General features: G+C 48.6%; 1 protein-coding gene across 1 annotated transcript; it reads right to left on the bottom strand.

Moving 5' to 3' along the window:
• Nucleotides 1–25,750: 25,750 nt before the first annotated feature.
• Nucleotides 25,751–47,936, bottom strand: LOC139274642 (testis-expressed protein 26-like). Its single transcript, XM_070891321.1, has 7 exons — nt 47,799–47,936; nt 46,118–46,122; nt 41,842–42,004; nt 40,113–40,269; nt 34,461–34,632; nt 31,762–31,925; nt 25,751–25,791 (listed from the first exon to the last, which is right to left on the bottom strand). Exons 1-7 carry the CDS (start codon nt 47,934–47,936, stop codon nt 25,751–25,753), a joined length of 840 nt encoding a protein of 279 aa, XP_070747422.1.
• Nucleotides 47,937–72,089: the final 24,153 nt, after the last annotated feature.

The following is a 72,089-nucleotide window of genomic DNA, read 5'->3' as shown; positions in this document are numbered from 1 at the left end:
GCCCTGCGCCAAGAGAGGGGCATCTCCCCGGTCGCCAGACTTTCCCCCAGGACCCGCGCGTAGTCGCTCCCCAGGACGTCCCAGAACGCCCTGTGGAACTCCACGGTCAGCCCGTCCAGCCCCGGGGATTTTCCCCTCGAGAGCCGGGCGAGGGCACCGGTCAGCTCCGCCAGGCTTAGCGGAGCTTCCAGATTTTCGGCGCCCTCCGGGCTGACCTTCGGCAGGTCCTCCCACAAAACTCTACGCGCTTCCTCGCTGGACGGATCCGGAGAGAACAGAGCCCCGTAATATTCACGGACCCTGTTGTTGACGCCCTCCGGATCCGAGACGAGAGAGCCGTCGTCGGCCAGCAGCGTCAAGAGCTGCTTACGGACACTCTGCCTTTTTTCCAGCGAGTAGAAGAAGGGGGAGCCGCGGTCCAGATCCCGCAGGAACCGGATCCGCGACCTCACGAACGCGCCTCGGGACCCGACGAGCTGCAGGTCCTTCAGCGCGGCCTTCTTCGCTTCGTACACCGTCCGCAGGGCCGGGTCCTGGACGACTTGACCGAGACGGGCTTCCAGGTCGAGCACCTCTTTTTCTAGGCGCCCGACTCTGGCCGCCCGCCTCTTGGTCGACCCCCTCGCGTACTCTTGACAGAAGACGCGGACGTGAGCCTTGCCCACGTCCCACCATAGCCTCAAGGAGGGGAAGCCCCCCTGCTTCCTTCTCCAGTCGGACCAGAATCGACGGAACGAGTCCTGGAACCGCACGTCCTCCAGCAGCCGGTTGTTAAAGTGCCAGTACGCGGACCCCGTCCTCGCGCGGAGCGAAGCGAGCTCCGCCCACACCAGGTGGTGGTCCGAACACGGCACCGGCCGCATGGAGGCCGCCGGGACGCAGGAAACGTACGCCCGAGACACGTAAAGGCGGTCGACTCTAGACCATCCAACTCCAGGCCTCACCCAAGTAAAGGCGCTGGAGTCGGGGTGGAGATTTCGCCAGACGTCCACCAAGTCGAAGGACCCGACCAGGTCCCTCAACTTCTCCATCGCCGTCATGCACTGCGGGGCACCGGAGCGGTCCCTCGCCTCGAGGGTGCAGTTAAAATCCCCCCCGAGGACAATGCAGTCGCCGACGTCGACGGAGCCAAGAAGAGCGGACACCTCTTCAAAGAAGCGCGTTTGCTGCGGGCCGGGATGAGGGGCGTACACGTTCACGAGATGGAGCGGCACGTCCCCCAGGCGAACCGTTACGTGCAGCAAGCGGCCTGGCACGGGCTCCTCGACCCCCAAGATCTCCGGCTGAAAATGCGGGCCCAGCAAGATGGCCACCCCACTAGAAATGGCGGTGAGGTGGCTCATGCGGACCTCTCCTTGCCATTCCAGGAGCCACGTGGCTTCGTCTCCCGGAACGGTGTGGGTTTCTTGCAGGAAGCACACCGCATATTTCCCCTCCCGCAGGAGCGAAAAATTGTCAAATCTACGGCGTGCCCCTCTGCCGCCGTTGATGTTGAGGCTGGCTATGGTTATCTTCATGGCAAAAGCATAGTGCAACCTCTACCTTAACCTATTGTGGGGGAGGGAGCGAAGTCTTTTGTTGAACTCCGCTCCCTCCGCAGCCCAGCGAGGAGTCCCTCGAGCTCGCGCAGCTCAAGGTGCTGCTCCTTTGTCAAGGGCCCGCCCGCGGCCAAGGTTTTAACGGCGGCGCGGACGGACCCCTTGATCAGCTCCGGCTCGGACCATTTTTCCAGGGCCAGTCGGGCTTGGTCGCGGCGACCCCGGCTCTGGGCCAAAAAGTCCCGGAGTTCCTTTGCAGGAACGAGGAGGGCCTCAGCGGCGGCCGCGAGCAGATCCACCGCCTCCCTGGCGGTGGTCTCTAGGTCTTCACCCGCGTCCCCCACCGAGTCCCCGTCCTCCTCCGGGAGGTGGCCGCCAGCAGCCGGCCCATCGACCGCACAAGGTACGGCAAATGAACCGGCCGCTCCAACCGGCCCTGGCACTGCCCCGATCCCACCCCCAGGATCGTCGGCAGAGGAGTCCCCACTGGGCTCTTTTAAAAATGGTGCTGGGTCGGGAAATGACAGCGGAAGGGGTTCCCCCTCCGCCCCAGGAACCGGAGAACAAGGAGAGACCCGGCCATAGGAAATCCCCAGGCCCTCCAAGTGCTCCAGCTCCAAAGTAAGGGGCGAGGGTGGGTGTTCCTCCCCCTCCCCGCTGCCACCCCCCGGCCCAGCATCTACAGTGTCATAATTATTTGTTTCATTCTCTGCCGGGTCGAGCAACTCCCGGGGGAAGTTGGGTAATAGCTGGGCGGGCTCAGGTTCGGCCTTTTCGGCCTCGCCCGCCTCAGTCCCCGGGACGCCCGGCCCGGCGGCTACGCATTCCTCCGCGGTCCCCACGCCCCCCACGACAGGCAGATCTTCCACTCCATCCCCGGGAGGCAGAGGCTGGGCAGCCTCAACTGTCTCACCCTCCCCGGGGAAAGACTCCTCGCGCCTGCAGCGCAATTTGGGGGCGCTGGTGGGGGACGCGGGACACGCGGCGGGCACCGCCTCCTCCGCGGAGGGATGTTGTTCCCCCTCCGCCTCATTGGGGCGGTGCCTCTTTTTGTTCCTGGGGGCGCGCGGAGTCAGGGAGACCTCCATGTCTGCCGAGGCCTCCCGCTCCGCCCCCCCCTTTTCCTTTTCTTGCCCGCGCCTGGGCCCCTCTGTGGTGGTATTCAAGGGCCCGGGCACGGGCTCGGGGCACCCCGCGCTCGCCGGTGACTGGGTTGGGCTGAGCGCGGTGGTCAGACTTTCCGGCGCACCGAGGGGACCCGCCTCGAGATGTTTCGCCTTCTTCCGCGCCTTCTTTCCGGTCGAACGCTCTCCCTCCCCCCCGCCGGAGGCCCTGAAAACAAAGGCCTCCGACGATGCCCGCGCACCCATGGCTCCCGGCACGCGGACGCAACTAGGGGGAGGGGTGGCGGCGGTGCCAGCCTTGGCCGCCTTCGGTGGTTTGGCGGCCTTGGAGGCGGGGCAGTTCTTACGAACATGCCCCACCTCCCTACAGGCATGGCACCGCACGCCGTCCGACGTCCAGAAGACGCGGTAGGCAGTCCCCTCGTGCACCACATTAAAGTTCCCCTCCGTCGTCTCCTCCCGCGCCAGCCGGACAAAGAGCTGGCGGCGGAAGGAGAACACGTGGCGCAGGCTGTTCTCCCTGAGGCCGAGCGGTATGGGGTTGATCCCCGACCTTACCTCCCCCAGTTGGTGTAGGTGAGGGAGGAGGAGCTCAGCGGGAACAAAGGGCGGGACGTTTGAAATGATGACCCTCTGCGCGGTGGCCTCGAGAGGGTCCACCGGCAGGAACGTCCCGCCCACCGTGAGCCCCTTTTCAAGGGCCAGGGACACCGCCCGCTCCGACCCCAGGAAGAACACGGCCTTCCCAGACATCTTGGAGGCTGCGACAATGGCCGAGGGGCCGACTACCCCAGCCATCGCCCGCACGCACTCCTCGATGCTCATTGTGGGGTGAGTGTAGCTCTTGACCCCGTGTTTTTTTGTTATTAGTCTGAAAGGTGGCAGGGCAGCGGGTGGCGCAGGAGGTGCCGTGGATGTGGACACCGCCTGCGCATACGACCTTGCTGGCCCTGCCACCGGCGTGGATGGGGTCGCCATCACGGGGTCCCTTTAAGGGCTACACCCACCCCAAAGTCACAGGCCTTAATGGTCTTTATTAGGCCTCTTGTAGATTGACTGAGCAGAGGAGCCCTTAATGAGGTACCTCTCCCCTAGTTGGCAATTGGGGAGGGGCCTTGCTCCCTCTGCTCAGTTGTCTTAAATTGTTTGTTTTTTAAAAAATTCGGAAGGAAAGGGTTCTCAGAGAGAGAGGGGAGAAACAGAGGGTAACGGAGAAAGAGAGAGGGGGGTGGGAAGGGGGGGGGGGCTGCGAGGGCAGGTCTCCCCTCGCAGCTGTGGGTGGGTGCACTCCCCAGATGGCAAAACACACAAAAAAACAGTCTTTGGGGTGGTCTTCAGGTGGGGGGAGAAGACGTCTTCACCTGGGGTAGCTAGAGCCACCAGGCACACAATCCCAAACGATCTCTAATTGGGTGATTAAAGAATCTTCAGCCTGGTAGCTCCAGCTATCCCAGGCGAGGCAAATGTGGAGGGGGTGGGGGGGTTCCAATTGTGGGGGGGGGCCTAGTTGTAAGCACGGCCCCCACGCACACTACCACACACACACACACCCCCCGCGATGTTCCGGCCCTCAGTGGTCTTCTTTCCTCCCCCCACCGATACAACAAAGTCTTTTTGGGAAATGCACCCACACCCACCTGTAGAATGTTGGGTCTCCCTCCTTCCACACTGGATGTTGTTGTGGTTTTTCCCCCTCTCTCCAACTCCTTGCAGAAGTGGTAAAAAGTTGATGATAAGGTTTTCTGTTCTCCTCCTCTCCCTCTGGATAGAAGTTGGTGTTGAAGCCCCTTCCTTCCTTCTGTTCCTGGGCTGGTCTCAGGGCTCCCCAGGCAGGAGCTCAAGTTGCTAGCTGCTTCCCTCACTGCTCACAGCTCCAACTGAGCAGGACACGCCTCCACTGCTCTACCATTGGTTGAAACTCTTTTGAGTTTATCTGTGAAAACATAAAACATTAAACGGTGCCACCCGACCTGGGTGACACTCCAGACATTTACAAGGCCCATTTTTTTTTTTCCCCCTTTTTTGTGTTTTTTTTTGTTTTTTCTTTTTTTTTTTTGTTTTTTTTTTGGGCACTAAAATCACAATTTTTCCCCAGTGCCCCCTATAAAAGGGAAGGGGACACTAAAAACACCGGCAGTTAAAACAAATTAAACTTTAAAACGTAAAATCAAATTAAAATTTGGTTGCCGGGCGTGATGATGCACTCCAGTCCCTCCGGTGCCCACCTCTCGCGGAAGGCCGCGAGCGTACCGGTGGACACCGCGTGCTCCATCTCCAAGGACACCCTGGATCGGATGTAAGAGCGGAAGAGAGGCAGGCAGTCAGGTTGAACGACCCCCTCGACCGCCCGCTGCCTGGACCGGCTGATGGCACCCTTGGCCGTGCCCAGGAGCAGTCCTACGAGGAGGCCCTCGGACCTACCCGCTCCCCTCCGCACAGGGTGCCCAAAGATCAGGAGAGTGGGACTGAAGTGCAGCCAGAATTTCAGGAGCAGCCCCTTCAAATAGTGGAACAGGGGCTGCAACCTTGTGCATTCAATAAAAACATGGAACACGGACTCCTCCAGACCGCAGAAATTGCAGGCGGCTTGGGAGTCCGTGAACCGGCTTAAAAATTTGTTGCACGGCACTGCTCCGTGCACCACCCTCCAGGCCAAGTCCCCGATGAATAGTGGGAGGACCCCTGCGTAGAGTGCCCTCCATCGGGGACCCCCGCCTCCTCCGGACGGCAAGATGGTACGCCATGGCGTGTCCGGACGGCCGGCGAGGATGGCAAAGTTGAGGGTGTGCAGGAGCAGCCCGTACAGGAAACCCCTCCGCGCGGAACTGAAAGGCACGGAGGGGATTTCCCCGAGGCGGCTCAAGTTGTGAGGCGCCGGCCCCCGAGGGAGGTTCCGGGGTTTGGCGCCGATGAGGAATTCCGTCCGGACGGGGGTCAGTTCGGACGGGATCTCCCCACGTGCTTGAGCCTCCTCGATACACCTAACGGAGTCAGGGCCCAGAGCTGTTTTTAGCGACTCGATGGCATCGGCCGCGCGGCGGACGTTGGCAGAATTTAGGCGCCGCGCCAGCGTGACTGGCGCCATCCAGCCCGCTCCTCCGCCATCGAGCAGGTCCCTGACCCTGGTCACCTCACCAGCCACAGCCCTCTCTTCCGACCGCCACATGAAGCCTCGGCCGTGGAGGTACGGATTCCCGAGCAGCGGCTCCTGCAGGACGGCCGCCACTCCAGCCGGCGGAGAGCTGCGCTTGGTGGAGACTTTGTTCCAGACCCTGATGAGTTCCCTGTAAAAGACAGGCAGCTCCCGGAGGGCGGTCCTGGCACCCCCCAAGTTCACAAACAGGAGCTGCGTGTCATAATTGAGGTCGAGCTGCTGGCGGAAGAAATACCTCGCCAGAGCACACCACCTAGGAGGGGGCTCGACGTAAAGGTATCTCTGCAGGGTCTGAAGACGGAAAGTCGCGAGCTGGGCGCTGACGCACACCAACGACTGACCGCCCTCCTCAAGCGGGAGACTCAAGACCGCGACAGAGACCCAGTGCTTCCTGTTGTTCCAGAAGAAGTCCACCAGCTTCTTCTGTATCTTGGCGACAAACGCAGGGGGAGGGGTCAAAGTGACCAGCCGGTACCACAGCATTGCGGCCACCAGCTGGTTTATGACTAGCGCTCGACCCCTGTAGGACAGCACTCGGAGCAGTCCTGTCCAGCGCCCTAGGCGAGCGGCGACCTTGGCCTCCAGCTCCTGCCAGTTCGCCGGCCAGGCTTCCTCGTCGGGGCTAAGGTAGACTCCCAGATAGAGGAGATGGGTCGTGCTCCAGGCAAAAGGCCTGAGCTCCTCCGGCAGGGAGTCCACCCGCCACTGACCCACCAGGAGTCCGGAACATTTCTCCCAGTTGATCCTGGCGGAGGACGCGGCCGAGTAAATCTCCTGGCACTCACGCATCCTCCGCAGGTCAGCGGGATCCTCTACCGCGAGGAGCACGTCATCGGCGTAAGCCGAGAGGACGACCTCCACGCCCGGCCCTTGCAGAGCCAGTCCCGTCAACCTCGTCCGCAAGAGGCGCAGGAAAGGCTCCACGCAAACGGCGTATAACTGGCCGGACATGGGGCATCCCTGGCGCACCCCTCTCCTAAAGCGAAGGGGCGCCGTCAAGGACCCGTTAACCTTAATCAGACACTCCGCGGCGGCGTACAAAAGTCGGATCCGGGCGACGAAATGCGTCCCGAACCCGAAAGCGCGCAGAGTTCCGAGCAGATAGTCGTGATCCACCCTGTCGAACGCCTTCTCTTGGTCGAGGGATAGGAAGGCGACCGACAGACCAGCCTCCTGGGAACAATGGATGAGGTCCCGGACCAGATGGATGTTATCGTGGATTGTCCGGCCCGGGACCGTGTATGACTGGTCGGGGTGGATCATGTGGTCCAGCACGGCACCAAGGCGAGCAGACATCGCCCTGGCGAAGATTTTGTAGTCCGTGCTGAGGAGGGAGACCGGGCGCCAGTTCTTAAGGAGGCGGAGATCGCCCTTCTTAGGCAGCAGGACGATGACTGCCCTGCGCCAAGAGAGGGGCATCTCCCCGGTCGCCAGACTTTCCCCCAGGACCCGCGCGTAGTCGCTCCCCAGGACGTCCCAGAACGCCCTGTGGAACTCCACGGTCAGCCCGTCCAGCCCCGGGGATTTTCCCCTCGAGAGCCGGGCGAGGGCACCGGTCAGCTCCGCCAGGCTTAGCGGAGCTTCCAGATTTTCGGCGCCCTCCGGGCTGACCTTCGGCAGGTCCTCCCACAAAACTCTACGCGCTTCCTCGCTGGACGGATCCGGAGAGAACAGAGCCCCGTAATATTCACGGACCCTGTTGTTGACGCCCTCCGGATCCGAGACGAGAGAGCCGTCGTCGGCCAGCAGCGTCAAGAGCTGCTTACGGACACTCTGCCTTTTTTCCAGCGAGTAGAAGAAGGGGGAGCCGCGGTCCAGATCCCGCAGGAACCGGATCCGCGACCTCACGAACGCGCCTCGGGACCCGACGAGCTGCAGGTCCTTCAGCGCGGCCTTCTTCGCTTCGTACACCGTCCGCAGGGCCGGGTCCTGGACGACTTGACCGAGACGGGCTTCCAGGTCGAGCACCTCTTTTTCTAGGCGCCCGACTCTGGCCGCCCGCCTCTTGGTCGACCCCCTCGCGTACTCTTGACAGAAGACGCGGACGTGAGCCTTGCCCACGTCCCACCATAGCCTCAAGGAGGGGAAGCCCCCCTGCTTCCTTCTCCAGTCGGACCAGAATCGACGGAACGAGTCCTGGAACCGCACGTCCTCCAGCAGCCGGTTGTTAAAGTGCCAGTACGCGGACCCCGTCCTCGCGCGGAGCGAAGCGAGCTCCGCCCACACCAGGTGGTGGTCCGAACACGGCACCGGCCGCATGGAGGCCGCCGGGACGCAGGAAACGTACGCCCGAGACACGTAAAGGCGGTCGACTCTAGACCATCCAACTCCAGGCCTCACCCAAGTAAAGGCGCTGGAGTCGGGGTGGAGATTTCGCCAGACGTCCACCAAGTCGAAGGACCCGACCAGGTCCCTCAACTTCTCCATCGCCGTCATGCACTGCGGGGCACCGGAGCGGTCCCTCGCCTCGAGGGTGCAGTTAAAATCCCCCCCGAGGACAATGCAGTCGCCGACGTCGACGGAGCCAAGAAGAGCGGACACCTCTTCAAAGAAGCGCGTTTGCTGCGGGCCGGGATGAGGGGCGTACACGTTCACGAGATGGAGCGGCACGTCCCCCAGGCGAACCGTTACGTGCAGCAAGCGGCCTGGCACGGGCTCCTCGACCCCCAAGATCTCCGGCTGAAAATGCGGGCCCAGCAAGATGGCCACCCCACTAGAAATGGCGGTGAGGTGGCTCATGCGGACCTCTCCTTGCCATTCCAGGAGCCACGTGGCTTCGTCTCCCGGAACGGTGTGGGTTTCTTGCAGGAAGCACACCGCATATTTCCCCTCCGGCAGGAGCGAAAAATTGTCAAATCTACGGCGTGCCCCTCTGCCGCCGTTGATGTTGAGGCTGGCTATGGTTATCTTCATGGCAAAAGCATAGTGCAACCTCTACCTTAACCTATTGTGGGGGAGGGAGCGAAGTCTTTTGTTGAACTCCGCTCCCTCCGCAGCCCAGCGAGGAGTCCCTCGAGCTCGCGCAGCTCAAGGTGCTGCTCCTTTGTCAAGGGCCCGCCCGCGGCCAAGGTTTTAACGGCGGCGCGGACGGACCCCTTGATCAGCTCCGGCTCGGACCATTTTTCCAGGGCCAGTCGGGCTTGGTCGCGGCGACCCCGGCTCTGGGCCAAAAAGTCCCGGAGTTCCTTTGCAGGAACGAGGAGGGCCTCAGCGGCGGCCGCGAGCAGATCCACCGCCTCCCTGGCGGTGGTCTCTAGGTCTTCACCCGCGTCCCCCACCGAGTCCCCGTCCTCCTCCGGGAGGTGGCCGCCAGCAGCCGGCCCATCGACCGCACAAGGTACGGCAAATGAACCGGCCGCTCCAACCGGCCCTGGCACTGCCCCGATCCCACCCCCAGGATCGTCGGCAGAGGAGTCCCCACTGGGCTCTTTTAAAAATGGTGCTGGGTCGGGAAATGACAGCGGAAGGGGTTCCCCCTCCGCCCCAGGAACCGGAGAACAAGGAGAGACCCGGCCATAGGAAATCCCCAGGCCCTCCAAGTGCTCCAGCTCCAAAGTAAGGGGCGAGGGTGGGTGTTCCTCCCCCTCCCCGCTGCCACCCCCCGGCCCAGCATCTACAGTGTCATAATTATTTGTTTCATTCTCTGCCGGGTCGAGCAACTCCCGGGGGAAGTTGGGTAATAGCTGGGCGGGCTCAGGTTCGGCCTTTTCGGCCTCGCCCGCCTCAGTCCCCGGGACGCCCGGCCCGGCGGCTACGCATTCCTCCGCGGTCCCCACGCCCCCCACGACAGGCAGATCTTCCACTCCATCCCCGGGAGGCAGAGGCTGGGCAGCCTCAACTGTCTCACCCTCCCCGGGGAAAGACTCCTCGCGCCTGCAGCGCAATTTGGGGGCGCTGGTGGGGGACGCGGGACACGCGGCGGGCACCGCCTCCTCCGCGGAGGGATGTTGTTCCCCCTCCGCCTCATTGGGGCGGTGCCTCTTTTTGTTCCTGGGGGCGCGCGGAGTCAGGGAGACCTCCATGTCTGCCGAGGCCTCCCGCTCCGCCCCCCCCTTTTCCTTTTCTTGCCCGCGCCTGGGCCCCTCTGTGGTGGTATTCAAGGGCCCGGGCACGGGCTCGGGGCACCCCGCGCTCGCCGGTGACTGGGTTGGGCTGAGCGCGGTGGTCAGACTTTCCGGCGCACCGAGGGGACCCGCCTCGAGATGTTTCGCCTTCTTCCGCGCCTTCTTTCCGGTCGAACGCTCTCCCTCCCCCCCGCCGGAGGCCCTGAAAACAAAGGCCTCCGACGATGCCCGCGCACCCATGGCTCCCGGCACGCGGACGCAACTAGGGGGAGGGGTGGCGGCGGTGCCAGCCTTGGCCGCCTTCGGTGGTTTGGCGGCCTTGGAGGCGGGGCAGTTCTTACGAACATGCCCCACCTCCCTACAGGCATGGCACCGCACGCCGTCCGACGTCCAGAAGACGCGGTAGGCAGTCCCCTCGTGCACCACATTAAAGTTCCCCTCCGTCGTCTCCTCCCGCGCCAGCCGGACAAAGAGCTGGCGGCGGAAGGAGAACACGTGGCGCAGGCTGTTCTCCCTGAGGCCGAGCGGTATGGGGTTGATCCCCGACCTTACCTCCCCCAGTTGGTGTAGGTGAGGGAGGAGGAGCTCAGCGGGAACAAAGGGCGGGACGTTTGAAATGATGACCCTCTGCGCGGTGGCCTCGAGAGGGTCCACCGGCAGGAACGTCCCGCCCACCGTGAGCCCCTTTTCAAGGGCCAGGGACACCGCCCGCTCCGACCCCAGGAAGAACACGGCCTTCCCAGACATCTTGGAGGCTGCGACAATGGCCGAGGGGCCGACTACCCCAGCCATCGCCCGCACGCACTCCTCGATGCTCATTGTGGGGTGAGTGTAGCTCTTGACCCCGTGTTTTTTTGTTATTAGTCTGAAAGGTGGCAGGGCAGCGGGTGGCGCAGGAGGTGCCGTGGATGTGGACACCGCCTGCGCATACGACCTTGCTGGCCCTGCCACCGGCGTGGATGGGGTCGCCATCACGGGGTCCCTTTAAGGGCTACACCCACCCCAAAGTCACAGGCCTTAATGGTCTTTATTAGGCCTCTTGTAGATTGACTGAGCAGAGGAGCCCTTAATGAGGTACCTCTCCCCTAGTTGGCAATTGGGGAGGGGCCTTGCTCCCTCTGCTCAGTTGTCTTAAATTGTTTGTTTTTTAAAAAATTCGGAAGGAAAGGGTTCTCAGAGAGAGAGGGGAGAAACAGAGGGTAACGGAGAAAGAGAGAGGGGGGTGGGAAGGGGGGGGGGGCTGCGAGGGCAGGTCTCCCCTCGCAGCTGTGGGTGGGTGCACTCCCCAGATGGCAAAACACACAAAAAAACAGTCTTTGGGGTGGTCTTCAGGTGGGGGGAGAAGACGTCTTCACCTGGGGTAGCTAGAGCCACCAGGCACACAATCCCAAACGATCTCTAATTGGGTGATTAAAGAATCTTCAGCCTGGTAGCTCCAGCTATCCCAGGCGAGGCAAATGTGGAGGGGGTGGGGGGGTTCCAATTGTGGGGGGGGGCCTAGTTGTAAGCACGGCCCCCACGCACACTACCACACACACACACACCCCCCGCGATGTTCCGGCCCTCAGTGGTCTTCTTTCCTCCCCCCACCGATACAACAAAGTCTTTTTGGGAAATGCACCCACACCCACCTGTAGAATGTTGGGTCTCCCTCCTTCCACACTGGATGTTGTTGTGGTTTTTCCCCCTCTCTCCAACTCCTTGCAGAAGTGGTAAAAAGTTGATGATAAGGTTTTCTGTTCTCCTCCTCTCCCTCTGGATAGAAGTTGGTGTTGAAGCCCCTTCCTTCCTTCTGTTCCTGGGCTGGTCTCAGGGCTCCCCAGGCAGGAGCTCAAGTTGCTAGCTGCTTCCCTCACTGCTCACAGCTCCAACTGAGCAGGACACGCCTCCACTGCTCTACCATTGGTTGAATGACAGAAGGATAGTTTGCAGGTGAAGCAGGTAATCAGGAAGGCGAATGGAATGTTGGCCTTCATTGCGAGAGGGATGGAGTACAAAAGCAGGGAGGTCCTACTGCAACTGTACAGGGTATTGGTGAGGCCGCACCTGGAGTACTGCGTGCAGTTTTGGTCACCTTACTTAAGGAAGGATATACTGGCTTTGGAGGGGGTACAGAGATGATTCACTAGGCTGATTCCGGAGATGAGGGGGTTACCTTATGATGATAGATTGAATAGACTGGATCTTTACTCGTTGGAGTTCAGAAGGATGAGGGGTGATCTTATAGAAACATTTAAAATAATGAAAGGGATAGACAAGATAGAGGCAGAGAGGTTGTTTCCACTGGTCGGGGAGACTAGAACTAGGGGGCACAGCCTCAAAATACGGGGGAGCCAATTTAAAACCGAGTTGAGAAGGAATTTCTTCTCCCAGAGGGTTGTGAATCTGTGGAATTCTCTGCCCAAGGAAGCAGTTGAGGCTAGCTCATTGAATGTATTCAAATCACAGATAGATAGATTTTTAACCAATAAGAGAATTAAAGGTTACGGGGAGCGGGTGGGTAAGTGGAGCTGAGTCCATGGCCTGATCAGCCATGATATTGTTGAATGGCGGAGCAGGCTCGAGGGGCTAGATGGCCTACTCCTGTTCCTAATTCTTATGTTCTTATGTTCTTATGTTCCATTGACCCTCGCGGTTGACAGTGTCAAAGGCCTTTGTAAGGTCAAAGAAGGCCATGTACAAGGGTTGGTGCTGTTCCCTGTATTTTTCTTGCAACTGTCGCGCTGTAAAAATCATGTCCGTTGTACCCTGTATGGGACGAAATCCGCACTGTTACTCTGGGAGGAGCTCCTCAGCCACAGGGAGAAGACGGTTGAGGAGGACTCTAGCGACGACTTTCCCAGTGGCTGATAGCAGGGAGATTCCTCTGTGGTTGCCGCAGTCGGACTTGCCCCCTTTTTTAAAGATGGTCATGATCACTGCATCTCTGAGACCTCCCGGCATGCTCTCCTCCCCCCAGATGAGAGAGATGAGATCATGTATTCGCGCCAACAGTGCCTCTCCGCCATACTTCAGTGCCTCAGCGGGGATTCCATTCGCTCCCGTAGCCTTGTTGTTCTTAAGCTGTTTTATGGCTTTTTCTACCTCGTGCAGGGCTGGGGTTTTACTGCAGACGTGGACGATGCCTACGTCTGCGCACTTACAGAGGTTGAAATGCAAGTCATAGTCAATATATTCACTGAGGCGTACGAAAGCATGGGCCTTACACTAAATATCCGAAAGACAAAGGTCCTCCACCACACAGCACAGCACTGCCCTCCAGTCATCAAGATCCACGGCACGGCCCTGGTCAACCATGGTGCCAGTTGCCATTGGTGTGTATGATGGGGGATCAAAAAAATTAGGGTCCAAGGTGGGTTGCTCAGGATAGTCCGTGAATCTGAGTTTGATTTGGTCCAAGTGTTTCCGGTGAATGAGTCTATTTGAAAGTTTGACCCGTAACACCCTGCTCCCATCTTTGGCCACGACAGTGCCGGGAAGCCACTTGGGACCTTGTCCATAATTTAATACAAATACAGGATCATTGATTTCAATCTCGCATGACACATTTGCGCTATCATGGTATGCACTTTGTTGAAGCCGCCTGCTCTCTACCTGTTCATGTCGATCAGGCTGAACTAACGAGAGCCTTGTCTTATGTGGTCTTTTCATGAGCAGTTCGGCAGGTGGGATCCCAGTGAATGAGTGTGGTCTCGTGCGGTAGCTAAGCAGGACTCAGGATAGGCAAGTCTGCAGTGAGCCTTCAGTTACCCTCTTCAAGCCTTGCTTGATGGTTTGCACCGCTCTCTCTGCCTGACCATTGGATGCTGGTTTAAACAGGGCAGATGTGACATATTTGATCCCGTTACAGGTCAAGAATTCTTTGAACTCAGCGCTGGTAAAATATGGCCCGTTGTCGCTCACCAGGATATCGGGTAGGCCGTGTGTGGTAAACATAGCCCGCAGGCTTTCAGTAGTGGCAGCGGACGTGCTGGCTGACATTATCTCACATTCAATCCGCTTGGAATACGCGTCTACAACAACAAGAAACATTTTACCCAAGAACGGGCCTGCATAGTCTATGTGTACCCGAGATCACAGTTTGGAGGGCCAAGACCATAAACTTAGCGGCGCCTCCCTGGGTACATTGCTTAACTGCGAGCATGTATTACATCTGTGAGCGTAGGACTCTAAGTCCGCATCGATACCGGGCCACCACACGTGGGATCTGGCTATCGCTTTCATCATTACGATGCCTGGGTGGATACTGTGGAGGTCATTGATGAAGGTGTCTCTGCCCTTCTTGGGGACCACCACTCGATTGCCCCACAGAAGGCAGTCTCTGCCTGTATAGATATTTCATCGTTGCGCCGCTGGAACGGCTTTATCTCTTCCTGCATTTCCACTGGGACACTGAACCAGCTCCCGTGAAGCACACAGCTTTTGACTAGAGATAATAAGTGGTCCTGGCTTGTCCAAGATTTGATTAGCTGGGCAGTGAGGGGTGATTGCTCACTCTCAAATAATTCCATAACCATGGCTAGATCTGCGGGCTGCACCATTTCCACCCCCGTGGTGGGCAATGGCAGCCTACTGAGAGCATCGGCGCAGTTTTCTATGCCTGGCCTGTGGCGGATGGTGTAGTTGTATGCGGACAGCGTGAGCGCTCATCTCTGGATGCGGGCCGATGTGTTGGTATTTATCCCTTTACTCTCGGAGAACAGGGATATAAGTGGCTTATAGTCAGTTTCCAATTCAAATTTTAGCCCAAACAGGTATTGATGCATTTTCTTTACCCCATAGACACATGCTAACGCTTCTTTCTCAATCATGCGGTAGGCTTTCTCAGCCTTAGACAAACTCCTGGATGCATAAGCAACCGGTTGCAGTTTCCCGAAATCATTAGCTTGTGGCAATGCACACCCGACGCCATATGACGACGTATCACATGTTAGTACCAAACGCTTACATGGATCATACAACACAAGCAATTTGTTTGAGCATAACAATTTTCTCACTTTTACAAAGGCATTTTCTTGGCTTTTGCCCCAAACCCATTCGTCCTCTTTTCATAGTAAGACATGCAGTGATTCTAACAGTGTGCTGAGACCCGGTAAGGAGTCATCAAAGTAGTTCAGGTTTCCCAGAAACTATCGCAGCTCCGTCATGTTCTGTGGCCTCGGTGCATTCTCGATTGCCTCTGTCTTCGTGTTGGTGGGCCTGATGCCATCCACCGCAATCCTCCTTCCCAGGAACTCCACTTCAGGCACCAGGAAAACGCACTTCGAGCGTTTTAACCTGAGCCCCATGCGGTTGAGTCGACTAACAACCTCCTCCAGGTTCTGCAGATGCTTGACTGTGTTCCGACCTGTGACCAAGCTGTCGTCCTGGAAGACCACGGTGTGCGGGACCGACTTCAGTAAACTTTCCATGTTTCTCTGGAATATCGCCGCTGCCGATCGGATTCCAAACAGGCATCTGTTATTAACAAAAAGACCTTGCTGCGTGTTGATGCAGGTGAGGGCCTTCGATAATTCCTCCAATTGCTGCATCATGTAGGCTGAAGTCAGATCCAGCTTCGTGAACGTTTTTCCTCCCGCCAGTGTTGCAAAGAGGTCGTCGGCCTTTGGTAGTCGGTATTGGTCCTGCAGGGAGAAAGGATTGATAATTACTTTGTAATCGTCACAGATACTGACGGTGCCATCTCCCTTGAGGACTAGGATGATAGGGCTGGCCCACTCGTTGAACTCGATCGGTGAAATGATGCCCTCTCTTTGCAGCCAGTCTAGCTCGATCTCTACCCTTTCTCTCATCATGTATGGTACTGCTCTTGCCTTATGATGGATGGGTCGCGCCCCCGGAATTAGGTGGATCTGCACTTTGGCTCCTTGGAATTTCCCAATGCCTGGTTCGAACAACGAAGAAATTTTGTTTAAGACCTGGGCACACGAAGTGTCATCAGCGGATGATAGCGCTCGGACGTCGTCCCAGTTCCCGTGTATCTCTCCCAGCCAGCTCCTGCCAAGCAGCATGGGACCATCGCCCGGTACGACCCAGAGAGGTAGCTTGTGCACCATTCCATCATAGGAGACCTTTACGGAGGAACTGCCGATTACAGGAATCAATTCTTTTGTGTAAGTTCTTAATTTCGTGCAAACTAGAGTTAAGACTGGCCTTGAGGCCTTGTTGCACCACAATCTTTCGAAAGCATTTTTGCCCATGATGGACTGGCTCGCGCCTGTGTCCAGCTCCATTGACACCGGGAGTCCATTTAGTTCAACATTCAGCATTATCTGGGGACAACTCATGGTGAATGCGTGCACCCCACGTACCTCTGCCTCCTCAATCTGAGGCTCTGGTTTGTCGTGATCCTCCGTGGGTCTGTCCTCCTCTGCAACATGGTGGTTTTCAGGTTTAACAGGATTTGCAGCTCACCTGCACACTCGTTGGAGGTGGCCCATTGTTCCACAGCCCTTGCAAATGTATCCTTTGAATCGGCATGAATGGAAACAATGATCACCCCCGCAGCGCCAACAAGATATTAATGGATTTGCATTCATCACCCTTGATGGTGGACTCTGAGACATCTGCGGACGTGCAGCTGCAGGTGTGTGTGACCAGCCCTGTATGTTACGATTCGAAAACAACATCACTTTGTTCACAGTACTTGTGGCAGCACTTGTGTGCTGATAGATTTGCTTCATATTGTCACTGATGGCAATGAATGCCTGGGCTATCGCTATGGCCTTACTCAAGGTTGGGGTCTTTACAGTCAAAAGTTTGCAAAGTATGGTTTCGTGGCCAATGCCAAGTACGAAAAAGTCTCTGAGCATGTGCTCCAAATGTCCTTCAAATTCACAATGTCCTGCAAGGCGTCTTAGCTCGGCGACATAAATCACCACTTCCTGGCCTTCAGACCTTTTGTAGAACCGATACTTCGCCATAAGAATGCTTTCCTTCGGGTTCATATGTTCTCGGACCAGTGTGCACAAATCGTCATACGATTTCTCCGTGGGTTTCGCTGGAGTGAGCAGATTCTTCATGAGACCATAAGTTGGTGCTCCATAGATGGTGAGGAGGGTCGCCCTTCATTTGGCAGCGTTCTCTTCCCCATCTAGCTCATTGGCTACGAAGTATTGGTCGAGTCGCTCCACAAAAGTTTCCCAATTGTCTCCCTCCGAGAATTTCTCCGTTCTCCGTTCTCTGCATCTTTGGGTTCGCTATCTGTATCCCTTCCTTGTCGCCAGTTGTTATGTATGGAGAAAGAATCAGACTGAACATTGTGAACTCAAAGTAAAGTGTGACCGTAGTCTTTTATTGCAGGTCTCCAGAATGTGGGGTCCCTTGGGACTCCAGGGGATGAGTCCGCTGGTGGCTGTACAGAGGAAATACAAGTTTACATATATAACAACACGCATGCCTGACGCGAGACTCCCAAAGCAAGCGCTCTACTCGGAACTCCTTCATGGCAAATGGGCAGAGGAAACCTTTCAAAGACACCCTCAAAGCCTCCTTGATAAAGTGCAACATCCCCACCAACACCTGGGAGTCCCTGGCCAAAGACTGCCCTAAGTGGAGGAAGTGCATCCGAGAGGACGCTGAGCACCTCGAGTCTCATCACTGAGAGCATGCAGAAATCAAGCGTAGGCAGCGGAAAGAGCGTGCGGCAAATCTGTCCCACCCTCCCTTACCCTCAACGACTGTCCCACCTGTGACAGGGACTGTAATTCCTGTATTGGACTGTTCAGTCACCTAAGAACTCATTTTTAGAGTGAAAGCAAGTCTTCCTGGATTCCGAGGAACTGACGATGATGATGATGATGACTAACTTCAGATAAGGGGTTGTTTTGCTTCATGTGCTCTGCACCAGGAGTGCTGTAATGGTATGCAAAGAAACTGACCTCAAATTATCGTGCAAGGCGTGTGCCTCAAATTACTATGAAAATAATAGCACATATTGCAAATTCAGATATTATATGTTGAGTCTACTTTAGTTTGCTGGAGGAATTAGATGCTGGCCTTTTGTGCCACCTGCATCATGTCTGCACTCCAACAATCCCATTAGATGACCAACTATATTCAAACCAATACACATTTAAGAATTCAAAACTACAGTTCTTTGAAAACTGTAAAATGAGTCACCCTGTATATCCAGTAGTTTGCTTATGCTAAGCATTTCATAATCATTAAACAATACTTCTGTGTTGAAATCCTGTTCTGCAGCCAATATGTCAGTCACAAAGATACAAAGCAAACAATCAAGTGTTGTATTTAGCAGGTTGATCAGGAAGCAGCTCTCACTGTAGCAAGGGTTGACGGTGGATAGGCAATGGCAGACATTTAAAGATCACATGGATGAACTTCAACAATTGTACATCCCTGTCTGGCATAAAAATAAAATGGGGAAGGTGGCTCAACTATGCTAACAAGGGAAATTAGGGATAGTGTTAAATCCAAGGAAGAGGCATATAAATTGGCCAGAAAAAGCAGCAAACCTGAGGACTGAGAGAAATTTAGAATTCAGCAGAGGAGGACAAAGGGTTTAATTAGGAGGGGGGAAATAGAGCATGAGAGTAAGCTTGCTGGGAACATAAAAACTGACTGCAAAAGTTTCTATAGATATGTGAAGAGAAAAAGATTAGTGAAGACAAACGTAGGTCCCTTGCAGTCAGAATCAGGTGAATTTATAATGGGGAACAAAGAAATGGCAGACCAATTGAATCAAATACTTTGGTTTCTATCTTCGCTAAGGAAGACACAAATAACTTTCCGGAAATACTAGGGGACTGAGGGTCTAGTGAGAAGGAGGAACTGAAGGAAATCGTTATTAGGCGGGAAATTGTGTTAGGAAAATTGATGGGATTGAAGACCAATAAATCCCCAGGGCCTGATAGTCTGCATCTCAGAGTACTTAAGGAAGTGGACCTAGAAATAGTGAATGCATTGGTCGTCATTTTCCAACATTCTATAGACTCTGGATCAATCCCTATGGATTGGAGGGTAGCTAATGTAACCCCACTTTTTAAAAAAGGAGGGAAAGAGAAAACAGGGAATTATAGACCAGTTAGCCTGACATCAGTAGTGGGGAAAATGTTGGAATCAATTATTAAAGATGTAATAGCAGCGCATTTGGAAAGCAGTGACAGGATCAGTCCAAGTCAGCATGGATTTATGAACGGGAAATCATGTTTAACAAATCTTCTAGAACTTTTTGAGGATGTAACTTCTAGAATGGATAAGGGAGAACCAGTGGATATGGTGTATTTGGACTTTCAAAAGGCTTTTGACAAGGTCCCACACAAGAGATTAGTGTGCAAAATTAAAGCACATGGTATTGGGAGTAATGTATTGACATGGATGGAGAACTGGTTCACAGACAAGGAAGTAAAGAGTAGGAATAAACGGGTCATTTTCAGAATGGCAGGCAGTGACTAGTGGGATACCGCAAGGTTCAGTGCTGGGACCCCAGCTATTTACAATATACATTAATGATTTAGACAAAGGAATTGAATGTAATATCTCCAAGTTTGCAGATGACACTAAGCTGAGTGGCAGTGTGAGCTGTGAGGAGGATGCTAAGAGGCTGCAGGGTGACTTGGACAGGTTAGGTGAGTGGGCAAATGCATGGCAGATGCAGTATAATGTGGATAAATATGAGGTTATCCACTTTGGTGGCAAAAACATGAATGCAGAATATTATCTGAATGGCGGCAGATTTGGAAAAGGGGAGGTGCAACGAGACCTGGGTGTCATGGTTTATCAGTCATTGAAAGTTGGCATGCAGGTACAACAGGCGGTGAAGAAGTCAAATGGCACGTTGGCCTTCATAGCAAGGGGATTTGAGTATAGGAGCAGGGAGGTCTTACTGCAATTGGTGAGGCCACACCTTGAACATTATGTACAATTTTGGTCTCCTAATCTGAGGAAAGACATTCTTGCTATTGAGGGAGTGTAGCGAACCGATTCCCGGATGACAGGACTGACATATGAAGGAAGACTGGATCGAATAGGCTTATATTCACTGGAATTTAGAAGCATGAGAGGGGATCTCATAGAAACATATAAAATTCTGATGGGATTGTACAGGTTAGATGCAGGAAGAATGTTCCTGATGTGGGAAGTCCAGAACCAGGGGTCACAGTCTAAGGCTAAGGGCTTAGCCATTTAAGACCGAGATGAGGAGAAACTTCTTCACTCAGAGAGTGGTGAACCTGTGGAATTCTCTACTTCAGAACGTTGTTGAGGCCAGTTCGTTAGATATATTCAAAAGGGAGTTAGATGTGGCCCTTACGGCTAAAGGGATCAAGGGGTATGGAGAGAAAGCAGGAGTGGGGTACTGAAGTTGCATGATCAGCCATGATCATCTTGAATGGTGGTGCAGGCTCAATGGGCTGAATGGCCGGCTCCTGCACCTATTTTCTACGTCTATATTTCTATGGAACAAAGGCAACAACTTACAATTATGCTGGCTTGAATGTAGGACACATTCCAAGGTGTTTTATGGGAGAAGGGAAAATAGTGTAGGACAGATGGAGCAGCCAAATCTTGAACACATTGGAACAAGGTGGAGGAAAGCTTGCCAGCGAGAGGGACACAGGAGAAATGGATCTGAGTTTTAGTTGCAGTGAGGGTGATGTAGGGGAGCAGGAGGAGGGCAATGTTGCAGAGGTGGAAGTAAGCAGTTTTGATGATGGATAAAATGTGGGGTTTCAAGCTCTGCTCTGGGTTGAACTGGATGCCAAGGTTTCACAAGATCTGGTTCAGACTAAGCAAGTGGCCAGGGAATGGAAATGGAGTCAGCAGCAAGGGCCTGGAGTTTATGGTGCAGGCCGAAAACAATGGCTTCGGTCTTCTCGATATTCAGTTTAGGTCATTTTGACTCTTCCATGATTTAACGGGACAAGTTATTAATTCATCTGTTTTTGGTGGTAGCTTTTTTAATTGTTCTTGGGATGTGGGTGATGCTGGTATGGCTACATTTATTGCAATCCCTGGAATATCCTGAGAAAGTGGTGTTGGCCTTCTCCTTGAACTGCTGCAGCCCTTGTGGTGATTGTGCTTCCACGATGGCGTTAGACAGGGAATTCCAGAATATTGACCCATGTAACAATGAAGGAACTGTGACATATGTTCAAGTTTGGATGGTGTGTGACTTGGAGGGTAAGTCGGAGATGTTAGTGTTCCCACATCATTGCTACTCTTGTCCTTCTTGGTGGAAGAAGTCACAGAGGAGTGGGGATATTGTTAAAGTATCCTTGATGAGTTGCTGCAGTGCCTCCTGTTGATCATACATACTGCAACCACAGTACTCTGGTGATGCAGAGGGTAGACATTGAGTTCAGTGACATGGGCAAGCAAACTGCTCTTTCCTGGATGGTGTCAAGCTTCTTGTGCTGTTGCCTGCCACTTGTCAGCCTGGGTGTTATCCTGTTGTAGGGTGGCATGGACTGATTAATTTTTGGAGGAATTGAGGGATAAATGTCAACCAGGACACCAGAAAAACTGCCCTGCTCTTCATGTGCCATGGGATATTTTACATCCACCTAAACGGACACAAAGGGTCTTGTTTTAATGTTGTGACTCTGTACTTTCTTCTGTCCCATCGTCGCTGGCCATATCTTAGCTGTTTAGCCCAATGCACTGGAATTCCCTTCCTAATATGCTCCACCTCACCACCTTCCTATAAACCCATCTCTTTGATTAAATGTTTGGTCAGGCCTCCTAATTTCTCCTGCTTTGGTTTGATGTCTATTTTTCCTTACACTTCTGTAAAGTGCCTTGGACAATGTTAAATGTGCTACATAAGTGCAAGTTGTTGTTTAATCGAGAAATGCAAAGTCAATGGTTGTTAGATGGAAATGTTTCAAATATCATCAATAACTTTGTCAGAAATGTTATTATTATTTAATACAAGCTATACTTGATGACAAGGCTGGATGTGAACGGACGCAAAATAGCCAGATTAAGAATTGTTGTTTTTCTAGTTTGGCAAAGTGAAATAGAAGTCTATTATATTTAGCAATAATCAGCTGAAAACTTTTTATTCCCAAAAGCCTTAAAGTAATGAATCTACAGTCATTATCTTTCAAGCAACTAATAACCATCAGCTGAATCCTGAAATGGGATTCCAGCCCCAAAATAAATTATATATATTTCATCAAAGTGCCTTTATCGAATTGTAGGTCCCATTGTTTTCTTCTGTCAGCACCTATTAACCCTTACTGCAACCACAATACTCTGGTGATGGAGAGGATGGATATTGAGTCCAGTGATAGGGGCACCAATTGAGCACTGTTCTTTCCTGGATGATGTTGAGCTTCTTGTATTGTTTCAGCTGCACCCATCCAGATGAGGGCTGAGTATTCTATCACATGCCTTACTTGAGCTTGTAGATGGTGAGAGGTTTTGTTTTGGGTGATCGGAGGTGAGCTGGTACGTCCAGGAAAAAGGCCATTGTATTAAGTTTCCAGCGTACACATTGAAATGCTGAAACAAACATTAATCAGATAACAGGCTTAGTTTATCCCTGTACTATTAACACTTCACTACAAACATAAATATTCAAAATACAAATTTAAATAAACATAAAAAATAAGCAATAGTCCTATTTTAATTGGCTTGTTTCTCTACTTTGTATTTATTTAAATTTTGATACCTTTTTCTATCTGATTAACCTAGTTAATTTATTTTTAACATTTTTCTCTAACAGTTTAAAATCTTTCACTACGTATTTTGAAACAGCTTCTGAAAAAATGACCTTGCATTATCTGAAAACTGACTCCAAAGGCAGATTCCTCAGTCAATCAAAAGCCAAAAATGTAAAGATTGATCTAGTCATGTTCTAAATATAACCAGATCAAATGTCAATGTATAAAAACATGTGCAATCCAGAAGAGCTGTTTTTGGATGAACTCAACCCAATCCTGCCTTATTGAAATAGGTTGTATTCCCCAGAATTTAGAAGGATCAACATTTTCGGTATATTAAGGGGAACAGATTGGGTAGATAGAGAGAAAATATTTCTGCTGGTTAGGGATACTAGGACTAGGGGGCATAGTCTAAAAATTAAAGCTGGACCTTTCAGGAGTGAAATTAGAAAACACTTCTACACACAAAGAGTGGTAGAAGTTTGAAACTCTCTTTCGCAAACGGCAATTGATGCTAGTACAATTGTTAATTTTAAATCGGAGATTGATAGCTTTTTGTTAACCAAAGTTATTAAGGGATATGAGCCAAAGGCGGGTATATGGATTTAGATCGCAGATCAGCCATTATCTTATTGACTGGTGGAACAGGTTCGAGGGGCTGAATGGCCTACTCCTGTTCCTATGAAATAACACATCCACAATACTGAGAATTAATCTATACACTAATGGTCTATACAATCCATATTTCTACATAACAATGTCCACATTGAAAGATTAGTGGCTGATTTAATCCATGTAATTGAATAGGAGACAATGATTTGAAAGTAATTAAGGGATTCAGATGATGGCTCTAAACTGCTGAAGCTTTGTCCGCACAGTTGATCACATCTGAACTCCTTATTGCTTTTGACTTTGTAAGGGGCTAGGGTATTGTAAGGGGATAAAGATGTCACCAAAGTGGAAGTAGACAGACAGATGGTCACTAAAGTGGATATTGAAAGTAGTGAATTGATCTGACACACAAAATGGTCCAGGTTAAAGGGCGTATCAGTATTAGGAGGTTGTGAAGGATCGGGAGTTCCTCCACCTCACAGTAGGGATTGTAATATATCACCCATTGACAGATTGTATGTAAAACTCGCTTATAACACTCGCTTACAAATGGGTTTTTGGAGAAAGGCTAAGCAGCAAAGCTTGTTAAGCAGCAAAGCTTGATGGTAAATGAACCATCAATTGTGTTAACCTTTAGTACAGACTGACAGAAAATGGAAATTTACATATTCAGTACAGAACAACATCTACCAAGGACAATAGGGAGTCAGCAGTCTGGAAACATGGATTGTAGCAGCAGCTGCATCCATGGAGATCTCTTGGAAAAGGGATAAGAAATCAGGTGCTTGGGAACGAGATAGCAAACCCTGGAAAACAAGGCTAACCAGTACGTCATAAGGAACTGAGGCAAAGTTGACACTGTAGGACAACACATTCCAGCAGGTTGACATGTGATGGGAGATGGACAGGTTGGGAAACCACTCAGCAGCCAGTCTGATAAGGGTCAACGAATCAATGAAGCTCCGCTGATTAGCTGTCGGCCAACCGGTGGTCATAGAAGTTTTGTAGGAGGGTCGCACACATCGAAAAATCGTATAACTGTGCATGTAGAATTCTTATACTTTGAAGGGTTCATCGGAATTCTTCCCCTGCTTATGCTTGCATAAAGATTGGCTGAACCGAGGTTTCGTCTGAGTGATTCCGTGGTCGCTATACAGGCAGGCGGGTGTCGCTCCCTTATTTCAGGGGATCCACCTTGAAGAAGAAAAGTCTTCTTTTTACCCCAGCAACTTCATTCCTGGTTAAATGTTATTAATTTGTCATTATGTAAGGTATTCATCTAATGAACTTCTAGATCAAAACTTAACCTCATAGGAAACATTAAGTTATCACCTCCTAAAAAGGTCATGAAAATTATGGATTGACATTTATGTAAACATAACTCTGATGTAAGTATGATTTTTGAAATTTTTCATTTCATAGAAATGAAACTGAGAAAAAGTGATTATGGGAAGGTTTCACCAACATGATATATTAACACAATAGCACCTAAATATAACATTCGTCACAAGCGTAGGTACAGTATTATCTTCTGCATAAGGCAGGCTGTTGTTTCTTAACTGGATTGTCATTGAATTTCTTGATCAGCATTTAATACACACATTTCTTTATTGAAAAGTTGTTACCGAAATGTTGTGGCGCTATTCTATGGAGTGGTAAGAGAGGAACTTATATCCATGATGTGCTTCAAGGGTGAGCATATGTTAGCAGAGATCAAGGACTATTTTAAAAGGGACTAGGGAAGATGAGAGTCTGCATTGCTGTCACTCCCGCTCCTGATTAATTTAGTGGCTTTCCTAGAAATTTAATGCGTGCATGACAGATCAGGCTGTTTTTTAACAATACCTTTATTATGTTCATGGCTAGAAGGCATTTTCTTTAAGTAGACCGGTTGACTTATGAACTAAAACCTGCATCTTTCTTCTTTGCTGTGTATAGATTAGCATGCCCAGGTTTAATAACTAAACCTCAGTGAATTACTTACTGGGGACTATATGGAAAGCCCACCATATTTGCCTGTCACTCAGAAGATGGAAAATAACACAGGCTGAAATTGCTTGGTCACATTGATTTACAAGTGAAATAATATACAAAAACAGAAAGACATAGTCAGATGCTTGCACAGTATAATAATCACATTTACACAATATACAAAGTATTCTTTCTATCTAAAAACAAGAAAAGAAAAAACCTTAAAGCTTTCCTCAGCAAATTCTTGAAAAGAAAACTCATTGGTGCAAATCACACAAAAATCATTCCTTACATAGCCTCTACTGACATGTATTAACAGCAAGGTGAAGAGAGAGGTGCAGACCCCACAAATGTATATGGTTTACAATGCGTCTTTTCCTTTAAAGATAGACTGATTTATTTGCAAAAATCAGAGACTCAAATTATTAACAATTTTTTAACACTTGGCGGACAAAGTGGTAATTAAATGAAAAAGGCTCCCAGACAGCCTACAAACTATAAATTACAAGTCTTCAGATGATCTCATTGCGACATTTATTCTCATAATTCTTTCCGTTGTGCCTGCTTTCCGGTATCATTTAATTGAAGGCTTGGCCATTCAGATAGTCACCTTGGGTCCATTACATTGGCTAAAGAAGTTGGATGCTCCTTTCAGTTTGTTTCACATCATAGTATCTAAAAATTGCAACAACACGTCCTGGTCTGCAAATAAAACACAAAAAAACATTGTAATTTATTTGCTTAAAAAATTACTGCTAATTAATTTGTGTTTCTACATTATGGCTGCATTTTGCTTGAATTCTTCCTGGCAGTTTCAGCCTAGTTTCTCAAATATACTTATCACCCGAGGACAGTGGTAGTCATAATACAGCTCAAGAGTGATATGAAACCCACTTCCCCCTCAGCAATGACCTGTTTGTTCATGAGTCTCTGGGCCTCAGTTCACAATATGCCAGCTCTGTTTTATTGCTGGAGTTAGATGTGAATGCAAGAGTCAGCACACACAAAAAATCTCATTTGGTGGTAGATCTGAGAGAGTAGCTCTTGAAGAAGTCACTGCTCAGGATTGTGGCCCTCGATAAAACATACTCTTGAACGATGAAACTAAATTACACCACGTAGTTTTGGTCTGTTTTTTAAATTAGTAATTTAGAATAACTGAACAATGCTTGATAATGTATGGTAATAATTTAGTTAATTAATCTAATGAAAAATAATGACAGCAGTCGTCTCCGAGAGCTCAGTCGGTAGAAGTACTATGTGACATAGTACTGAACCATAAGCGCCAGGAAGGCCCCAGGTTTGATCCCCAATCTGTTCTGAGTTATCTGATGTCAGCGAAGGTGGCAGTGGGGTCACTGTTATTGGCCTCATCGTACTCTAGTTTACGAAGGAGAAAATATTGTCCAGGGTTCCCATTCCCAATTGTCAACCAGCAGACCCTGCTGGAATTATACATGCAATGATGTTGGGCGAAGATAGGATCAGGTTCAGCTGTGGTGACCCCATAGTTAAATAAGCTCTCCCCAAATATTCAGTGTATGGGTTCACAGATGAAGATTGATCCATCATCTTCAAAAAACAGAAAGGAAGAAAATTGGGACGAACAAAATAATGGAGACTAAAGTATTCAAGGTTGGTATCAGAGGTAGACAGTGCGATAGCACTGTTATGTATTTATGCTTGGGGTCACCAGACACCAGGGGGCACCACTGTCGGAGGTCATCGGGCTGTACGCGCGCGCGGTCACTGGTATAAACATGACACGCGGGTTACTTTGGGCGCGAGTAAAGTTGGATCAGGTTTACACCTGAGGCAGATTACAGTAACAAGTCTTTTGAGTCATTACATTCATTACATTTGGCGACGAGGTAGCTTAAGAACCTTCACATGTACAATGGGCACTATTGGAATTCTGGAGAGATTCGCGGATGGCGAGGATTGGGCGGATTTTATCGACCGCCTGATCGGTATTTTGTGGCCAACAAAATGGAGGGAGAGGCTGACGCAATTCGGCGCAGGGCGGTTTTCCTCACTGTTTGTGGTCCAAAAATTTATGGCCTCGTGAAGAATCTTCTCTCGCCTTTACGTCCAACAGACAAAGAATATGGGGATTTGTGTGCTTTGGTGCATGACCATCTTAAGCCAAAAGAAGGGATCATCATCTCTACATACATGTTCGTGCTGAGGGCCAGGATGTGACGGGATTCGTTGCGGACCTGCAACGTCTTGCTGAGCCGTGTAAGTTCGGGAACGTGTTGGAAGACATCCTGCGAGATTTCTTCGTGATAGGCATCAACCACAATGTGATTCTTCGGAAGTTATTGGCCAAAGAGAAGCTGGATTTGAGCAAGGCCATTGCGACTGCCCAGGCATGCATGACGACTGATGATAATTTGAGACAGATACCACCAATGCATCTACTATTTCTAGAAACATAGAAAATAGGTGTAGGAGTAAGCCATTCGGCCCTTCGGGCCTGCAGCACCATTCAATAAGATCATGGCTGATCATTCCCTCAGTACCCCTTTCCTGCTTTCTCTCCATACCCCTTGATCCCTTTAGCCGTAAGGGCCATATCTAACTCCTTCTTGAATATATCCAATGAACTAGCATCAACAACTCTCTGCAGTAGGGAATTTCACAGGTTAACAACTCTCTGAGTGAAGAAGTTTCTCCTCATCTCATTCTTAAATGGCTTACCCCTTATCCTAAGACTGTGTCCCCTGGTTCTGGACTTCCCCATCATCATTCTAGGGCCACTTTCTTAAGTACTCTGGGATGCAGACTATCAGGCCCTGGGGATTTATCAGCCTTCAGTCCCTTCAATTTCCCCAACACCATTTTCTGACTAATAAGGATTTCCCTTAGTTCCCCCTTCTCGCGAGACCCTCGGTCCCCTAGTATTTTCGGGAGGTTATTCGTGTCTTCCTTAGTGAAGACAGAACCAAAGTATTTGTTCAATTGGTCTGCCATTTCCTTGTTCCCCATTATGAATTTCCTGATTCTGACTGCAAGGGACCTACATTAGTCTTTACTAATCTTTTTCTCTTCACATACCCGTAGAAGCTTTTGCAGTCAGTTTTTATGTTCCCTGCAAGCTTACTCTCATACTCTATTTTCCCCCTCCTAATTAAACCCTTAGTCCTCCTCTGCTGAATTCTAAATTTCTCCCAGTCTTCCGGTTTGCTGCTTTTTCTGGCCAATTTATATGCCTCTTCCTTGGATTTAACGCTTTCTCTAATTTCCCTTGTTAGCCATGGTTGAGCCACCTTCCCTTTTTTATTCTTACAGGGATGTACAATTGTTGTAGTTCATCCATGTGATATTTATGAAAGGGAAATCATGCTTGACAAATTTTCTAGAGTTTTTTGAGGGTGTAACTAGTAGAGCGGATAAGGGAGAACCAGTGGATGTGGTGTATTTGGACTTTCAAAAGACTTTTGACAAATCCCACATCAGAGATTAATGTGCAAAATTAAGGCACATGGTATTGGGGGTAATGTATTGACGTGGATAGAGAACTGGTTGGCAGACAGGAAGCAAAGAGTGGGAATAAATGGGTCCTTTTCAGAATGGCAGGCAGTGACTAGTGGGGTGTCGCAGGGTTCAGTGCTGGATCCCCAGCTGTTTACATTGTACATTAATGATTTAGACAAAGGAATTCAATGTAATATCTCCAAGTTTTTAGATGACACTAAGCTGGTTGGCAGTGCGAGCTATGATGAGGATGCTAGGAGGCTGCAGGAATGGGGGTACTGAAGTTGCATGATCAGCCATGATCATATTGAATGGTGGTGCAGGCTCGAAGGGCCGAATGGCCTACTCCTGCACCTACTTTCTATGTTTCTATGTTTCTATGAGTCGGAGCTTCACGGCAAGTACTGTAAACAAGATTGTGTCATTGTTTGGCAGAGCTGCTTATGGCAGGGCCTACTCGACTGCTTATGCGAAACCTGTAGCTGCTAAAAGTCCGCCAACTGTTACGAATCAGATTTCACCTTGTTGACGTTGTGGGGGCAATCATCAGCCTCTTCAGTGTCAGTTTCAACAGTACTCCTATAATGGTTGTTCGAAAGTGGGGCACCTTCAGAGAATGTGCCCACAACTGAGCAAGCGTGCTGCCACTCATCACATTGCTGATGATGACCAGTCCAGTGCTGGCCTGGATACACAACCCGAGGAGGAAGTGTATGACCTGTATTCATTCTTGGGAAGGAGCCAGCCAATAATCGTGAATGTGAAGTTGAATGGTGTGCCTGTATAAATGGAGCTGGACACAGTTGCGAGTCAGTCGATAATGAGCCAAAGGACATTCGACAAGCTGTGGGACACTGAGACTGCAAAGCCTAAGCTGAGTCCAGTCAATGCCAAGTTACACAAAGCACTCATACCGGTGATTGGCAGTGCAGTAGTCAAGGTTTCATGATGGTGTGCTTCATGATCTACCATTATGATTGTCCCAGGTAATGGTCCATCGCTGTTCAGCAGGAATTGGCTCGAGAAAATCATGTGGAATTGGAATGATATCAAAGCGATGTCATCGATGGATGATCGTCAGTGTGCTCAAGTGTTGAAGAAGTTTCCTTCTTTGTTTGAACCGGGCATTGGTAATTTTACTGGAGCCAAGGTGCAGATTCACCTGGATTCTGATGCAAGGCCTGTCTATCATAAAGCTTGGTCTGTTCCCTACATGCTGAGGGAGAAGGTTGAAGTTGAGGTTGACAGACTCCAACGTGAAGGGGTCATATCACCGGTCGAGTTTAATGAGTAGGGGCCAGTCCTATTGTTCCTGTGTTGGAGAATGATGGCACTGTCAGGATTTGTGGAGACTACAAGGTTACGATTAACCGATTTTCGAAACAGGATCAGTACCCGTTACCGAAGCCTGATGACCTGTTCGCCATGCTAGCTGGTAGAACGTCGTTCACTAAACTGGATCTGATGTCGGCCTATATGACACAAGAGCTTGTCAACACTTCAAAGAAACGCACCTGCATCAACACCCATAAAGGACTGTTTGTCTACAACAGGTATCCTTTTGGAATTCATTCGGTTGCAGCCAGATTGCAGAGGAAGTCCGTTCCTAGAACTGTCATGTTTCAAGATGATATTCTGGCCACAGGTCGTGACACTACTGAACATGTGAACAATCTTGAAGAAGTCCTACATTGTCTGGACAAAGTGGGACTCAGGCTGAAACATTCGAAGTGTGTCTTCATGGGTCCCTATTCGGGTGCCTTGAGTCATTACATTCATTACAAGCACATTGAAATGTGCAGCCCCATGTGGGGGTTCACACAAGTTCAATTATTAACTCCACTGAACTTCTAATTTGAGCTATGGTTCATAGTCAGTTGTGAGTAGATGCCAGAAATCTGTCTAAAGAAAAAATGGAGAGGGAAAGCCATTTTTGGATTACTGTCATGCAATTCGTAGTAGCCAGCTCAAAGGTATTAGCAGAGGCCTGGGAGGATGCTGTCTGAATTCTCTAAGCTGCAGAAAAAGTTTGTGTGTGTCCTCACACACAAAAGAATAAAAGGCTTAAAAAATGGCACACAAATTTCCACCAATTTTCACAGCAAGTTTCCTCAGTAAAGAAGGTTCTTTTATTACAAATTAGGTTTATTTTAATCAAGAGAGTACACATTGAGAAAATAATGAATTACCAGCCGGTATTGGATTAGTTCGATACATAACTTCCACTTATCAGATGGCGGCAGGGTTTCAACACCAATCCAGAATGAGCTATCAACTGATAACACTGAACACTTGTTAGAGCTCAAGTGGTTGTTTTTATATCTTCACACTCTTCTCGCTTTGCAGAAGAGTGTAAAGTAGTGGAAGGATTTGCAGGCTGATTAACAGTCTGACAGGCCACAACATGAACACTCCGCCATGGCTGTAACTATCTTTATACCAGCTAATAGGGTGATTAGTCCTATATGGCGTGAGGGTTTAATGGGACACCTACTCCCACTGGACGCAAGTTTTTTACAATTAGTTGCCTTCTGCTTTTGGTTTGTCTAAAGTAGGGTTTTCGGAAGATAATTTTAGTTAAAGAAAACAGTGAGAATGTTGGTCATTTGTGCTTACTGAGGCCACAAGTTGTCCAACTGTAGGCTGTAGACCCTACAGCTAGTGATTGATACAGTACAGCTAGTGACTGATACAGTACAGCTAGTGATTGATACAGTGCAGCTTGACTGATACAGTACAGCTAGTGACTGATACAGTACAGCTAGTGATTTATACAGTACAGCTAGTGACTGATACAGTACAGCTAGTGATTGATACAGTACAGCTAGTGACGTTGGTCGCAGAGAGCATGCAGAAACCAAGTGCAGACAGCGGAAGGAGCGTGCGGCAAACCAGACTCCCCACCCACCCTTTCCTTCAACCACTGTCTGCCCTACCTGTGACAAAGACTGTAATTCCCACATTGGACTGTACAGTTACCTGAGAACTCACTTTTAGAGTGGAAGCAAGTCTTCCTCGATTTTGAGGGACTGCCTATGATGATGATGACAGCTAATGATTGATATAGTACTTGAGGTTATCAGATACAGTCATTGTTGAGGTATATTTTTTGTTTTGTTCAGTATTCACAGCTACCACTTGACAGAAATAACATTTGGTATAGTTTTCATGCAGAGAGTAATGGAGTCATACCTCTAAGTGAAAGTGACTCCAGGTAGCTTTTGAAGGCTTTAGGTTCTAAAGAGTTTAATATTTTGGCAAAATTCATATTAATTCTTCCATAATCTCTCTCATATGTGGTGACATGTTTCCTGTTCTCCTGCTTTTGGATGTGTGCTTGTATCGCCCTGGGCACTGTAAGTAACACCAAAATAGAAGAATTTAAACTAGATTTTGGTCGTGGAAAATCATGGAATTAATATACTCTTGTCCATATTCAAGGAACCCACATAAGAATATCTGTTACTGAAACATCTGCTTCATAAGAATTTAAGAAAAAAGTAGTCGTATTACTTTGAACCTAAATGGAGGGCAGCAGGTTACATGGAATGATACTTGGGAAAGCCCCAAATGATAGCTGTGTTGGCTCTGGTAAATAAAACAAAAGAAAAACTTGCATTTATATAGCACCTTTCACAACCTCAGAGCGTCCCAAAGCACTTTACAATCAATAAAGTACTTTTGAAGTGTAGTCACTGTTGTAATGTAGGAAACGCGGCAGCTAATTTGTGCAGAGCAAGGTTCCACTGCTCTTCTTTGAAATAGTGCCATGGGATCTTTTACATCCACCCGATAGGACAGACCGGGCCTCGGTTTAACATCTTATCTGAAAGCCAGCACCACTGACAGTACAGCACTCCCTCAGTACTGCACGGGAGTGTCAGCGTAGATTTTGGCCTCAAGTCTCTGAAATGGAATTTGAACTCACGACCATCTGACTCATTATCATAGGCAGTCCCTCGAAATCGAGAAAGACTTGCTTCCACTCTAAAAGTAAGTTCTCACGGGACTGTACAGTCCAATGTGGGAATTACAGTCTCTGTAACAGGTGGGGCAGACAGCGGTTAAAGGAAAGGGTGGGTGGGGAGTCTGGTTTGCCACACGCTCCTTCCGCTGTCAATAAATAAAACATTTTCTACTTACCGACTGCAGCACCGGGAGTCCTCCAACAGCGTGCTGGGATGCCCCCCCCAGTGTGTCTCTGTCAGTGTCTCTATCTCTCTGTCTGTGTGTGTGTCTCTCACTCTTTGTCTGTCAGTGTCTGTGATTCTAACAGCGAGGGGAGGGGGAGAAGGGGAGGGGGAGGGGGAGAAGGGGGGTGGGGTTGTGGAGGTGGAGGTAGAGGGGGGTGAGATGGGGGTAGAGAGGGGTGGGGTGGGGGTAGAGGGGGGTACATGGGGTGGGGGTGAGGATAGAGGGGGTGGGGTGGGGTGGGGGTAGAGGGAGGGTGGGGGGAGGAGGAGGGGGAGGAGGAGGAGGGGGATGAGGAGGGGTGGGAGGAGGAGGGGGAGGAGGAGGGGTGGGAGGAGGAGAGGAGGGGCGAGGAGAAGGAGGGGCGAGGAGAAGGGGGGAGAGGGGGAGAAGGGGGGGAGAGGGGAAGAAGGGAGAGAGGAGGGAGGGAGGGAAGGAGAGAGGAGGGAAGGAGGGAAGGAGAGAGGGGAGGGAGGGAGGGAGGGGAGGAAGGATAGGAGGGAAGGAGAGAGGAGGGAGGGAGCGAAGGAGAGAGGAGGGAGAGAGGAAGGAGGGAGGGAGCGAGAGGAGGGAGGGAGGGAGAGAGAGCGGAGGGAGGGAGGGAAGGAGAGGAGGAAGGGGAGGGAAAGAGAGAGGAGGGAGGGGAGGGAAGGAGAGAGGAGGGAGGGGAGGGAAGGAGAGGAGGGAGGGAAGGGAAGGAGAGGGGTGGGGGGAGGGAAGGAGAGGGGGGTAGGGAAGGAGAGAGGGGGTAGGGAAGGAGAGAGGTGAAGGGAGGGAAGGAGAGGGGGGAGGGAAGGAGAGAGGGGGGGAGGGAAGGAGAGAGGGGGGGAGGGAAGGGAGAGAAGGAGGCTGAACGGCCGGGCCCAAGACCTCAGGCTGGATTTACAGGTAGGTGGCGTCGGGTCTCGGGGGGGGTCGCGGAGGTCCGGGGGGGGGACCGAGAGTCGCGGAGGTCCGGGGGAGGGGGGAGAGTCACGGAAGTCCGGGGGGGGGGGGAGAGTCGCGGGGGGGGGGGGGAGAGTCGCAGAGGTCCGGGGGGGGGGTAGAGAGACGCGGAGGTCCGGGGGGGGGGGGGCGGGGGGGAGAGCGGGGGTCGGATCCAGTCCAGTAGGGTGGGAGGAGCCTTATTCACGCAGCCCCAGTGAGGCCATTCGGCCAGGGCTAGGGGCTGCGTGCTTTGGACCCCTCCCACAGTTTTGGGCGCCTGGAACTACTGCACATGCGTGCCCACTGTAGCACGCATGTGCAGAGGTCCCGGCACTGTTTTTAGCGCAGGGACTTGGCTTCGCCCGCTACAGCTCGTGCTGCAGAGGGCCTGCAGGGAGCTGGAGAATAGGTAAGTTTTTTTTCGGCGCACTTTCTGGCACGAAAAACGGGCGTCCAGATCCGGGCTGCGTCGTTTTAGGCGCGGCCCGAAACTTGGGCCCTATGTTTCCATGTTAATCTGACTTAGAGGCAGGAGTGCTACCGCTAAGTCATGGTTAATACCTGAGGGTTTTGTCCTGTTGTATTCCTAGCTTTAAACAATGATTTCCAGGCAACCTTCAGCCTCACACTTTTTAAAAAGATCGATGGTCGACAGAATGATGAAACAGTTGAGAACCAAAAAAAAGTAAAGTAAGCTTCATGTCTGCTATCCTCCTAGACCATGCTGATAATGTAAATGCAGTGACACTATCAATGGAGTGGTTAGTCATTCTATTCCTTTTGCAGCAGTTTTCCAGTGTTTATTGCTGCCATATCGAGAGGTGCATATCGCGAGCTCAGGTTTTTGATTTGGTTTTCGATAGTGATATTGGTTATCTGTGAGGGGATAACATGGCTCCGTTCTGCCAATATTGGGCAGACAGGGGGGACATTTCATCTGGAACTCTGGGGAAAAAACCTCCAATCACTTGAAATGGAAAAGCACTGCAGTTATTCACTTATCATTTCTTCCTTATCTCTGTGTATGGTTTAGAATTTTCTACATTCCCCTTCAAAACTCCTCCTCATTATCCTTACTAACCTATGAGCACCTGTTCACATGGACGTCAACTACCTTCTGACCATAATATCAGCTTTGCTGTGGAAATGCTGCTGTAGATTACTGCTTTCCTAAATATTTGAACCACAGTCTGAATCTGCTCTTTTGCTGCTGATGCCACAATACATTCAACTTGCTTCAGATTCCACACCCTCAGTAATTACAACCTCCAGTCCTCTCACAGTGTAATGGCTGAATCATAATATTTTGATCTCCTTCCTGCCCTTTAATGGGTAGTGAAAAAGCTTGTTTTTTAAAAAAAAATTTCAAGGCATCTTCATGAGTTGGACAGGAGTTAAGATAAATGTTGAGTTTTCTCCCAGCACTTATTTGAATAATTTGCAGAAGGAGTCACTGAGCGGAAGGTGAGGACATTGGCGCTGAAATCCCGGCCGTCCTTGGTCCGATCGGAGTGTGTACGGACCCGGGAAGGCATTGCAAAATACGGTTTTCAGCGCACGATGCGCATGTGCTGAAAACCGGCTTTTCTGAGCTGTCAAGGTGGAGCTCGACAGATCTTCCGTATATCGGGAGCGAGGACATTTGCAAGGGAAAGATTGCGGTATTTACCCATATCTTACCCAGCAAATGTCCTCAAAACTCTTGTGCCTGATAAAAGCAGGCACATAGCATACTTTTACAAGCGTAAGAGTTTAAAAACATACAAAAATATAATTTAATTAAATTAAAAAGGCACATATTATTTGTAAAAACTCTGCCCACCACATTACATTTATTTTTAACTATAATTAAAAAAACGTTTTAAAAACTCAGGAAAAAAAATTTCTCCAAGATATTTATTAACTTTAATTTCAATTAACTTTAATTAAGTGAGGTGTGTTTTTTATTTTTTATTATATGTGTTTAATGTGTTGTTTTTTTTCTCATTAATAGCAATGAGAACATAGATACGGAGTTCTCATTGCTATTAATGAGAAAACTGTGAAATACTGTACTTGATTGGTTGAGCAGTCACACTTGATTGCACCTTCTTCAGGAGTACGGGAGCACGCTTCACAGCATGGGAAGAGAAGGCCTCCCCACCAAAATCCCACGCTCCTCCCGGACCACCAGGTAATTTCATAGAAATGTTTCAGGTCGAAGGCAATTGCCCTCCGGCCGCAATTTCAGCCCCATAGAGTCATAGAAAGTTACAGCATGGAAGGAGGCCATTTCGGCCCATTGTATCTGTGCCGGCCAACAAGAGGCTATCCAGCTTAATCCCATTTTCCAGCTCTCGGCCGTAGCCCTGCAAGTTACAGCACTCCAACTGCACGTCCAAGTACTTTTTAAATGTGGTGAGGGTTTCTGCCTCTACCACCCTTTCAGGCCAGTGACATGTTTCTATCTTTGCTACAGCCCCAAATAATTGATGATCTTGCACCCACTCCACCCACTAATAAATACCTGCTTTTACTTTTTGATGAAAGAGAAAGGTGTGAGATTTAAGGAAAGAAAGCTTTGCCCAATTTAGAAATCGGCACTGAAGGAACCTTTGGTCTGAATCTGCAGGACCAGACTGCTAATTGAGCAACATTTTTCTATAACTAATACTTGGGTGAAGTGAATAAGTGAAGTTTAATTTTAGTGAGAGTTTGGTGCAAGCAAGAATTCAGGCTAACTTTATCTATATTTTTAAGTTAATCAGTTTGGCAGTGAAGGGAACCTTTATGATGGATGTGGAATGTGTGTGGAGCCACCAAGGCTTCGCAAGCCCCAATTTAACGGGGCATGAGTGGGAGTGGGCATACGCCAAGCTCGCTTGGCCGCACTGTCGTGAGGCCCAGGCCATTTTAACTCCTAGGCTTCATTTCCACATTTGAAGTGACGCTCCTGCCCAAATCCCAGTTGCCTAGCAACAGGAGGCCATCCTTGGGGATCCGAGGGAACATTCCCCAGCAGTCAAGTGAGTGGGTTGGGGGAGTCCACGATCAGGGAAGGGGAGAAAGACCAGGGCAAGGGAGGCCCATAGTTTACCCTAAAAAATAAGGGGCCGAAATTCTCCTGTTGTGCACCTCCCGTTCGCACCTCCAGGGGATGCTTATGGGGCATAAACCTGTTTTCACCTGGGTGAGGGTGGGGGAAATGCTATCGGCTCCTGCGAAATTGTGCAGGAGTTAGTAGAGGCACTGACACAGTAGCGCTGTACCCCGCTAGTAGACCACCGGGCTGGTGCACAACCGCCGATGAAAGCATTGCCAAGCACAGCAACCCTTGGTGCCCCATTGCAATCCCTTTCCGCCCCGCGGCGAAAATTGGCCAGTGCCCTGCGATGCTGCCGCAAGCGATGTCAGCGCCAGCCTCGTGGGTCGCAAACTGGGCCAACATTCTCTCACGGAAGTTAAAGGGGAGGTGGGGAGTGCAGCACCAGTTTTGGCCGACTCACTGGTCGGCCCATCTTGAGGCACCGTGGTGTGGTTCGGGCCGCCATCTTGCAGCCCCACACACTGTTTGGGTGTCGGGCTGTGGCCTCGGCACAATGCTGCCCTGGTGGCCATCAGAGGCCCAGCAGCGTGCACAACGGCCCTCCCCTTTAATGGAAGGGGCGGAGCATTGAAACGCGTCAGCGCTACGTGGAGAAGCTGCCAAACGTATCCGAGTAGCATCTCCAAACCCACTCCAACAGGAAGTGGAGCACGCGACATTGCGCTCCACTTCCTGTGAGGGGCGGTAACTGCAATTTTGTGGCCGCGACTTCCGCGCCGGGCGCAGGAAGTCCCGCCCTGACTCGGTAACCATCCCCAAACGGGGTGTTGGGGAATTTCGCCCCCGAAATGTTTTAAATTACCTTCTTTGGTCAGTTCTAGCCCCAATCCTGATGTCCGGCAGCACTCATGAGAGTCACACAACTGAGCATTAAAATTGCGTCGGGGTCTTATTTGCGTCTTAGGTGCATATTACTGAAGGCCCTTGACTGCCTCCCTCACAGGCCTCCCGAAACATGGGAGTTAAATTGGCAGCGGGCAGCAGGCCGGTGCGAACAGGAGGTAACTACTCTGCCCCTATTTTAACCCCATGCACGCCCTAAGAAACACCCCAACCCTACATCTATTACATTTCTTTTAACCATATAATCAGATATTGCTTCAAAAAAAACCTATTACATTTGTCAAACATGAATTGCCTTTAATAAATCCATGCCAGTTTTCCCAGTTATCTCTAAGCAGTCACTTTGGATGTTCTAAGTACTGTCAGAGAGGATAATACAAACAATGTCTACAGGGTGGTATACTTAGGGTTAGTTAGGGTTAGAGGAATTATTATCAACTCCCTCAGACAGGGTATTATAGACAGAGTCAATAGAAATGTTATAAATAGGGTCAAAGAGAATGTTTACGCAAAATCAGTGGGTATGTTGTATACTTACTGTGCCTGACATGCATAGGGTCAGTGAGAATGCTATAAACAGTGTCAGAGCAGATATTATGCACAGAGTCATTGGGGATACAACATCAGATAGAATCAACACAGTCCTGTCAAATGCTGTCCCCAAAAAGGCACAATTTCCTTTTTTTTCCCTGTTCGCACCGGCCTCCTGCCCGCCGCCAATTTAACTCCCATATTTCGGGAGGCCTGTGAGGGAGGCAGTCAAGGGCCTTCAGAAATATGCACCAAACATGGAAATAAGTCTATAAAATCCCAGGACCAACGAAGACTTGAATAGTGCTTCCAAATCCTGTCCTGGATAGGATAGAAAACAAAGCCTGTCATCTGATAGGTGATCCCTCTCTCACCTCTAACCTCCAACCTCTCTCTGCAATACAACGTTCCAAATATTTCTGCATTGCATCAATACCATTATAATTAATGTTTGGCTTGGCTTTTCTCTCTTCTAGGCTGCAAATATCCCATTCATCATTCTATTCATCTGCTTCCACTAAAGTAGCAGAGGGAGGAATTCCAGAAGCATGTGTTAAGCATTTGAATGCTAAAATCCCACGGCGTAAGTTCTTATCGTCTTTCCTCATAAATTAGTTCTGTAACACTAAGGATCAGCCTTGTGGCTCCTCTCTGTGTTGTCTACAAGGCTGGGATGTGTCACTTGTGTCTTGGTGACCAGAACTAAATGCAGTACACGAAGTACAACCTGACCAGAGGCTTATACAGATATATCATACTCAGCAGAATAAGAAAAAGTTTAATCCAGACTACTGTTTTAAATTAAACCATGACTGCAGAACAAAACCCAGACCGAAGTACAAAATAGTAAATGGTAAATTAAAGACTGATGTCAGAAGCATATCTTCACGCAAAACATGATTAACACCCTGAATGGTCTTCCCCGTAGGATACAAAAAGGTAGATTTTCTTCTTCATTACTCCTGGGGAATGTTCAGTTCCCAGACGGAAGGAAGAGGAAAGGGAAGTGGAGGCCCATCTCTGTTTCATTACACCGGTGTGGACTAGGCTCGTGCCTGCAGTTCATGCAGGCTCAGTGTAACCTGACAGATAAGGTGGGAGGGAACATTCCCAGTGACTTTGCCTGACTTTCCTCAGTACGTTAATGGGGCACCCGGAGGGAGGGGCATCCCAAAAAACTGGCAAAGTGGGACCTCTGAAGACTGGAAGATTTTCAGGGATCCTGGGAATACCCCGAAGATATCGGGAAGCAGCAGGTCAGTGAGGAATTAACCATCGTCTCCTCCCCTTCCTCCCAGCACATTCTTCGAGTCTCAGGTCCTTCTGGTTCTCCAGCAGCAGCCAGCAGGTCTTAATTTCAGCAGCCGGGTATGCAGCTGCAGACCTCTCAAGCATCGGTATCCTGCACCTTGTGAGCACCAGCAGGAACCCTGAAATCTTCATCAACATTAAAAATTCTGAAATCATTCAGAAGGGAATTAGATGCTGCGATGGAAGGGCCATAAATTCCTATGTAGGGCTGAGTGGCTAGTTCTATTTGTGAAAATTAATAAAATATAGGTCACACCCAGTGTCATTTCAGTCATTAATGGGTTCAATCTATAAATACACTCCTCCTTGTTTGGCCCGACCTTTCATAGTGTTTTCTTTTTAAAAAAGCCTTCATTTGCTGTTTCTTGTGGATTTTCTCACTGCACATCAATTAGAATCATATATTCAAGACCCAATTTCCATTTAATTCTATCTCAGTCGTGTGAAATATGGCAGATCAGGAGACGGTGGCCTTTAACATTAACATGATTAACATTTTGAAATTACCTGGTATGTTTAGCATATTCAAACACTAATAAAGTATTGTGCATCTTACAGGATTGGGAAGTGCTTTTTGTGTCGTACAGTTCTCTGACAGGTTTCTTTCTTCTATAAGCTCCAGTAATGTAAGGATGTATGTTCAGTGCAGTCCTACCTTGTTGCATTCCCAGGTAATCTTGCCGATATACTGTATTATATTGATATGCTTCTACTTGGGCAATGTCTTCAGAAGACATTGATTTCACGAAGTACGCTGGGACTCTATCGTACATATCCCGGTCTTTTTTGAGCAGGTTCCACAGCATCAAACTCTGCAGTGGTACAATTTACAAATTAGGGTACAACTAGAACAATAGGATTGTTGTAATATTGGCCCCAAGTTTCCACACGTGGCGAAAAAGGCGCCCCTCAGAGCTGGGCGCCTGTTTTTCGCGCCGAAAACGGCGCCTAAAAAAAAATGCGGTATTCTCGAGCTCCTTGGAGCTCGATGTCTGCTTGGCGCGGTGCACAGGGGGAAGAGCCTACCACTCGCGCCGATTTTGTAAGTAGGAGGGGGCAGCTACAATTTATATGAGGCTTCTTGGCGCCGGCAACCCTGCGCGTGCGCGTTGGAGCGTTCGCGCACGCGCAGTCTGAAGTAAACATTGGCACTCGGCCATTTTTAAAAGTGCTGCAGAAAAAGTGAAGATTTGTTTCTTGGACCCCTGCAAAGGCTTGCATTTTAATTTTCTTGATATTTCTGTGTGTGAGGGAGTGCTTTTAGCAGCACTGCTGAATAAATCACCTGCTGAAATCAGTGAGTTCAGCTTTTCACTGCTAAACTTGCAGAACCGGTGCCTGCAAATTAAGGAATGTGTGTTTGGAGAAATAAAAGTGCCAATTCAACTTTGCAATGGATCAACGTCCACCAAGAACAAAGAATTTCTTGCATGAGGAAGCAAACCATTGCATAATATGTGGTGCACCCATTATGCAAATTTAAATATAAAGATGTCGATGTGGCTGCCTCTCCCTGTCCAAATCCCTCAGTCAGTCCCCCTCACAGCTCGAAGGCTGCTGCTGCTCCCGACCAGCCACTGACGCCGCTGCAATCCCATGGCCGAATGGCCTCGAGTCCGTCCGGGTGATGCATCTTCGCGGGGAATGAAGGCCTGCCTCAAGCACCAAGGCTGCTTGCTGCCTGCCCCTGCCGTCGAGACCGACACCACACCGCTGCCTCAAGCACTGAAGCTCAGCACCAAGGCTGCTTGCTGCCTGCCCCTGCCGTCGAGACCGACGCCACACCGCTGCTTGAAAGGCCTGCCTGAAGCACTTTCACACAGGTAGGAACATGATTTATTTAGTCTTTTCTTTGCTTATAAATTTTTATTCAGGTTGGATTTATTTGTATAATATTTGTATAAATATAACTAAGGATTGATTGTAGAATTTAATGACTTCCCTTCCCCCCCCTCCACCCCCACCTCGTTCCCGACGCCTAATTTGTAACCTGCGCCTGATTTTTTAAAGTGTAGACAAGGTTTTTTCAAGCGTACAAAAATCTTCACTTGCTCCATTCTAAGTTAGTTTGGAGTACGTTTTCACTGTGGAAACTTTCAAATCAGGCATCAGTGGCCGGACACGCCCCCTTTTGAAAAACAAATTCAGTTCCAAAGTGAAACTGTTCTACCACCCTAGAACTGCAGAAAAATAAATGTGGAGAATTCCGATTTCTAAGATATTCCGTTCTCCGCCAGTTGCTCCTAAAAATCAGGAGCAAATCATGTGGAAACTTGGGGCCATTATAATGTGGTTATGTTTATATGCAAAATATTATTGTACATGATTAAAACCTAATCTATCTCTAGGGTTTCCTATAAGCAGTATCTATCAATATTGCTTACTTGGCATGGGTCAACATTATTCTTCCCGCATCCCCACAATGCCCCACTTTGCATTGGCTGTTGGTTGGGAACACATTTCCAGGGATAGTCCTTTGTGTATGAGCTGTCACCAATCGGCTCCTGGAGCTGATATGGGTAAGTATATCCATTCGACGATCTAGGACTGCAGAAAGGCAAACAGATAATAGGCACAAATAAATAAAACACATTAAAGAACTGCAGTAGGATCTCCACACCAAATTAGAATCACTATCACAGTTAAATTAATTTATTTCATCTGATGGATTTTAATTGAAAATCTTTGTATGTTGTATGCGACTTTCCGTAGTTGAACAGACAGAAAAAATTCAAACTGATGATGGAATAGGTAAAAAAGTTCTCAGACATTTATCTCCACAGATACCTAGAAAATATTTCTGTGAATGCTTTTTGACCAATATATTGGCCCGGAATTTGTGCTTAGTAGCGAAGCAACGGCGCTCACCCCTGACCTCGAAGAAAGCTGCCCACAAATATCTAGCAATCTGTGTGGCGTGAATTTAGCTCTCCTGACCTTAGTTTGGATTTGGGGCCAAATCAAGTAAATCTCTTGCATCCAGCAATAGTGATGTCATCAAGCAGGCTGAGGAGCCAATCACATTGAAGAATTCTCATAGACAGCAAACCAGGAAGTAAAATGCACAGACTCTCATTTACTTTTTATAAAGTTTACAGAGAGTGAAATAAAGATTGGGACATACACATAGGATTATGGTAGAGGCTTATATATCATAGACAAACTTTAGAAAAATATTTGGGGGAAATCACAGGGTACATAAAAATAAAGCATTTTATTTTCTGATTTTCAGCCTATTCTGTGTCTGCCTCTGTGAGCTTGATTCAGTTGATGTACACCCTCACTTCTACGTCAGAAGGTTGTGGCTTTGAGCCCTATAAAAGGAGTTTCAGTTCATAATCTAAGATGACACACCAATACAATATTGAGGAAGTGCTGCATTGTTAGAGGGAGTATCCTTCAGGTGAAACATTAAACTCTACCTTGTCTGCCTTTTTCAGTAGTTCTGGCAGATGTTAAATAGTGACACTATTTGAAGAACAGGAAGGATTGTTCTCAGTGTTCTGGGAAAATTGCACCCTCAGTTAATACCATAAAAAACAGATTAACTGGTCATTCATGATATTGTTGTTTGTGGGATATTGCTAGGAAAAGGACATCTACATTAATTTTAGCTCCAACCTTCAGAACTGCCAAGGCTTTTTTTTCATGTTCCACGACATATGCTCATGTTCACAAGGCACTTGAATTTCTTCATTTGGTTCCATTAATTGTCAATAGGAGGTATTGATTGCAATGTTTTATGAACAAGCTAGTCCTTCACACTACTCATATGATTAAATAATATCAATAGGGTTCAGTGAAAGTCAGTGTATTAACTTACTGTACCACTCAGCTCTTTGTCAGTTTCAATCTTCAGCTAAACGTAGCAGATACCGAGGAGCTGGCAAAGTGAATATACCGAGGTACTTTTATTCACGCTCACCGTGTGAGTTCAGCCGCAGAACCTGGTCGATAAGGAAAGTCACGCATGAATGTAGTTTGGTATGAATCAAAGGCTGAAAATGCCCCTAGAAATGATAGATAATCTCAGTTAATGAATTATATTTTTCAACTTAAAACGCAGGAGTTTGCTGCAAAAAAAATAAAGAAATATCCTCAATGATATTTATTAAATATCTATCAAATTAATATTGAAATGCTCCATGGGAAACAGCAGGAACCTCAGAGTTCAGGGCAGATTTTTGTACACATAGAGCCAGAAAAGTTTACAGTAAAACAGAAGGCTATTCAGCCAAATATGTCTGTGCTAGAGCAATCCAAAACTGATCTCAGTCCACAGCTGTTTCCCCATTGCCCTATATCATCCTTGGTTTCCAAGTTTTTCTACTCTTCCCTTAAAAGATCCAGGGGATGAAGTTTCCCCATGGCCAGTTTGGAGATGGTAACCTTCCCGGGCCAGGACATTTATCACCCGGCCCGAAGGTTCTGATCCCGGTGCGGAATTTGGTCCTCCCGCCCACTCAATGGAGGCAGAGTGCTATCAGAGGCGCTCTGCATCCGTGGAGGGACGCTCCCGGGGCGCTGAGTCCAGTGCCGCGCTCCGGTGCCCAGCGCCCTGCCAGCAACATCAGCGCTACGTGGATGCTCCGCGAAGTGCTGGCGCGGCAGAACGCACTGCTCCTTCAATTGAAGGGAAGGACCGCTGTGAGCTCTGCAGTCCCTTTGGTGGCCACCACCAGGCCACCAGGGGTGCCCACAGCCAGGCCAACAGCCCACCGCCCATAATGGAGTGCCGGGCTGCAGGATGGTGGCTCGGTCAAGGCGAGGGCCACCATTGTTGGGGCAAAGCTGCCGGTGACATTGGCCGGCCCTTTCCTCGCCGCCCGTCGGGTAATTTCCCACGTGGGGTGCAAAGGGGTCGGCACGGGGCGGTGAAGGGTTGTTGCGCACAGTGGTGATGGCATCGCTGTGCGTGCGCCATCCCGGGACACAAATCATTGTACACGGTGCTAACAACACAAGGCCCCCCAAACGTCCGGGGCAATTTCCCCGGAGCTGCCATCGACCACTTCCCCAGGCAATAACCTCATTGTGCCCTATCAGTGCCCCTCGGAGGTGCTAATGGGGCTATAAAAAATGGCAAATTCAACCCACCACCGCCCCCCCCCCCCCATTGATCCCTGCCTCAGCTATTCCCATGCAAACCTTTTGCATAGGGATATTTCTCCTAACCTCCCTCCTTTTCTATTTGTTCTCAGGATGTGGGCAATGCTGGCAAGGCCGGCACTTATTGCCCATCACTAGTTGCCTGGAGTAGGTAGTGGTGGGCCTTTTCCTTGAACCGTTGCCGTCCTTGAAGTGATGATGCTTCCACAATGTTGTTAGGTGGCCAATTCCAGGATATTGATCCAGCAACATTCATGGAAAGGTGACACAAGTCCAAGTAAGGGTAGCATGTGACTTGGAGGTGAATTTGAAGATGATGGTGTTCCCATGACTTTGCTGCTTTTGTCCTTGTTGGTGGTCGAGGTCACAGGGGAGGGAATTGCAGTTGAATTAAATTTGGTGAGTTGTTGCAGTGCATCCAGTAGATCCTACATTCTGTAGTCTCACACTTTGTGACAATTATAAATTGGTGACCACTGTCACTGATTCCCCAACCAGAGGACCATTGATTGCTACCTTACAAAAATCACTCATCGAGATGAGCAACAGATTCTGGGTGGTATTCTGCCACTTGAACTGAACTTCTTATGGATGGAGCAACCATTCTTTTTTTAAAGAATAACAAGCTTGAAAATTTGTAAAATCACAATAAAGTTAAAATGCACAAAGTACATAGCATAAGGCATATATAATGAAAGAAAGACTTGGATTTATATACGCCTTTCACGACCACTGGACGTCTCAAAGCGCTTTACAGCCAAGTACTTTTGGAGTATAGTCACTGTTGTAATGTAGGGAAATGTGGCAGCCAACTTGCGCACAGCAAACTCCCACAAATAGCAGTGTGATAATGACCAGATAATCTGTTTTTGTTATGTTGATTGAGGGATAAATATAGTTGTATAGTATAGTATTAGTTTTAGGCAGTCCCCCGTATCGAGGATGACCGCTTCCACACCAAAAAGGAAGGAGTTCACAAATGTTTCAATGAGGGACTTGACATTCTAGGTCCTGAACTACATATTGAAGGGTGGAAGATGCCTGTGCATGGATTCTTTTAACGTGGGGTGGCCGTTGCACACCAGCCACCACACGGGCTTGACAGAGCTAGGTCTTGATCCAGTGGCAAGGGTTAACTAAGACGACTGGAGCTCTGCTGCACGGACCTAGTGCGCACACAAGCTCCTACTATCTACAGATCGCAGTGTGGGCTGGCCCGTGCTACCCCTGGGTCTTCGCCTCTTCTGGGCCCCGAACTCTCGCCTCTCCTGAGCCCCGATCTCTCACCGCTCCTCCGCCCTGGTCAAAAATGGAGCAGTCAGTAACAGGACATCAATTAGTCTCCTCTTATCTTGGAGACATCAAATATTGACACTGTTATTTAAAATATCAAAATATTAAACTCCAGCCTAGTTGAAGAGTTATTAACATTAGCAGAAACAAACGCCAACTAACAGAATGAACACGATTCAGTAGGGAAAAGCACCAAGACACACACACCCGAGTGAGAGTGTTCCAGTGCACTAACTGGAAAGAGCTTTAACCAGTTACACAGCCTGAAAAAACATCGCACCATTCATAACGGAGAGAAACCATACACGTGTTCTGTGTGTGGACGAGGCTTCAACTGTTCATCCAACCTGGAGAGACACAAGGACATCCTCATTATGGAGAAAACGTGGGAATGTGGGGACTGTGGGAAGGGATTCAATTCCCCGTCTGACCTGGAAATATAGTTGTATATAGCAGCAGAATCATTGGAACCTAAATTGTGAAGTGGCTTTTAATAGTCCACTAGACAGGTGAACAGTTCAAGTATGACATGCAGAAATGCAAACTCACTATCCAATGCAGAAAATATCTCATACATTCAACTTCCCGCCTCTTCTAAATTAAGTCTAAAGTCTTGTCTCCACTTTATCCGATGGCTTTGTGCTGATTTGGTCTTTGGCCAGGAGACTCATAGATGGTAATTTTCAAATTCATCACTGGGGCAGTAACCTAGCAAAGTGGATCGCCACCTGTTGTAGAATCCGCCCGATACTGATCAGAAGAGGGAGGGAGGAAATGATCGGGATAGGAAGGGAGATAGTGATCGGGAGAGGGAGAGAGATAATGATCAGGAGAGGGAAAGAGGAAGTGATCGGGAGAGGGAGGAAGGAAATGATCGGGAGAGAGAGGTAGATAGTTATTGGGAGAGGGAGGGAGATAGTGATCGGGAGAGGGAGGGAGGAAGTGAGTGGGAGAGGGAGGGAGATAGTGATCGGGGGAGGGAGGGAGATAGTGATCGGGAGAGAGAGGGAGAAAGGGATCGGGAAAGAGAGGAGATAGTTATCGGGAGAGGGAGGGAGATAGTGATCGGGAGAGGGAGGGAGATAGTGAGTGGGAGAGGGAGGGAGATAGTGATCGGGGGAGGGAGGGAGATAGTGATTGGGAGAGGGAGGGAGGAAATGATCGGGAGAGGGAGGTAGATAGTGATCAGGTGAGGGAGGGAGATAGTGATCGGGAGAGGGAGGGAGGAAATGATCCGGATAGGGAGGAAGATAGTGATCGGAAGAGGGAGGGAGACAGTGATTGCGAGCGAGAGGGAGCTGTGACCAGGAGAGGAAAGGAGCAGCGATTGGGAAACGGAGGCGGGCGGCTGCCCAGAGAGGGAGGGGGGGCAATGATTGGGAGAGGGAGGGAAGCAATCGGGATGTGTGGTGGGGCGGAGGGCAAATGGTGACCAGCAACATGCTCCTCATGGCTCCACAATCAGGTAAGTTTACTTCACAAACATTTTGTTGAAGGCTGCAACAGTCATTTTAAGGACTGCTGGTTTAGCCACATGTAGACTTGCTTCTCCTAAATGCAGCTGGTCCGGTTGGTGCTCGCTGTGCTCAGGGCAGCCCAATTTTACAAAGATGGCATCAAACAATTATTGGGCGCCCTATTTGCATATCCAAAGGGACTAATGCCTAATTCAGGTGTCAGCCCTGGACACATCTTTTAGTGCCTGTACTAATATGGTGTGGGGCTCACCTCTGGCTCAGAATGAGCATGTGCACATCACTCGCCATAATGGACACTTACAGTTTGACGCCTGTACAGTGTGGAGGCAGAGTCATCGGATTTGATGGCTGCTATCTGTGAAACACCGCTCACTTTCAAATCTTTTTTGCATAGCAGGATTGCAACGATGATTGACTGTACAGCAAAAAGCAATTCTATTTTATAAATCATATTTACTCACCTGGGCAAGGATGAGCTGTACATGGTTTGAGGTCTCTATTGCTTTCTTTTTTGCAGGTATCTTAATTATCTTCATGTTGATCTCGATGATGAATCGGATTAGGCGGTGGTCCGTCCAGCAGTCGTCAGCTCCTGTCATGGCGTGGGTGATGCACACATCCTTGCGATCCCTGGCTCAGACGATGACATAGTCGAGCAGGTGCCAGTGCTTGGAGCGAGGGTGTTGCCACGATGCCTTGTATTTGTCCCTCTGGCGGAAAAAGGTGTTGGTGATGACAAGTTCGTGCTCTAGAGGAGTAGGGTACTACTGGAGTTGGCTTTCCCTACCCCCTCTCTGTCAATCACGCCCCCCCAGAGGTCTGTGTTCTTGCCGACCCTGGCGTTGAAGTCACCGAGGAGGATCAGTTTGTCGCCCGTGGGGACACAGGACAGGGATTTTTCAAGGTTGGTGTAAAAACCCTCTTTGGCCTCATCAGTTGCATCGAGTGTTGGGGCGTACGCACTGATGACCGTGGCGCACTGGTTCCTGGATAGGATGAGTCGAAGAGTAATAAGGTGATTGTTAGCCCTGCAGGGGGAGTCTTTGAGGCGGTCAACCAGCTCGTTTTTGATGGCGAAGCCGACTCCGTGGAGGTGGCGTTCTTCCTCTGGTTTTCCTTTCCAGAAGAAGGTGTAACCTCCACCTTGTTCCTTGAGCTGGCTTTCCCCTGCCCACCGGGTCTTGCTTAGGGCGGCGATGTCGATATCAAAGCGTCTAGGTTCCCGGGCAACTATGGCAGTGCGGCGTTCAGGCCTGTCACTGTTGGGGTTGTCCATGAGGGTCCTGACATTCCAGGTCCCAAACTTCATGTTAATGGAGTGGAAGATGCCTGTGCGTGAGTCCTTTTAATGTGGGGTGGTCGTTGCACACCGGCTACCACATGGGCTGAGCTGAGCAAGGTCTTGATCCAATGGCAAGGGGGTCCAAGATGACTCAGACCAGGCACTGCTTTATGGGCCTAGTTGCCTACAGTGAGAGGTTGGCCGCAGGCTCAGGGCTGGGTAGCGCCCTTGGTGGTAGGTGATCCGAGGCCTGGAATTCTAAATCCGATCCGTCTAATCCGATCCATCATCGACATCAACATAGCCCCAAAGCGGAGGAAGTAGCAGAAGCAGTGCTGCAAAAATGTCAATGCCGTAGCACTTAAGCACCCAGCTAAGAGAGCCCTATACAGCCAGCGCCTCACAGCTAACCTGGCGTGCCTTGCCGACCCCAAGACGCAGAATGCCCACAGCGCTTGGTCTGCCCTCCAGGCCTCCATAACCAGTGCCTGCAAAGAGACACTCAGTTACTCAACCAGGAAACACCAGGATTGGTTTGATGAGAATGATCAGCAGATCCAAGAGCTAATAGACCATAACGCAGGGCATTTCTGAGCCTTAAAGAACAACCCAACGCGGGAGCAGCAAAGCAGCATTACAGACAGCTCAAGGCTGAGGTCCAACAAAAAACCCGGGGCCTAAAGAACAGGTGGTGGATGGAGAAAGCACAGGAGATACAGCAGCTGGCTGACAACCATGATGTGTGAGGATTCTTCATCGCAGTCAAAGCCACCTAAGGGCCAAACACCCAAGGCCCCACCCCACTGCTGGCCAAGAACGGGGAAACACTCATCAAGGACACTGAGGCAGTCAGGGCCCGCTGGAAGGAGCACTTCGAAGATCTCCTCAATCAAGACTCTGCCTTTGACTCGAGTGTTCTCGACTCCATCCCGCAGCATGCTACCCGCCTCCACCTCAGTGAGACCCCAACACTGCATGAGGTAGAAAAAGCCATAAGACAGCTTAAAAACAACAAGGCTACGGGTGCGGACGGAATCCCTGCTGAGGCATTGAAGTATGGTGGAGACGCGCTGCTGGTGCGAATACATGACCTCATCTCCCTCATCTGGAGGGAGGAGAGCGTGCCGGGGGATCTCAGAGATATAGTAATTATGACCACCTTTATAAAAGGGGACAAATCTGACTGCAGCAACTGCAGAGGAATCTCCCTGCTATTAGCCACTGGGAAAGTTGTCGCTAGAGTCCTCCTTAACTGTTTTCTTCCTGTGGCCGAGGAGCTCCTCCCGGAGTCGCAGTGCGGATTTCGTCCCCTACGGGGCACAACGGACATGATTTTTGCAGCGCGACAGCTACAGGAAAAATGCAGAGAACAGCGCCAGCCCTTATACATGGCCTTCTTCAACCTTACAAAGGCCTTTGACACTGTCAACCGCGAGGGTCTATGGAGCGTCCTCCTCGGTTTCGGATGCCCCCAAAAGTTCTTCACCATCCTCCGCCTGCTCCCGACAACATACAGGCCGTGATCCTTACCAATGGATCCATCACAGACCCAATCCAAACAGGACTGCGACATCGCCCCAACCCTCTTCTCAATCTTTCTCGCCGCCATGCTCCACCTCACAGTCAACAAGCTCCCCGCTGGAGTGGAACTAAACTACAGAACCAGTGGGAACCTGTTCAACTTGCGCTGTCTCCAGGCCAGATCCAAGACCACCCCAATCTCTGTCATCAAGCTACAGTACGCAGATGACGCCTGCCTCTGCGTACATACAGAGGCTGCACTCCAGGACATAGTCGACATATTTATTTAGGTGTACAAAAGCATGGGCCTTACACTAAACATACGTAAGACAAAGATCCTCCACCAGCCTGTCCTCACCGCACAGCACTGCCCCCCAGTCATCAAGATCCTGGACACCGTGGACCACTTCCCATATCTCGGGAGCCTCTTATCAACAAGAGCAGACATTGTCAACGAGATCCAACACCATCTCCAGTGCGCCAGTGCAACCTTCGGCCGTTGGAGGAAAAGAGTGTTTGAAGACCAGGCCCTCAAAACTGCTGCTAAGCTCATGGTCTACAGGGCTGCAGTAATACCTGCCTCGTGTATGGCTCAGAGACATGGACCATGTACAGTAGACACCTTAAGTTGCTGGAGAAATATCACCAATGATGTCTCCGTAAGATCCTACAAATCCCCTGGGAGGACAGGCGCACCAACATCAGAGTCCTCATTCAGGCTAACATCCCCAGCATTGAAGCACTGACCACAGTCGATCAGCTCCGCTGGGCAGGCCACATAGTTCACATGCCAGACACGAGACTCCCAAAGCAAGTGCTCTACTCGGAGCTCCCTCACGGCAAACGAGCAAAGGTGGGCAGAGGAAACGCTACAAGGACACCCTCAAAGCCTCCCTGCCCCACCTGTGACGGAGTCTGTGATTCTCGTACTGCACTGTTTAGCCACCAAAGAACTCACTTCAGGAGTGGAAGCAAGTCTTCCTCGATTCCAAGGGACTGCCTATGATGATGAATTAGCTTCAGAGAAATGGCTGACTGTTTTTCTTCTCTTTTGTTTGATCATTCTTTACTTCTTGAGAGAATCGCGGATGCTGGGAACACTGAGTACCAACATTAAGTTGAAATGTGGGGTAGGAGAAGAGGAAAATCACATTTACAAAACCGATTAGAGTTGCTCTTTCATAAACAAGTGCTAAGTATTATCATGCTGATTGTAAGTTTACCTGGGCAGTGGGGACTTTCTCAACATGCGGTCCTCGACACAGCTCCATCGTACAGAAGTAACGAAGGCTTTGTGATTAGTGCCCTCTGCTTTAGACTACTGTGTAGAAATGAATCTGTTTGAGCCTGTCATTACCAGCCAGAGGAGGCTTTGTTTCTGTTGCCGTGGGATACCATCTGGTTGCCTGGTGTAGAATAACCAAAGAGCTGATAAAAGAAAGGAAAGTAACAGGACTGCACTTCAAACAGTAGATTTAAAGCTGTAGTGCTCTGCAGTCTCAGAATGACATTGTATCTGCATGGGAGCACCCATGCACAGACCAATCTAGCCTTATGCATTTGCAGTCAGACTCCTTCATTTTGCGACATGCCCTCTTCAAACAAAGATATCCCAACTAAGTGGGGTCAGTATTTGCTTTGTCTGAGCCCCATGCAAAGGTTCAATTTGAGACCCTTGCATTTTACTAGATAATTATACTAAATACTACCTATGTAATTTATTATCAACTCCGCACACATAGGCACAGGAAAGGCATGTTTGCAATAGTTAACGTAGAAATAGTTGGCAAAATTATACTGTTGTGAAAAAATATTTCTGAGACTGTATAATATATAAAGAGAGGTTTATTAAATCGGAGACAAAGCTTTGGGAGAAGTGTTAGAGACCCCTGTCTCTGAACCAGCTTCTCAATTTGGTATCTCCAGTGAGGTTCTTTTATCTTACAAATTACCTCACTTTACATCACATGCTTTAGCACTAGTCCTTAAGTCTAATCATTGCATTACAAGGTTTACAAAGCTTTTCATACAATTACTATCCAAGGCTGAGCTCTTGATATAAACCAGCCTCGCATTGTGACAGGGCATTATAAACAAGTGCAGGCTTTTAGGCACCGGTATAGACAAACATACCCCCACTTATATCTCCAGTCATTCATTATCTCACTTTCCTATCTCCATAACTCAAGGCCAGCATACCTTGAAGTCTAACTGTGTTTTTTTATATAAAGCATAATGCATCAGTATTGTCCCTTACAAAATTCATTAAAGGGGAAAATAAAAACAAATGTTTGGTCCCGAATACTAGTCAAGTATATGTCCAAAAATCCGCTCCAACAATATTCCCCCTTTTGGTCCTAGAGGATGTTCACAAAATATAGATGATCACAATGATAGTAGGATGGTGGCATATATTCGTCCTTTGGGGTATGTTACTTCCCTGATGTTCCGTATGTCCACCTTGCCTGTAGCTCTAGGCTACCCTTCAAAGATAGTGGTCGGTGTCATCGTCGTCTGTTTCTTCATCCTTGGTGTCTTCAGGTATTTCCATCAGGTGTGCTTCTTCTTCGGCGATTACACTGGCTACTGGCATCAGTCGGGCCATCATAACTTTACAGCAGATATTAAAACACCCGATAATCAGACAGCAAGTAATTATTATTACAACCAGAATAATTACTCCATGCATAAGATAGGACCCTCAGGATTCCCCTAACAGCCAGTCAAACCAGCCAGATCCTCCTGCTGTCATGGATAACTTCATTACCTCCCTTCTTATGTGATCAGCGAGGTTGGTTATGTTTTCTGAATTATCGGGAATGTAAGTGCAACATTCAGCTCCAATTAAGGCACATGTGCCCCCACTTTGTGCTAGTATACAATCTAGGGCCATTCGGTTCTGGAGTACCATTGTGCGTATGGCTACCATTTCAGCCGTTATGCCCTCCATTGCTTCAGCAGTGTCATTAACTATCTGTTCCAGTACCCTCTCTAGGTTACGTAATTCATCCATGGTGCGTCCTATCCCGAATGGGAGCATCATGACCCCAAATAGCCTCTCTACCGGGGTAAGATCTCGTCTTAGTCGACCTGGTGTCTGTACTTCTGCTAAAGTACGTACCCGTCTGACAAAAGGGACCACATATCCCAAATAACAGGACCCCCTCCAGTTCTGAGGCAACCAGGGGTAGGCCTTATGCCCGCACACAAAATAAGTGCCATTGTATGCTGTTAGATTCGATCCCAATCTCTCTCTCAGCCCCCATCGCCACCTAATCTTAGGGTCCCAGTCCTGGCTACTTGTCTGATTCTTCAAACCCTCTATTTCAAAAAACCCCTGGTTTGTTGTTTCGCTACCTGTTATGTTCCACCTGGTGAGGTTAAAGTATTGCGTACAATTGCTATATCCTGCTACAAAACCTGTTTCCTCACCGGTCAGGTTTCTATTGAAACAAATGTCAGCGGCGGGCCTTCCAACTCCTGAGGTGTTGGTCAAAACCAGGAACGGGGGTCGTGCCGACCTATTGTATTCCGGCTGGTACCATCCGTCAATGCATCCAAAAGGTAACCCCCCTATCTCCATGTTTCTTTATTACACACTCCGCTACTTCCGAAATGTTAAGGGAGATTGACCTCAAAGGGATGCCTCCTTTGCTATGTATGGGGATGTGCGAACATACCCAGCAACTGGAAAAGTTCTCATTTTGCGCATAAACATAAGACATGTACAAAAAGGTATTCACATGTAACTCTCGTTTCGGTCTAGCTAGCAGGCCGGACCTAACACAAACTATGATAATCGCACCGATCGCAATATATAGTTTCATCTTATTACTCTATAATTAACAAATAGTCAAAGGCAAAATGGCCGTATGGCTTGCTTGAAGAATCTCTTGCTGTCAATCTGTAAATAGACAAACAACAATAACTAATACGTGTGCTTAAACGGCTGATTCAAAAACCTTAAGCTGGGTCCGATGCTTCCATTGTCCGTTCCCTTTAACATCGATGCAGGCACAAGTGTCCCTGCTGATTATAACCTCATACGGTCCTATCCATTTTGGGGCAAACCCCGGTTTTCCCGGGAGGACCCTTACCATAACACGACTTCCCGCCAACGGGACTTCAGGGAGCTTTGTAAGCTCTGCTTCCACATCTCTTTCTTCCTGATTGTCCCTAACTAATTTACGCATCCCTTTTAATTGAGTATTTAGTTCCAAAACATACCGTTTTATTTTGTCATTTAATGGGCCTACATCGGCCCCCCCGCTGTTATGATGTTTTCTGGTAATTGCATCGCCCTTCCTGTCATTAGTTCATAAGGGGTTAATCCGGTTGTCCGGTTTGTCGTGGCTCTGAACTTCATCAATATAATGGGTAATACTTCCGTCCATGTTTTTCCTGACGTTTGCATGGCCTTTGCCAGGGCGTTCTTAAGGGTACGGTTCATGCGCTCTACCATCCCAGAACTCTGCGGATGGTAGGGGATGTGGAATTTTTGTTTTATGCCCATCAGCTGGCATATTGTTTTTACAATCTTCCCGGTGAAGTGGGTGCCTTGGTCGGAATATCCTTGCCACTGTTGAGGCAGTGCAATCACGTGTGGGGAAAGCTTCCACCCACCGGGTAAATTGATCTATAATCACTAGGCAATATATTTTTCCATGGGATGGGGCAAAGGACCTGTGAAATCCATTTGTACGTGTTCCCATGGTCCCCATGGACGGGGCTGGTGTCCCATTTTAATTTTAATGGGCCTGCCTGGATTATATTGTGCGCACGTAACGCATCGATGGCAATATTTGGCGATATCTCTCCCCATCCCTTTCCACCACCAATCTCTCCCAAGACTCCCGGTCATGGCCTCTCATCCTGAATGTGACAGGCCATGGTGCAACTCCAATAAGGTATTCTGTATGCATTCAGGCGCCATTACCTTGTCGTTTCGTCCCCAAACGTTATCCTTCCCTTGCATTGCGCCCTGCTTTGTCCACATACCTATTTCCTCCTCAGAAGTGTCCTGGTGTAGTTTCTCAATCCTTATCTGTTGGTCTCGGGCCCCAGCGGCACTGACTGAGGCTTCCTCACACTCTTCCTGTTCTAATGCCTTCTGTGCAGCTACGTCTGCAGCTTTATTTCCCTGGTGACTCAGCCAATCTGGACTGGTTCGGTCCGGCTCCCTCCTGTGGGCTCTAATTTTAATAACCGCTACCTGTTTTGGTTTATTACTGGCTGCTAAAAGAGCTTCTATTCTCAGCTGATGCTTTATGGGATGTCCGCTAGTTGTGATAAAACCCCTCCTCCCCCATGCTGTCATATAATCGTGTACTACCCCGAATGCATATCTACTGTCCATATAGATATTAACAATCTTATTTTCCGATAATTCCAGTGCCCGGGTGAGGGGCTACCAGTTCTGCCACTTGAGCTGACGACCCCCCATTAATTTGCCCTGATTCAACTGTCTCTAGATCCTGGTTAACTATGGCCCATCCGGTACGAGGTAGTCCCTCTACGTATTTTCGTGAGCCGTCCACAAACAAGGTTTGCTCTGCAGTTTGAAGGGGGGCGTCTTTTATTCTATCCTCTTCCATATCCTCACATACCTCCTCGCAAAAGTGGGGTTCCCCTTCACCCATCATACCTTCTGCGGAGTTGTTTCCTACATCCCTAATTATGGTTACCGCTTTGTTGGGTGTTAAGAGGACTGCTTCCCACTTTGCCCGTCTCATATTAGATACGGTTCTCAGTTTTCCTGTGTTTAACATTTCTACCAATGTGTGTTTAGTGTGGAGAATGATGTTTCCAGTCATCACCACAGGCTCGCTTATTTTTTACCGCCCAAGCTGCGCAATCTAGCTCGGCTATACATCTGGATAACCCAGTCACCACCGGGCTTTCGGTGGTAGAGTAATAGGCTATAGGCCTCCTTTTATCCCCGTGATCTTGGGTGACCACGGCCATATAGAACCCACCTTCATTGTTACAGTGGATGTGGAAATCCTTACCCATGTCAGGCAGTCCCAATCCAGGTGCGGAGACTAGTTCTGACTTGAGTTTACTATACGCCTGTTCTTGTTCAGGGCCCCACTCTATGAGGTCTAGGGCCGGGATCCCCCCTTTCACTAATCTTTGTATTGGCTCAGCAATTTTTACAAAATCAGGGATAAAGTTCCGGCTGTAATTAAAGAGGCCCAGTACCTTCCTCACCCCCCTTACCGTTATTAGTCTAGGCATGTCCTTGACAGCCTTTTTCCTATCCGAGGGCATTTCTTTCAGCCCCTTTGAGAGGCAGTACCCTAGGTACAGGACCTGGGATTTCCCTACCTGGGCCTTTTTGGGGTTAACCTTAAGGCCCGCCATTTCCAGAGCCCTTAATACTAAGTATAGGGTTGCCTGATGTCCTTCCTTGGTTTCTGAGGCTATTAATATGTCGTCGACATATTGTAAAGTACTATTTCCTGCCGATACCTCTATTTGTTTTAGTATATCACTCATGACTCGATGGAATATGGCAGGACTATTATGGAATCCTTGTGGTAATCGGGTCCAAGTATATTGTTTATCCTCCACCGTGAAGGCAAATTTTTCTTGTGATTCTGGGTCGAGGGGAAGGGCCCAAAAACCATTGGCTATGTCCAGGACTGTAAAGATCTTATGTTCAGGGGATAATCCATTAAGAATTGTGGAGGGGCTGGCCACTATCGGGTGTAATTTGGGGGGTGACCTTGTTAAGGGCAGTGTAGTCGATAGTGAGTCTATAACTCCCATCTGGTTTCCCTACCGGCAATGTTGGGGAGTTAGTGGTGCTAACTGTTTCTTTTAAGATACCCTTTTCCACTAGCCCTTTTACTATTTCTACAACCGCTGTTCTAGCTTCAGGTCTTATAGGGTATTGTCGGTGTGATTTATGAGGTGGTCCAGGGACTTTAATAGGATCCATCTTTGCCTTTCCAGTATCCAATTTTGTCTGTGCCCAGACCCCGGACACAGAGGCACATATGCCTCCATACCCTCCAGTCCCGATAAGCCAGTCAATTTTTGTGGCTGTAGCTACACCTATACTTTCCACATGGTGGGCTATCTGTCCTAAATCTCCCTTACTGCCATCGCCTTTGGCCATGTCAGTTTCCCCTTGCTGCAATCAATCAGGGCCTTAAATTCCCTCATGATTCTTGCATATGTAAAATCTCATGGGTATATATAAGTTATCAATTTCCACCAATTGGGTGGTGCTCAGATAGGCCAGTGTGGGCCGTCCATCTATTCCGTTTATCAGAGCCTTCTTGTCAATGACGGGAAGGGGCATATTGGTAATGGATATTGAGGCTCCCGTGTCCACTAGCATCTCACACTGTCGGCTCCCTACTAGTGCAGACACATATATCCTTCCCTCCTTTTTACTTTGTACAGGGGCCGCCGGACATCACCGGGTGGCTTTGTACGCCTGCCACTTCTGGTATTCCTGTTCTGACAGGGTCCTTGCCTTATTAGGATAGCCATTTTTACCATAGCATGTCGCTTCCAGGTGCCCTTTCTTACCACAATACGTACATTGCTTTTCACTGCCTTTCCCTTTGCATTCCCTGGCAAAATGGCCTGGTTTTCCACAATTATGGCAAGTCCCCCTTTTCTGCCCTCCTCCTGTTCCCGTGGCAGAGACATTTTCCTGCTTTATCTTTTTCTTTTCTAAACTGCTAAAGCTTACTGTTTTAGCCTTTTTCAAAAGTCCCTTTTACACCTTCACAGATAGCTCACCACTTGCCCAGGAGTTTGACCTGATCCCTGAAGGTATTTCTAAATTTAAAACTCTTTTTTTTTTACTGAGCTAGAAGCTTTTGTGTCAAGGTTTTACACAAAGGAAAATGGGAGCGTTTTAAAAGGCATTCTTTATCTCATTCCTAGACTAAATTTATGTCTTTCAACCCAATTGCATATTTTCTTTCGACAAGTAAGTGAGCGTGTCAAATAAATTCTTTTTTTTTTACTACCGGGACCATGTATTTTTTTATCTTTTACTCAACAAACCTATCCTTTGTGCATTTCCTAGCTCCGTAACTTATCATCCGAATATATCCACACCTTCATTTCTAACTTAAAATGTAATACCATAAGGTTCACAGTTTCTTAAACTTCCACATACAGGACAACACTACGAAGGGTTAAAAAAAAATTCACTCTGTTTGGAAAAAGTGGGTGGAGCTAAAACAGGCAGGCAACTCCACACCTTCCCAAACAGGTTTTCATTCATTCTGCAGTCAAAATCACTCAAGTACTCTCTTCATTCAAAATAGACACTCACAAAAGTCTCTCTTCATTCAATAAAGTTTATGTCTGGATCAATATGTCACTTAAGATAGTCACTATCAGCTTTTTTATGGCATTACGTAATTACGCAAGTTACAATTAATGATAGGAATTAATTAATGACCCGGGCAGCCCGCGTTTTACATTCCCTTCCTTACCTTCCATGTTCGCCAGTCTCGGACGTTTCCCTTTGTTTCTGTAATACTCACGGCCATGACTACTCTGTGGAGACCCTTTGTCTTCGCAACAAAGCTAGCGTGTTTCTTTACCACCGGAGTTTCGGCTCTAGGTTGGAGTGATCAGTTCCCTTCCACATCGACCTTATTTACTAAAGGGACAACTCAAACTGGTTAGTCAGCCTCTTCCCGCTATCTACTTACTCGTATCTTATACACTATCCCGTCGTGCCCGTACATCTCTCTTTTCAGTCTCTAACACCAGATTCCAGATACTGTCTTAAGTGATCATGTCTGATCGGACAGTATCCTGTTCGTGACGCCATTTTGTTGTGGAAAAATATTTCTGAGACTGTATAATATATAAAGAGAGGTTTATTAAATCGGAGACAAAGCTTTGGGAGAAGTGTTAGAGACCCCTGTCTCTGAACCAGCTTCTCAATTTGGTATCTCCAGTGAGGTTCTTTTATCTTACAAATTACCTCACTTTACATCACATGCTTTAGCACTAGTCCTTAAGTCTAATCATCACATTACAAGGTTTACAAAGCTTTTCATACAATTACTATCCAAGGCTGAGCTCTTGATATAAACCAGCCTCGCATTGTGACAGGGCATTATAAACAAGTGCAGGTTTTTAGGCACCGGTATAGACAAACATACCCCCACTTATATCTCCAGTCATTCATTATCTCACTTTCCTATCTCCATAACTCAAGACCAGCATACCTTGAAGTCTAACTGTGTTTTTTTATATAAAGCATAATGCATCAGTATTTTCCCTTACAAAATTAATTAAAGGGGAAAATAAAAACAAATGTTTGGTCCCGTATACTAGTCAAGTATATGTCCAAAAATCCGCTCCAACAATACGCATTAGGTAACAAAAGAAAAATTACATTGAACGATTGTAAAGATCTGGAAACACCTATGTTATTTCAGTACATGATTACTCAGAAACTAGCTTTTCATGCTTCAGCTGCAGCAAAGTCTTATACAATATGAGAGCTGACCTTCAGATAAACCTCAAGCTCGCTCGAGATCGTGTCAGGCCGTTTAGATGCTTTTGCTACATAAATAGTTCTTTATCGCTTTCAGTCGGGAAAAACGTATTATGCTGAGTAAAAGTTACTTTTAGGATAGCTATTAGGAAGTTCTTCTTCAAACAAAGAGTGATCAGCTTATAAAATAAACTTCCAGATAGAGTAATGGAGACAAAAACTCTGGAATCATTCCAGAAACAATTGGATACTACAATTGGGGATGTTAGGATCTTGTTTAAAAATCTCACTCATTTTGGCATATTCCACTTTTAAAAATAAAACCATCTTCTGTATAATTAACATGGTTTGAAATCTATCTCACTCTATTTCATCAGAAAACTGATTTCTAATTTTCCCCAAGCTTGACAGCTCTGTTTGTATACTGTCTTTTACTTTATTTTCCGCCTAGTTTTTCTCCTCTCCTCTCCAGAAGGTGTTGATTTAGGGGTGCAATTCCATGGACACTGGCCAGGCTTTGATACTTTTGTTAGTGGTAGCTTGAAACATAGGAAAAGGAGTAGGCCCCTTTGAGCTTGCTCTACCATTCATTAAGATCCAGGAGTCCCCTGAGTCCATCTCACTCTCCGACCAGTATTCTCTTCTGAGTACTGTTGAGGTGCCTCTGGGGAGTGCAGCCAGAGCCAAGTCCATGGTACCACGGGTGGCTCAGCTGCACAGGGGGGAGGAAGAGGAATGGAAGAGCAATAGTGGTAGGGGATTCAATAGTCAGGGGAGCAGACAGGCCTTTCTGTGGCAGCAGACGTGACTCCAGGATAGTATGTTGCCTCCCTGGTGCCAGGGTCAAGGATGTCACCGAACAGCTGCAAGACATTCTGGGGGGAGAGGGAGAACAGCCTGAGATTGTGGTCCATATCGGTACCAATGACATAGGTAGAAAGAGGGATGAGGTCCTGCAAGCAGAGTTTAAGGAGCTAGGAGAGAAATTAAAAAGCAGGACTTCAAAAGGTAGTAATCTCCGGATTACTGCCAGTGCCATGTGCTAGGGAGTACAGAAATAGGAGGTGAATACGCGGCTAAAGAAATGGTGCAGGCGGGAGGGTTTTAGATTCCTGAGGCATTGGGACTGTTTCTGGAGGAGTACAAGCCAGACGGGTTACACCTCAACAGAGCCAGGACCAGTATCCTTGCGGGAGGTTTTGCTAGTGTTGTTGGGGAGGGTTTAAAAAAGCTTGGCAGGGTGATGGGATCCAGAGAATAGATTCAGTGGGGAGAGAAGCAAAGCTGGAATTGGGCAGCAGAGAAGTAGAAGTAGAAAGTGAATTTGGAAGACAGAGAAAACAAGAGCTGAGAAATAGACCACAGGGGAGTTTGGCAATACTAAATGGTATATACTTCAATGCAAAGAATATAGGGAATAAGGCAGATGAGCTGAGAGCATAGGTTGACACTTGGGAGTACGATATTATAGCTATTACTGAGACATGGCTGAAAGAAGGGCAGATATGGCAGTTCAACATTCCTGGTTACAGGGTTTTCAGACAGGATAGAGATGGGGGTAAAAAAGGAGGAGGTTTGCAGTATTAATTAAAGGAACAATTACAGCTGTGAGAAGGGATGATATGTTAGAGGGGTCATCAAACAAGGCCATATGGATTGAATTAAAGAACAAAAATGGGGCAATCATATTACTAAGAGTGTACTATCAACCCCCAAGCAGTCAGAGGGAGACAGAAGAACAAACATGTGGGAAAATTGCTATGAAGTGCAAAAACTATCGCGCTGTCATAGTGGGAGATTTCAACTACCCTAATATTAACTGGGAAAATGGTAGTGTGAATGGTACAGAGGATGCGGAATTACTAAAATGCATTCAGGAGAACTTCTTTAGCCAGTATGTAACAAGCCCAACAAGGGAGGGGGCGGTTCTAGACTTGGTTTTGGGGAATGAAGAGGGGCAGGTGGAAGTGGTATCAGTGGGAGAGCATTTTGGTGCTAATGATTATAATTCAGTAAGATTTAGGGTAGTTATGGAAAATGACAAAGGGGGACCAAGAATAAAAGTTCTTAATTGGGGTAAAACCAATTTTGCTGAGCTGAGATGGAATTTGACCAAAGTGGACTGGAAACGGCTACTTGATGAAAAATCATTGTGAGAGCAGTGGGAGGCATTCAAGGAGGAGATCCTGAGGGTACAGAGCAAGTAAAATAAGGGAAAACCCTAAGATGTTTTTATAAATACAATAAGAGCAAGAGGATAACTAGAGAAAGAGTGGTGCCTATTAGTGACCATTAAGGAAATCTGTTTGTGGAGGTGGAAAATGTGGGTAGGATTCTTAATGAATACTTTGCATCTGTTTCCACAAAAGCAAGGGGCGATGCAAACTTTGTGATGAGGGAGGAGTGCTAAATATTAGACGGGATAAACATATGAGAGAGGAAGAATTAAGGGGCTTAGCAACTTGGAAAGTGGATAAAACCCAGGCCCAGATGAAATGTATCCCAGGCTGTTAAGTGAAGCTAAAGAGGAAATAGCAGAGGCTCTGACCATCATGTTCCAATCCTCTCTGGCTACAGGTGAATTGCCAAAGGACTGGAGGACTGCTAATGTATCATTGTTTAAAATGGGAGAAAGGGATAGGCCAAGTAATTACAGGCCAGTCAGCCTAACCTCAGTGGTGGGAAAATTATTTGAAAAGTCTTGAGGGACAGGATAAATCTTCATTTGGAAAGACATGGATTAATCAAGGACAGTCAGCACGGATTTGTCAAGGGACTGCCGTGTCTGACTAACTTGATTGAATTTTCGAGGAGGTAACCAGGAGGGTCGATGAGAGCAGTGCGTATATGTAGTGTATATGGATTTTAGCAAAGCTTTTGATAAGGTTCCACATGGCAGACTGGTCATGAAAGTAATAGCCCATGGGATCCAGAGCAAAGTGGCAAGTTGGATCTAAAATTGGCTCAGAGGCAAGAAGCAAAGGGTAATGGTTGATGGGTGTTTTTGTGACTCGAAGGCTTTTTTCAGTGGGGTTCTGCAGGGCTCAGTGCTGGGTCCCTTGCTTTTTGTAGTATATATCAATGACTTGGACTTAAATGTTGGGGGTATGATTAAGAAGTTTCCAGATGACACTAAAATAGGCTGTGTGGTTGATAATGAAGAAGAAAGCTATAGACTGCAGGAAGATATCAATGGACTGATCAGGTGGGCAGAACAGTGGCAAATGGAATTCAATCGGGATAAGTGTGAGATAATGCATGTGGGGTGTCTAACAAGGCAAGGGAATACATATTAAATGGCACGACACTGATAAGTGTAGAGGAACAAAGAGACCTTGGAGTGCAGGTCCACAGATCCCTGAAGGTAGCAGGCCAAGTAGATAAGGTTGTTAAGAAAGCATATGCAATACTTGCCTTTATAAGTCGAGGCATGGAATATAAGAGCAAGGAGTTTATGCTTGAACTGTATAAAACACTGGTTAAGCCACAGGTGGCGTACTGTGTGCAGTTCTGGTCACGACATTACAGAAAAGATGTGATTGCACTGGAAAGGGTGCAGAGGATATTTACAAGAATGTTGCCTGGACTAGAGAATTTCGACTATGAGGAAAGATTGGAGATGCTGAATGTGTTTTCTTTGGAACAGAGGAGGCTGAGGGGAGACCTGATTGAGGTGTATAAAATTATGAGGAGCCTGGATAGAGTGGATAGGAAAGACCTGTTTCCCTTGGCAGAAAGGTCAACAACCAGGGGGCCTAGATTTAAAGTAATTGGGGGGAGGTTTAGAGGAGATTTGAGGGGAGGATTCTTCACCCAGAGGGTGGTGGGGGTCTGGAACTCTGCCTGAAAGGGTGGTCGAGACAGAAACTCTCACTACATTTAAAAGATACTTGGATGTGCACTTAAAGTGCCATAACCTACAGGGCTACAGACCAAGAGCTGGAAAGTGGGATTAGGCTGGATAGCTCTTATAGAAACATAGAAAATAGGTGCAGGAGCAGGCCATTCAGCCCTTCTAGCCTGCACCGCCATTCAACGAGTTCATGGCTGAACATGAAACTTCAGTACCCACTTCCTGCTTTCACGCCATACCCCTTGATCCCCCGAGTACTAAGGACTTCATCTAACTCCCTTTTGAATATATTTAGTGAATTGGCCTCAACTACTTCCTGTGGTAGAGAATTCCACAGGTTCACCACTCTCTGGGTGAAGAAGTTTCTCCTTATCTCGGTCCTAAATGGCTTACCCCTTATCCTTAGACTGTGACCCCTGGTTCTGGACTTCCCCAACATTGGGAACATTCTTCCTGCATCCAACCTGTCCAAACCCGTCAGAATTTTAAACGTTTCTATGAGGTCCCCTCTCACTCTTCTGAACTCCAGTGAATACAAGCCCAGTTGATTCAGTCTTTCTTGATAGGTCAGTCCCACCATCCCGGGAATCAGTCTGGTGAATCTTCGCTGCACTCCCTCAACAGCAAGTATGTCCTTCCTCAAGTTAGGAGACCAAAACTGTACACAATACTCCAGGTGTGGCCTCACCAAGGCCCTGTACAACTGTAGCAACACCTCCCTGCCCCTGTACTCAAATCCCCTCGCTATGAAGGCCAACATGCCATTTGCTTTCTTAACCGCCTGCTGTACCTGCATGCCAACCTTCAATGACTGATGTACCATGACACCCAGGTCTCGTTGCACCTTCCCTTTTCCTAATCTGTCACCATTCAGATAATAGTCTGTCTCTCTGTTTTTACCACCAAAGTGGATAACCTCACATTTATCCACATTATACTTCATCTGCCACGCATTTGCCCACTCACCTAACCTATCCAAGTCACTCTGTAGCCTCATAGCATCCTCCTCGCAGCTCACACTGCCACCCAACTTAGTGTCATCCGCAAATTTGGAGATACTACATTTAATCCCTTCGTCTAAATCATTAATGTATAATGTAAACAGCTGGGGCCCCAGCACAGAACCCTGCGGTACCCCACTAGTCACTGCCTGCCATTCCGAAAAGTACCCATTTACTCCTACTCTTTGCTTCCTGTCTGACAACCAGTTCTCAATCCACGTCAGCACACTACCCCCAATCCCATGTGCTTTAACTTTGCACATTAATCTCCTGTGTGGGACCTTGTCGAAAGCCTTCTGAAAGTCCAAATATACCACATCAACTGGTACTCCTTTGTCCACTTTATTGGAAACATCCTCAAAAAATTCCAGAAGATTTGTCAAGCATGATCTCCCTTTTACAAATCCATGCTGACTTGGACCTATCATGTCACCATTTTCCAAATGCGCTGCTATGACATCCTTAATAATTGATTCCATCATTTTACCCACTACTGAGGTCAGGCTGACCGGTCTATAATTCCCTGCTTTCTCTCTCCCTCCTTTTTTAAAAAGTGGGGTTACATTGGCTACCCTCCACTCGATAGGAACTGATCCAGAGTCAATGGAATGTTGGAAAATGACTGTCAATGCATCCGCTATTTCCAAGGCCACCTCCTTAAGTACTCTGGGATGCAGTCCATCAGGCCCTGGGGATTTATCGGCCTTCAATCCCATCAATTTCCCCAACACAATTTCCCGACTAATAAAGATTTCCCTCAGTTCCTCCTCTTTAATAGACCCTCTGACCACTTTTATATCCGGAAGGTTGTTTGTGTCCTCCTTAGTGAATACTGAACCAAAGTACTTGTTCAATTGGTCTGCCATTTCTTTGTTCCCCGTTATGACTTCCCCTGATTCTGACTGCAGGGGACCTACATTTGTTTTTACTAACCTCTTTCTCTTTACATACCTATAGAAACTTTTGCAATCCGCCTTAATGTTCCCTGCAAGCTTCTTCTCGTACTCCATTTTCCCTGCCCTAATCAAACCCTTTGTCCTCCTCTGCTGAGTTCTAAATTTCTCCCAGTCCTCAGGTTCGCTGCTATTTCTGGCCAATTTGTATGCCACTTCCTTGGCTTTAATACTATCCCTGATTTCCCTAGATAGCCACGGTTGAGCCACCTTCCCTTTTTTATTTTTACGCCAGACAGGAATGTACAATTGTTGTAATTCATCCATGCGTTCTCTAAATGTCTGCCATTGCCCATCCACAGTCAACCCCTTAAGTAACATTAGCCAATCTATCTTAGCCAATTCATGCCTCATACCTTCAAAGTTACCCTTCTTTAAGTTCTGGACCATGGTCTCTGAATTAACTGTTTCATTCTCCATCCTAATGCAGAATTCCACCATATTATGGTCACTCTTCCCCAAGGGGCCTCGCACAATGAGATTGCTAATTAATCCTCTCTCATTACACAACACCCAGTCTAAGATGGCCTCCCCCCTAGTTGGTTCCTCGACATATTGGTCTAGAAAACCATCCCTTATGCATTCCAGGAAATCCTCCTCCACCGTATTGCTTCCAGTTTGGCTAGCCCAATCTATGTGCATATTAAAGTCACCCATTATAACTGCTGCACCTTTATTGCATGCACTCCTAATTTCCTGTTTGATGCCCTCCCCAACATCACTACTACTGTTTGGAGGTCTGTACACAACTCCCACTAACGATTTTTGCCCTTTAGTGTTCTGCAGCTCCACCCATATAGATTCCACATCATCCAAGCTAATGTCTTTCCTAACTATTGCATTAATCTCCTCTTTAACCAGTAATGCTACCCCACCTCCTTTTCCTTTTATTCTATCCTTCCTGAATGTTGAATACCCCTGGATGTTGAGTTCCCAGCCCTGATCATCCTGGAGCCACGTCTCCGTAATCCCAATCACATCATATTTGTTAACATCTATTTGCACAATTAATTCATCCACCTTATTGCGGATACTCCTTGCATTAAGACACAAAGCCTTCAGGCTTGTTTTTTTAACACCCTTTGTCCTTTTAGAATTTTGCTGTACAGTGGCCCTTTTTGTTCTTTGCCTTGGGTTTCTCTGCCCTCCACTTTTCCTCATCTCCTTTCTGTCTTTTGCTTTTGCTTCCTTTTTGTTTCCCTCTGTCTCCCTGTATAGGTTCCCATCCCCCTGCAATATTAGTTTAACTCCTCCCCAACAGCACTAGCAAACACTCCCCCTAGGACATTGGTTCCGGACCTGCCCAGGTGCAGACCGTCCGGTTTGTACTGGTCCCACCTCCCCCAGAACCGGTTCCAATGCCCCAAGAATTTGAATCCCTCCCTGCTGCACCACTGCTCAAGCCATGTATTCATCTGCGCTATCCTGCGATTCCTACTCTGACTAGCACGTGGCACTGGTAGCAATCCCGAGATTACTACTTTTGAGGTCCTACTTTTTAATTTAGCTCCTAGCTCCTTAAATTCTTTTCGTAGGACCTCATCCCTTTTTTTACCTATGTCGTTGGTACCAATGTGCACCACGACAACTGGCTGTTCTCCCTCCCATTTCAGAATGTCCTGCACCCGCTCCGAGACATCCTTGACCCTTGCACCAGGGAGGCAACATACCATCCTGGAGTCTCGGTTGCGTCCGCAGAAACGCCTATCTATTCCCCTCACCATCGAATCCCCTATCACTATCGCGCTCCCACTCTTTTTCCTGCCCTCCTTTGCAGCAGAGCCACCTACGGTGCCATGAACTTGGCTGCTGCTGCCCTCCCCTGATGAGTCATCCTCCCCAACAGTACTCAAAGCAGTGTATCTGTTTTGCAGGGGGATGACCACAGGGGACTCCTGCACTATCTTTCTTGCACTGCTCTTCCTGTTGGTCTTCCATTCCATATCTGGCTGTGGACCCTTCTCCTGCGGTAAGACCAACTCACTACACGTGATACTCACGTCATTCTCAGCATCGTGGATGCTCCAGAGTGAATCCACCTTCAGCTCCAATTCTGCAACGCGGACCGTCAAGAGCTCGAGGCGGATACACTTCCCACACACGTAGTCGTCAGGGACACCGGAAGTGTCCCCGAGTTCCCACATGGTACAGGAGGAGCATATCACATGACTGAGCTCTCCTGCCATGTCTTAACCTTAGATACCCTTAAATTGGTAATAACAATGTTATAGTTCACTTACTGATATAAAAAATAAAAGAAAAGCTACTCACCCAACACCAGCCAATCACTTACCCCATTGGCTGTGACGTCACTTTTTGATTACTTTCTACTTCTATTTTGCTTTCTCTCCCGCTGTAGCTGCACCGGTACGCCTTTATAGGCCGCTCCGACACTGGCTCTCGATCTCCCGCTGGGCTTTTGACAGGTCGCTCCCCTCTCACCAACTGCCGCTGGCTCTCGATCTCCCGCTGGGCTTTTGACAGGTCGCTCCCCTCTCACCAACTGCCGCTGGCTCTCGATCTCCCGCTGGGCTTTTGACAGGTCGCTCCCCTCTCACCAACTGCCGCTGGCTCGATCTCCCGCTGGGCTTTTGACAGGTCGCTCCCCTCTCACCAACTGCCGCTGGCTCGATCTCCCGCTGGGCTTTTGACAGGTCGCTCCCCTCTCACCAACTGCCGCTGGCTCGATCTCCCGCTGGGCTTTTGACAGGTCGCTCCCCTCTCACCAACTGCCGCTGGCTCGATCTCCCGCTGGGCTTTTGACAGGTCGCTCCCCTCTCACCAACTGCCGCTGGTTCGATCTCCCGCTGGGCTTTTGACAGGTCGCTCCCCTCTCACCAACTGCCGCTGGCTCGATCTCCCGCTGGGCTTTTGACAGGTCGCTCCCCTCTCACCAAGCTGGCGCAGACACGATGGGCCGAAATGACCTCCTGCCATGCTGTAAATTTCTATGATTCTATGAAATCTGTGCCCATCTTTCCCGCAATTCCATGTTTGAATCCCTCCAATCCAGTTTCCGCGCTGCCATAGTCATTCATAGGCAGTCCCTCGAAATCGAGGTGACTGAAAAGTCCAATTCAAGAATTACAGTCTCTGTCGCAGGTGGAACAGACAGTCGTTGGAGGAAAGGGTGGATGGGGAGTCTGGTTTGCCGCACGCTTCTTCCGCTGTCTGCACTTGTTTTCTGCATGCTCTTGGTGACCAGACTCAAGGTGCTCTTCCTTCACTTAGGCCAGGGACTCGCAGGTGTCAGTGGGGATGTTGCACTTTATCAAGGAGGCTTTGAGAGTGTTCTTGAAACATTTCCTTGGCCCACCTGGGGCTCGCTTGCCGTGCAGGAGTTCCAAGTAGAGCGCTTGCTTTGGGAGTCTTGTGTCCGGCATATGGACAATGTGGCTCGCCCAATGGATGCTGGGGATGTTGGCCTGATCAAGAACACTGACGTTGATGCGTCTATCCTCCCAGAGGATTTGCAGGATCTTGCTGAGGCATCGTTGGTGGTATTTCTCCAGCGATTTGAGGTGTCTATTGTATATGGTCCATGTTTCTGACCCATACAGGAGGGTCAAAGACATGGACCATATACTCAGCCCTGTAGACCATAAGCATGGTGCCAGATTTGAGGGTCTGATCTTCGAATACTCTTCCTCAGGCGGCTGAAGGCTGTGCTGGCATACTGGAGGCGGTGTTGGACCTCGTTGTCGATGTCTGCCCTTGCTGATAATAGGCTCCCGAGATATGGAAATTGGTCCACGTTGTCCAGGGCCGCGCCGTGGATCTTGATGACTTGTGGGCTGTGCTCTGTGGCGGGATCAGTAGGTGGAAGTCCTTTGCCTTACGGATATTTATTGTAAGGCCCATGCTTTTGTGCGCCTCGGTGAAGATGTTATCCGCGTACTGTAGTTCGATGACAGAGAATGGGACGGTCTTGGATCTGGCCTGGAGGCAACGAAGGTTGAACAGGTTCCCATGGTTCTGTAGTTTAGTTCCACTCCAGTGGGGAGCTTGTTGAGCATGAGGTGGAGCATTTCAGTGAGGAAGATCGAGAAGAGGGTTGGCGCGATGACTCAACCCTGCTTTACCCTGGTCCAGACATTGATTGGGTCTGTGGTGGATACGTTGGTCAGGATCACGGCTTGCATGCCATTATGGAGCAAGCGGAGGACGGCGACAAACTTTTGGAGACAGCCGAAACAGAGGAGGACGCTCCATAGTCCCTCGCAGTTAACACTGTCAAAGAAGACCATATACAGGGCTTGGTGCTGTTCCCTGCATTTCTCTTGCAGTTGTCGCGCCGTAAAGATCATGTCCTTTGTGCCCCGTAGTGGACAGACTCTGCACTGTGACTCCGGGAAGAGCTCCTCAGTCACAGGGAGAAGACGGTTGAGGAGGATTTTAGTGACAACTTTCCCAGTGATTGACAACAGGGAGATTCCTCTGCAGTTGCCACAGTCGGATTTGTCCCCTGTTTTAAAGATGGTCACGATTACTGTATCTCTGAGATCTCCTAGCATGCTCTCCTCCTTCCAGATGAGAGAGATGAAGTCATGCATTCATGCCAATAGTGCCTCTCTGTTATACTTTAGTGCCTCAGCGGGGATTTCATCCGCTCCCGTAGCCTTGCTATTCTTGATCTGACGGATGGCCTTTTCTACCTCATGCAGGGCTGGGGTTTTGCTGAGATGGTGGCGGGTAGCTTGCTGCGAGACAGAATCTATTGTGTTCCGAACACAGATGAGACTGCACACAGGGAGGTTAAAGTAACAGTGACCTCAGTCTTTATTAAGACACTCCAGAGTGAGGAACAGGCCTTGGGGGCCGGCTTATATACAGTGCTCCCAAGGGATACTGGGATCCATTGGGACTTCAGGGGATGCGCTCCCTGGTGGCGGAACATGGGAGTGCATGCTTTACAGATACACAACATCACTCCCCCCCGACAAAGTCGGTTGGGAGCCTTTCTTTCCCTGGTGGACCACCTCGGTACAAATGTCTGTTCTGGTGTGTTGGCTGTGCCCTCGCTGGGCTGGCGTGTTGTTGGCCCTGCAGGGCTGCTGAGTGAGCCTGGCCTTGCTGGGCTGTTGGGTGTGATGGGTTCAATTTCCTGGTCCGGGGTGGTGTCTTTGATCCTTTGGGTGTGTGTTGTGGGCTCGAAAAAGGTGGTGTCTGCTGCGGTTGTGAACCGCAGCCTCGTTTGGTCCAGGTGCTTTCTGCAAATTTGTCCATTGTCTAGTTTGACTATAAACACCTTACTCCCTTCTTTAGCTATCACCGTGCCCGTGATCCACTTGGGACCATGTCCATAGTTTAGCACATACACAGGGTCATTCAGATCAATTTCCCATGACACAGTGGCACAACCATCGTTTACATTTGTTGCTGCCGCCTGCTCTCTACCTGATCATGCAGGTTGGGGTGAACCAGCGAGAGTCTGGTTTTAAGTGTTCTTTTCATGAGTAGCTCAGCACGGTGCATCCCTGTGAGTGAGTGGGATCTCGTGCGGTAGCTGAGCAGTACTCGGGACAGGTGGGTTTGGAGTGAGCCTTCTCTGACTCATTTGAGACTCTTTTTGATCATTTGTACTGCCCGCTCTGCCTGCCCATTGGAGGCTGGTTTAAACAGGGCCAAGATGACATGTTTGATCCCATTGCAGGTCATGAATTCTTTAAATTCGGCACTGGTGAAACATGGCCCGTTGTCACTGACCAGTATGTCAGGCAGGCCGTGGGTGGCAAACATGGCCCTCAGGCTTTCAATGGTGGCGGTGGCAGTGCTTCCCGACATTATTTCACATTCAATCCATTTTGAAAAAGCATCCACCACCACCAGGAACATTTTACCGAGAAACGGGCCCGCATAGTCGACATGGATCCTCGACCATGGTCTGGAGGACTAGGACCACAAACTTAGTGGTGCCTCTCTGGGCACGTTGCTCAACTGAGCACATACGCTGCATTACCGTACAGAGGACTCTAAGTCAGAGTCGATATCGGGGCCACCACATGTGGGATCTTGCTATCGCTTTCATCATTACTATACCCGGGTGTGTGCTGTGGAGACCCGAGATGAACATCTCCCTGCCCTTTTTGGGACACTACGCGGTTACCCCACAACAGGCAGTCTGCCTGAATGGCCAGCTCGTCCTTTCGCCGCTGGAACGTCTTGATTAGCTCTTGCATTTCAACTGGGATGTTGGCCCAGCTCCGATGCAGTACACAGTTTTTTACTAGGGACAGCAGAGAATCTTGGCTGGTCCAAGTCCTAATCTGGCGGGCCATGACAGGTGAGTTATCATTTTCAAACGCTTCCATGACCATCAACAAGTTTGCAGGCTGTGCCATTTCCACCGCCGTGGTGGGCAATGGCAGCCGACTGAGAGCATCCGCACAGTTCTCGGTGCCTGGCCTGTGGCGAATGGTATAGTTATATGCTGATAGCGCAGTGCCCACCTTTGTATGCGGGCTGAGGCATTAGTATTTATCCCCTTGTTTTCAGCGAACAGGGATATGAGGGGCTTGTGATCGGTTTCCAGCTCAAATTTGAGGTCAAACAAATACTGATGCATTTTCTTTAAATCGAACACACACGCTAATGTCTCTTTCTCAATCATGCTGTAGGCCCTCGCGACCTTAGACAAGCTCCTGGAGGCATAGGCGAC

The sequence above is a fragment of the Pristiophorus japonicus genome, chromosome 10 (genome assembly GCF_044704955.1).
Source record: "Pristiophorus japonicus isolate sPriJap1 chromosome 10, sPriJap1.hap1, whole genome shotgun sequence".
Classification (NCBI taxonomy): Eukaryota; Metazoa; Chordata; class Chondrichthyes; family Pristiophoridae; genus Pristiophorus; species Pristiophorus japonicus.
Note: the sequence above shows the minus strand (reverse complement) of the source record. Positions and strands in the feature narration are given on the sequence as shown.

Excerpts from the sequence above, each read along its gene's own strand:
- LOC139274642 (XM_070891321.1), bottom strand. The coding sequence starts at position 47,936 with ATGACAGGAGCTGACGACTGCTGGACGGACCACCGCCTAATCCGATTC. Across the intron at positions 40,270-41,841 it reads ATAATGTTGACCCATGCCAA|AGTTTGATGCTGTGGAACCT; the intron begins GTAAGCAATATT and ends GTACCACTGCAG. Across the intron at positions 34,633-40,112 it reads TTACCTGGGAATGCAACAAG|AGTTCCAGATGAAATGTCCC; the intron begins GTAGGACTGCAC and ends TTTTTTCCCCAG.